This window comes from Xyrauchen texanus, chromosome 25 (assembly GCF_025860055.1).
Source record: "Xyrauchen texanus isolate HMW12.3.18 chromosome 25, RBS_HiC_50CHRs, whole genome shotgun sequence".
Classification (NCBI taxonomy): domain Eukaryota; kingdom Metazoa; phylum Chordata; class Actinopteri; order Cypriniformes; family Catostomidae; genus Xyrauchen; species Xyrauchen texanus.
In genome coordinates this window covers 6,433,788-6,505,876 of record NC_068300.1, presented here as the reverse complement: position 1 = coordinate 6,505,876, position 72,089 = coordinate 6,433,788, and the positions used below count along the sequence as shown (strand labels likewise).

The window sequence follows — 72,089 nt, the reverse complement described above, 5'->3', positions numbered from 1 at the left end:
TGAACTTCCGAGGTCAAAGTACCCAGTTCTCATCATCAGACTGATGCTCCCCAAAAACACAATAAAAATAAACAGACATTGTATGATTTGTTTTCCCTTACACACACGTTATTAAAAAAACCTTTTTATAAACATGTCTCATATATGAACATGAAAAAAAACCAAAGTCCATCAACACTTTGATTTTGTATGTGTCTGTCTTTTCAGACACAAATACAAATAATAAAATCCTCTTCTCATAAAAAAAAAATGACAGTTATACACTTAGAAACCCAAACATTTATCCAGGTGTCTACATACAGAAATATACAGAAATATACAGAAATATATATATTATTGACTAATAATGATCCAAAGTTCACAAAGGGAGGATCTCAGCTGTCTAATGACACCAAGATTGAGCTTCTAGTCCACTCAGAGGCCGAGATATTCAATGACAACATGGGGGTGAACTGAACATTACACTGAATGTCTATGGACGAGCACATCTGTGAGGAAGAAAATAGTATTCGTGCCATCTAGTGGAATAAAAGAAAACTTTTTGGAGGGAAATGGGATGATCGGAACCGAAATTACATGCTTACAAATTTACTACAACAGAAAAACAAAATAGATTCTTTTCATCATAAGATTGTAAAAATATACAAAATGATTTATGAATAATTGGAGTCTTTTTTATTTGGGGTGTTCTGAAACAAATTAGACTGTTTTTTGGCTTCAGTCCAAATTATGTGTGAATGATGATCTTTTAAATTTGAGTGTGAAACATTGATGAGTTAAAGGGGCTAATGCAAACATCATTTATTGCTAATACTATTGTGTGAGTGATTTCAATTATATATATTAACACCAAGGGGGGTAACAGCCGCAGGGGACATGAGGGACACGTCCCCCACTCTTTAAAAAATGGGGATTTGGTCCCCCACACTTTTTATGGTACTTTGCCCTGATTTCAGTTTATACAGATTTAAAAAAATCCCCCCAAATTCTGAAACACGCTGAACACAACTCCAGCTTTAGGAATCGGTATAAACTGAAATCAGGGCAAAGTACCATAAAAAGTGTGAGGGACCAAATCCCCATTTTTTAAAGAGTGGGGGACGTGTGTATTTGATGTCTTATAAACACCATATTTCACTTTGTGATTCTTTTGATAATCTTTTAAACTGGTATTAGTGCAACAAATAAACTATAAAGTCACATTCCTGAGAATAAGAGCTTTCATTTGATATATGATTTGTCTATTTAAGTGCTGTTTTACATTTTTCTAAATAGTTCTACCACATAAACACTAGGTGGCGCTTATTTGTGACGCGACTGTTTTAAGTCATATTAATGCAGAAGTGATGGTAATGAATGATACCCGTATGCCTGATTTATGTATACATGAGCATTTTAAGCTTAAACGATGTTGCGCCTCTTTGAGTTTAAGAGGTTAGCAAACACCACTAATAATAGAAACTTTTTTAGAGATAAGAATCTGAATATATTAAAAGCTTTTAAAACAATATGATTACATTCATTTAAAATCTGATGTAATTACAGATTGCAACTTTCTTCATAATACAGTGAAAATGTACAATTTCAGAAATTTCCAGTTTTCTCATAAATTATTTTCTGCATGTTAATAAAAATGTGTTCAGACCATTTTGTCTCCCGTCTGTAAGCTGTGAACAATGTAAAATACTGTAGCTAATGTTGACAGCATCTGAATAAAGACATGAACTGTATTACTGATATTGCCAATAATCTGCACCGCTCAACAATTACAATGAAAATAAACACGAGAGATTCACAACAGACAGGATATGAAGTAAACATGCCTTTATTGCTGAAAACTGTTTATCTGTACATTAAAATCTACATAAAGTTCTTCAAAATGTTTAACAAGGTCTTGAAACTAGTCGTTTTTATTTACTTTGGTTTGATCACAATATCTGTGACTCCGTGCACTTGAGTGAGTTGACGACAGTCCATCGATGCGAGGAGTTTCTGAGCGCCAGGTAACGTGGGAACAAACTTCTCCATCAATGTAACTGTTTCAAGCTTTTTCACATCACTGAGAGAGAGAGAGAGAGAGAGAGAGTAAGAAAGAGAGAGAGAGTGTGAGAGAGTAAGAAAGAGAGAGAGAGAGAGAGTGTGCGAGAGAGAGAGAGACAGAGAGAGAGAGAGAAAGAGAGAGAGAGAGTAAGAAAGAGAGAGAGAGAGAGAGTGCGAGAGAGAGAGAGAAAGAGAGAGTGAGAGAGAGAGAGTAAGAATCGGGAGTACATAGACCAGCTGGTGGACCAGGGCGCTCTGATGCTCACAGTCACTGGACGGGTCACTGAGACCAGACAGATTCTGGCCACCCAGTTCAACTTCAGATTGCGCACACCAGATCTTACTCTAACTGTAAGCGAACTTTACTTTCTTTATCTGGAACTGTTGGGGAATGATTTAAAGATGTTTTACCCTCATTCTCATGTCAGTCTAGTGTAAGATGAAGATTAAAAGGTTTTACACATTTAATGAGATTGTATTTCCATTGCAGTTCAGAACAATCCTGAAATTGCAACGTGTAATTTACACATTTATAATATCAACCAATAAAATCATACAGTCACTATTAGATGTTCAGATTTGGTATAACAGTGATGAACAGGAAGTAAAAGGCGATTCTGAATTCAAGCCGAATTGACCTTTAACTCAAATGCTGGATATGAATTGTAAATATCTACTAGAGATGTGCACAGATAGTCATTATTTGGTTAACTGTTGAACGCCCTTGTTCAGTGTAATAGAGGTCTTCAAACTGACCCGTGCCTGACGAAAGCAGCGTTTTGGGTCAGTTTCTGGATTATAAGACGGGTTTGTTCAATTGAGACTCGTGTTTCTCTGTGCGCTATAATTCCTGTTATTCTGAGTGTTTGATGCAGATCCATTAAAATAATAGTTTCTTTATTCCCGAATCCCGTCTCCCAACGAATTACCAAATAACCATTCGTGAACCCGAATATTGCAAACGGTTCCCGTCACATCCCGAATATCTAGTGGTGAGGATTTTGATTAAAGTGTCTTTTGAATTCATTCACCAAAAAGTTTATTGACAATTTTTGCAGATTAAATCTTTGCACGAGTTTTGAACGGGTAATTTGCATTGAACAAAAATCCAGAAGAAGTTTTAATAATCTAATAATTATCTGCTGAGCTTAACTTTTATCAAACTATAAAAGGACAACAATACTAGCCCAAACACAATCCTGCATTTCAATAACTTCCGTTTGTCATTGTAATTTGGGGTCATCACTCACATTCATCATTTTTCCGCTCCTTTACGTGTTGAACGAGATTCAGCCAGTCAACAATTCCCAATTCATATTAACAAACGCTGAAGAGAGAAACATACTGGGGAACAAGCAGAGCTTAAAACTGTCATCAATACCCGGACAAATATGAGTTTAAGAAGCATGTCACCATCACCAACAGATGAAATAAAGCAGCGTGCACACGTGTCATGAAAGACAGTCAATGAATATTGTGTAATCTTGAGATGTATTAATAAACATCTGCTGATGGTGCTGGAGTAACGTGACCTTCCTGAACTGATGCTACGCTTGATTTATGGCAGGATATGAATTATACAAATCAACAATTCAGTTTTCACTAGATCAAATATTCATTCTTGAGATCAGTAATTAAGTGTTCAATCAAAACTGATAAAACCCATAAAAAACATTAAAAAACATAATTATTGATCCGTAACTGTCACAATTATCGGTCTTTCACTCTTGTTGAAAATACTGATTGTGTAATTGTGTTTTCACTCTTTCAGGCTCTCGGGACGCTGTGGTGGGGAAAGAGTTGACAGTCAAGATCACTTTCCAGAATCCACTGCCACAAGTGCTGAAGAACGTCTTGTTTCGGATAGAGGGATTGGGAATGCAGAGCGTCAGAAAGATCACATATGGGTTCGACACTTTATATAATTCAACGCTTTGAGGAGTGATATTGTCCTGCACTTTACACTTCATGAGAACTTGTCTGCTAAAAAATATGATTTGATAGAAATTAAAGTTCTTAAAAGAGTGAAAAACTTTCAGTTTTAAAAATTAAAGTTTATTTTCTCTCGCTCTCTCTCTCTCTCTGTCTCTCTCTTTCTTACTCTCTCTCTCTCTCTCTCTTTCTTTCTCTCTCTCTTTCTCTCTCTCACACTCTCTCTCTCTCTCTCTCTCTCTCTACACATTCTCTCTCTCTCTCTTTCTTACTCTCTCTCTCTCTCTCTCTCTCTCTCTCTCTCTCTCTGTCTCTCTCTCTCTCTCTCTCTCTCTCTCTCTCACACTCTCTCTCTTTCTTACTCTCTCTCTCTCTCTCTCTCTCAGTGATGTGAAAAAGCTTGAAACAGTTACATTGATGGAGAAGTTTGTTCCCACGCTACCTGGCGCTCAGAAACTCCTCGCGATCGATGGACTGTCGTCAACTCACTCAAGTGCACGGAGTCACAGATATTGTGGTCAAACCAAAGTAAATAAAAACGACTAGTTTCAAGACCTTGTTAAACATTTTGAAGAACTTTATGTAGATTTTAATGTACAGATAAACAGTTTTCAGCAATAAAGGCATGTTTACTTCATATCCTGTCTGTTGTGAATCTCTCGTGTTTATTTTCATTGTAATTGTTGAGCGGTGCAGATTATTGGCAATATCAGTAATACAGTTCATGTCTTTATTCAGATGCTGTCAACATTAGCTACAGTATTTTACATTGTTCACAGCTTACAGACGGGAGACAAAATGGTCTGAACACATTTTTATTAACATGCAGAAAATAATTTATGAGAAAACAGGAAATTTCTGAAATTGTACATTTTCACTGTATTATGAAGAAAGTTGCAATCTGTAATTACATCAGATTTTAAATGAATGTAATCATATTGTTTTAAAAGCTTTTAATATATTCAGATTCTTATCTCTAAAAAAGTTTCTATTATTAGTGGTGTTTGCTAACCTCTTAAACTCAAAGAGGCTAACATCGCTTAAGCTTAAAATGCTCATGTATACATAAATCAGGCATACGGGTATCATTCATAACCATCACTTCTGCATTAATATGACTTAAAACAGTCGCGTCACAAATAAGCGCCACCTAGTGTTTATGTGGTAGAACTATTTAGAAAAATGTAAAACAGCACTTAAATAGACAAATCATATATCAAATGAAAGCTCTTATTCTCAGGAATGTGACTTTATAGTTTATTTGTTGCACTAATACCAGTTTAAAAGATTATCAAAAGAATCACAAAGTGAAATATGGTGTTTATAAGACATCAAATACAAACGCCTCTTTTATGCACCGATAACTGCTGCGGTAAATCCCAAATAGATAAAAACTTTATATCTTCTCTAAACAATGAGCTATTGTTGACTTGTCTGTGAGCTTGCTTGCGTGAATAATCCAATGTTACGTTTTAGATGTCCAGAACTAAATATGCAGTGCCGCAGGAAAAGCATGCAAAACAAATCATCAGAAATATACAGAAATATACATGCAGCCCTCCCGCCGGGTAGTGTTGTGGCGAGTCTGTCTAGGGGATCTTAAATTGACCCACTACCCCAGTAAAGGCACATTTCTCTTCAGTTACAGTATCAACACTAGGGTGACCACCTGCTAATAAGCCCAAGGGGGGACAAGGGGTATGTTTCTGAGGGACAATGTGGGACACTGCCTGGCGCGGCGGTGCCCCCACCCCACGGGCAGACTCACTGATAGTGGTTTACCCATTTCTAGCACATACCACACATGGTATATTAATAATGCCCTATTCCCCTAAACATGTGTAATTGCTGATGTATCCTCATGAATAGGCCAACCAATGTGTATTTTTTTTCTAAATAAAGATTAATAATATTTTGAACATTGAATGAATTGAACAGATGCACTTCCACTTACGATTTACTTTAGCTATTTAATTTTATTTATTTTTCATTACAATTTATTTACTTTAAATAAATTATAATATAAAATTATAGGATTAACAGGAATTGTAGTTGCTCAACACCACAGGAACAGTAAAAAAAAAGTCGCCTGACACATTAAAAAAATGGCAGAAAATTATATATTTTTGGAAATTAGATGTTTATTAAGCCTTGGATCAAAACCAAAAAAATTATTTTTTTTGTTTATGATATATTTTTTGTATCACATTTGATACATCAGGCTTTTTGGGAACGTTTTGCTTACAACAGTGTAGATTTTAGATACAAAATATCTATTATGCCTTTAACAGTTTGAAAACATAGAACATTTTAGGCAGTTTTTCTCTCTTTTTTTTTTTTACATAGATCTTTTTCCAGTCCTTTTATTTTACTTTGTGGTAGTCATAAAGTAGATAACATTACTACAATTTGACATTACTGTTTAGACATAAAGCACCATTAATACCTGCAGTATCAAATTTGATACACAATTTCCAACACGATTTACTTGTAATTTAACGATTAAATTATTAAGTAATTATGCATTATTTCAATTCAGAAAGTGTTAAATTAATTATATCAGGCCCAATCAATATTATTTTTTACCTTAACAACTTGAAATTAGCCTTTATTTTCCTGCCGAAAGCGTCTGGCTTGATCCAATCGCAGCCGCCATTTGAAAAGCTAAAAAAATCACCCCTCTACTGCCTGCCGTACAGTGAAATTCCACAAGATGGCGTATCGAATACACATATCAAAATAGATACAACAGGTTTTCAAAGAAAGTATTGCTCTCACCGATTCAATATATGTCTTAGAAACTCGTTTATCAAATATGATACGTGCGGTTCTCACAACTCCAGAGGTTCGCGGAACGAGAAGGGGGAAGAAGGATGGTAAACTTGCATTTTAGTAAAGGCAGGCGAGGAAAAAAACTGTTCAGTGTTCTGGGGACACCTTTAGGACTTTGGGGACATCTTTAGGATTCAAACCTTTTCACCAGCATCTGAATCAAATAAAGAAGAAAGATAAGAGACAGAATTAAAGCAACGATCATTTTTAGTCACAAATAGCTAACACACAACAATTGTACATCCATGAACATAACTCTAACATTACCTTTGTTTGTTGCCTCTCGTTGCTCATTCAGTGGTCTTCTGAGGACTTTCAAGCAATCTTCGACGGAGGCAGGGGCAAGCACATCCGTGACAATGGCTTCTGCAATGTCCGAGTCCGGATAAACCGTTTGGGCTAGCTTTGTGCCACAATCTCCTGCCCGATATGATGTAGCGTGTTGGACAGTGTGATACACACTCGTCACCTCTGCAGCAGTCACTTTGTCAGCTAGAAAGTCGTTTTTAGGTCGGAGGAAAGCATCCATAGATTTGGATGTCTCTTTCTGTTGGACACGTTTCTTGTGAGTCTCCGTGAGTCTGTGTCGTTTGGCATCGTATTCCCCTCCATGTCCGATTGAGAAGGACGTTTTGCAAAGGACAGCACCTATTTCCTTCCTAAAGGCAAGGAAATACAGAAGAGCTGGTTAGTTAATATAAGACGAGACCATTTTACAGTTACATACCAGTCAAGAGTGTGTAGCCGACATTTCCAAAGTACAGACCTGATCGAGCCGCAAACGCCAACCGGATGCAGACGTCTGAAAAATGGAGCTAGAATTTGCAATAACGCAGCGCTATTCATCTGTCGTTGATAGAACTGCATTACATTTTTTATTATTATTCATTTTGTACAATAAACATCCATACTAGCTAAGATAACATCTGTGGTTATCCAAAATGAACAGTGGTAACGTTAGAAAAGTAAAAACTTAGAACATGTTCAAAAGAACTTTGAACGTCACTTTCAATATACCAGTCCTACTCTTAGTTGGTGTGGAGTCTCTGCTTTCCTCATAGAGCGGTAACACTGAGCTTTCACTGAGATCTCATTTGTGGCCCTGATTTTACCTGACACTTTTACAAACAAAATTACAAACACATTACATGCTAAACATTTATATTAGCGTGATTAGTCTGCTGCTGGCCGGAATGTAAAAATAATAGCACAATGTTAGCCATAACGTACTAGTTCAGGCTATCTGAACTTACCTTCATAATTGCAGAGATAAGACGAAACATAAAACTTGAAACCTTTCTCAAGCTTGCTCTGTGGCGTTGTACTGCACATTCGTACAATTCTTCGCACATCATGAATACTAAATTTTGGCAACTCCAGCAAACAACGAGAAAATTTAGAAGACTGCCATAATCCCATTTACCTCTGCTTTAAATCTCCCCAACCGGAAACGCAAGAGCATCCTTGCGTCAAACGCGGAAGTTATGCGTGCATATAGCCCATTGTACCCATCTGGGATTTTCAGTACACAGATGGCGCGCTAGATGGAGCTCTTGAGGCAAAACCAGTGAACTCACGAGTCAGGACAAACACGAATTAAAATTGCAGAAGAAGATGATAAACAGCATCCGTGACGCAACCCACAACGACATTGAGTAGATCTGGATGAACTCCTCCCTCCTCGAACTGCTAGATGCATCCATGAAAATCCACCCAGATCTCCTGATCTCGATGATCTCTCAGTGTTAAAGATAGTAAACACGCACTTGACACGACCTCCCAACTACACACACCACTGCCATACTTTTACCCAAAATTAATAACCAAAAACAAAACACTGGAATATTCTTCCGGATGAATTCACAATCTAAAACTAATAAAACAAATCAAAGTGAGGGAAAAAACACACAGATTCTCTCACATGAAATCTCCGAGCTAGATCTCCTCATCTATCTGACTCACGCGAAACGGAAGTGTATGGAGCCCCAAACGTGCATAAATAATAAATAAATAAATGTAATAATAAAAAATAAATAAAGGAATAAATGTCTTGATAAAACAAATATAGTTAGTTTTTAATTAAATGTATTCCTGAATTGATTATTGTATGACTTTATTCCTTTATTATTTTCTATATTTATTTTTAACTTTATTTTTATTCTTTTTAACTTTTAATTATTTATTCATTTATTTTGCATATTTTTTTATTTATGTGTTAATTTATTTTTTATATTTATTTATTCCCACATATATTTATTTCCATATTTATAATATTCCCATATTTATTTATTTATTTATACATGTATTTATTTTTACTTTTCTGTGTGCAACATGTAAATGAGGGAGGCGGTCCTTGCGGAGCTCCAGTGCATCATTGGTCGAGAGCTCAATAGTACTTATCGGAAGCAGATGGACGTCCCACCTTAGCACCCTCTGACTCACACAGATTTAGAATATGCAGGAAACGTTTTGCAGAGAGTTTAACAATCCAGGATGTGCTTCAACATTCATACCAGCATACAGCTCTCCTAAACCATCAATAAGCACCTCTACTCTAAATGAAACAGTCATATGATGCGTGTTATCGACTTCATTCGCATGTCGCGCAACTCTCTAGATATATGTGAAGAGTCAGCTGTAGTTTTTTTATTTTATTTTTTTAATTGCAGAACTTCTATATACATACATACATAAACGATCAGGGAAATGAAGCATGGTTGTATCTTTTACAATGAACAATCATAACAACAGTAAACAATATTATGGATTTGCGGACATCAAAATATGAATTTATATACACAGAAAAAAAAGAAAAGCATAAGGTTAAATCATATAATTTATGAAACTTGCTCATTTTGTGGATTTGTTGAAGAAACAGGTCCCCATTTATTTTGTGATTGTAGTATAACCAATAAATCTTGGATTGACTGAAGCTCTTGTGTTTTTAGCCCCACAAATAGCTTTAGTTTACACGATATATATGACCTAATGTCACATCAAAACAAGTCCAGAGTAATCGAGCACACGCTTCAGTCTACAATAAGCCAATGGTAAGCAGGCCCCGCCCACATCATTATCATACAAGAGACAGAAATGTAAGAATAAATACAAACATAAATAAATGTGGGAATATTTAAATATAGAAATAAATACATGTGGGAATAAATAAATATAAAAATAAATGAATGCATAAAAAAATTAAAAAACAAAAACAAATGAAAGAATAAAAAAGTTTTAAAGAATAAAAATAAAAAGAGAAAATAATAAATAAAGGAAAAAAGTCATACAAAAATAAATTCAGGAATAACTTTCATTAAAAACTAATTATATTTGTTTTATCAATACATTTATTCCTTTATTTATTTTCTTATTATTACATTTATTTATTTATGTATTTATTATTTTTGCATGTTTTGTCCTCCATGGAAGTGCCACTGAACTCTCTCGCAATTATCTTATGCGTGAACTTTTCCAGTTCACACCATAGGCTACTTTTGCGCAAAGTTTCGTCACAGAGCTGCAGCTAAAAATAAATAAATCCGTGAACGATGACTGCTGTCACTTCTCAGCGCCGCACTTCACTCATTCATCACGTCGCCTTTTTTCCTTTCTCTCTTTTCTTGCACCTTGAACTTCCGAGGTCAAAGTACCCAGTTCTCATCATCAGACTGATGCTCCCCAAAAACACAATAAAAATAAACAGACATTGTATGATTTGTTTTCCCTTACACACACGTTATTAAAAAAACCTTTTTATAAACATGTCTCATATATGAACATGAAAAAAAACCAAAGTCCATCAACACTTTGATTTTGTATGTGTCTGTCTTTTCAGACACAAATACAAATAATAAAATCCTCTTCTCATAAAAAAAAAAATGACAGTTATACACTTAGAAACCCAAACATTTATCCAGGTGTCTACATACAGAAATATACAGAAATATACAGAAATATATATATTATTGACTAATAATGATCCAAAGTTCACAAAGGGGAGGATCTCAGCTGTCTAATGACACCAAGATTGAGCTTCTAGTCCACTCAGAGGCCGAGATATTCAATGACAACATGGGGGTGAACTGAACATTACACTGAATGTCTATGGACGAGCACATCTGTGAGGGCGAAAATAGTATTCGTGCCATCTAGTGGAATAAAAGAAAACTTTTTGGAGGGAAATGGGATGATCGGAACCGAAATTACATGCTTACAAATTTACTACAACAGAAAAACAAAATAGATTCTTTTCATCATAAGATTGTAAAAATATACAAAATGATTTATGAATAATTGGAGTCTTTTTTATTTGGGGGTGTTCTGAAACAAATTAGACTGTTTTTTGGCTTCAGTCCAAATTATGTGTGAATGATGATCTTTTAAATTTGAGTGTGAAACATTGATGAGTTAAAGGGGCTAATGCAAACATCATTTATTGCTAATACTATTGTGTGAGTGATTTCAATTATATATATTAACACCAAGGGGGTAACAGCCGCAGGGGACATGAGGACACGTCCCCACTCTTTAAAAATGGGATTTGGTCCCCACACTTTTTATGGTACTTTGCCCTGATTTCAGTTTATACAGATTTAAAAAATCCCCCAAATTCTGAAACACGCTGAACACAACTCCAGCTTTAGGAATCGGTATAAACTGAAATCAGGGCAAAGTACCATAAAAAGTGTGAGGGACCAAATCCCCATTTTTAAAGAGTGGGGGACGGTGTATTTGATGTCTTATAAACACCATATTTCACTTTGTGATTCTTTTGATAATCTTTTAAACTGGTATTAGTGCAACAAATAAACTATAAAGTCACATTCCTGAGAATAAGAGCTTTCATTTGATATATGATTTGTCTATTTAAGTGCTGTTTTACATTTTTCTAAATAGTTCTACCACATAAACACTAGGTGGCGCTTATTTGTGACGCGACTGTTTTAAGTCATATTAATGCAGAAGTGATGGTAATGAATGATACCCGTGATGCCTGATTTATGTATACATGAGCATTTTAAGCTTAAACGATGTTAGCTCTCTTTGAGTTTAAGAGGTTAGCAAACACCACTAATAATAGAAACTTTTTTAGAGATAAGAATCTGAATATATTAAAAGCTTTTAAAACAATATGATTACATTCATTTAAAATCTGATGTAATTACAGATTGCAACTTTCTTCATAATACAGTGAAAATGTACAATTTCAGAAATTTCCTGTTTTCTCATAAATTATTTTCTGCATGTTAATAAAAATGTGTTCAGACCATTTTGTCTCCCGTCTGTAAGCTGTGAACAATGTAAAATACTGTAGCTAATGTTGACAGCATCTGAATAAAGACATGAACTGTATTACTGATATTGCCAATAATCTGCACCGCTCAACAATTACAATGAAAATAAACACGAGAGATTCACAACAGACAGGATATGAAGTAAACATGCCTTTATTGCTGAAAACTGTTTATCTGTACATTAAAATCTACATAAAGTTCTTCAAAATGTTTAACAAGGTCTTGAAACTATAGTCGTTTTTATTTACTTTGGTTTGACCACAATATCTGTGACTCCGTGCACTTGAGTGAGTTGACGACAGTCCATCGATCGCGAGGAGTTTCTGAGCCAGGTAACGTGGGAACAAACTTCTCCATCAATGTAACTGTTTCAAGCTTTTTCACATCACTGAGAGAGAGAGAGAGAGAGAGAGAGTAAGAAAGAGAGAGAGAGTGTGAGAGAGTAAGAAAGAGAGAGAGAGAGAGAGTGTGCGAGAGAGAGAGAGACAGAGAGAGAGAGAGAGAGAGAGAGAGTAAGAGAGAGAGAGAGAGAGTGTGCGAGAGAGAGAGAGAAAGAGAGAGAGTGAGAGAGAGAGAGTAAGAGAGAGAAAGAGAGTAAGAAAGAGAGAGAGTGAGAGAGAGAAAGAAAGAGAGAGAGAGAGTAAGAAAGAGAGAGAGAGTGTGCGAGAGAGAGAGAGACAGAGAGAGAGAGAGAGAGAGAGAGAGAGAGAGAGAGAGAGAGAGAGAGTAAGAAAGAGAGAGAGAGAGAGTGTGCGAGAGAGAGAGAGACAGACAGAGAGAAAGAGAGAGAGAGAGCGAGAGAAAATAAACTTTAATTTTTAAAACTGAAAGTTTTTCACTCTTTTAAGAACTTTAAGTTCTATCAAATCGTTTATATGTTTTAGCAGACAAGTTCTCATGAAGTGTAAAGTGCAGGACAATATCACTCCTCAAAACGTTGAATTATATAAAGTGTCGAACCCATATGTGATCTTTCTGACGCTCTGCATTCCCAATCCCTCTATCCGAAACAAGACGTTCTTCAGCACTTGTGGCAGTGGATTCTGGAAAGTGATCTTGACTGTCAACTCTTTCCCCACCACAGCGTCCCCGAGAGCCTGAAAGAGTGAAAACACAATTACACAATCAGTATTTTCAACAAGAGTGAAAGACCGATAATTGTGACAGTTACGGATCAATAATTATGTTTTTTAATGTTTTTTATGGGTTTTATCAGTTTTGATTGAACACTTAATTACTGATCTCAAGAATGAATATTTGATCTAGTGAAAACTGAATTGTTGATTTGTATAATTCATATCCTGCCATAAATCAAGCGTAGCATCAGTTCAGGAAGGTCACGTTACTCCAGCACCATCAGCAGATGTTTATTAATACATCTCAAGATTACACAATATTCATTGACTGTCTTTCATGACACGTGTGCACGCTGCTTTATTTCATCTGTTGGTGATGGTGACATGCTTCTTAAACTCATATTTGTCCGGGTATTGATGACAGTTTTAAGCTCTGCTTGTTCCCCAGTATGTTTCTCTCTTCAGCGTTTGTTAATATGAATTGGGAATTGTTGACTGGCTGAATCTCGTTCAACACGTAAAGGAGCGGAAAAATGATGAATGTGAGTGATGACCCCAAATTACAATGACAAACGGAAGTTATTGAAATGCAGGATTGTGTTTGGGCTAGTATTGTTGTCCTTTTATAGTTTGATAAAAGTTAAGCTCAGCAGATAATTATTAGATTATTAAAACTTCTTCTGGATTTTTGTTCAATGCAAATTACCCCTTCAAAACTCGTGCAAAGATTTCATTTGCAAAAATTGTCAATAAACTTTTTGGTGAATGAATTCAAAAAACACTTTAATCAAAATCCTCACCACTAGATATTCGGGATGTGACGGGAACCGTTTGCAATATTCGGGTTCACGAATGGTTATTTGGTAATTCGTTGGGAGACGGGATTCGGGAATAAAGAAACTATTATTTTAATGGATCTGCATCAAACACTCAGAATAACAGGAATTATAGCGCACAGAGAAACACGAGTCTCAATTGAACAAACCCGTCTTATAATCCAGAAACTGACCCAAAACACTGCTTTCGCCAGGCACGGGTCAGTTTGAAGACCTCTATTACACTGAACAAGGGGCGCTCAACAGTTAACCAAATAATGACTATCTGTGCACATCTCTAGTAGATATTTACAATTCATATCCAGCATTTGAGTTAAAGGTCAATTCGGCTTGAATTCAGAATCGCCTTTTACTTCCTGTTCATCACTGTTATACCAAATCTGAACATCTAATAGTGACTGTATGATTTTATTGGTTGATATTATAAATGTGTAAATTACACGTTGCAATTTCAGGATTGTTCTGAACTGCAATGGAAATACAATCTCATTAAATGTGTAAAACCTTTTAATCTTCATCTTACACTAGACTGACATGAGAATGAGGGTAAAACATCTTTAAATCATTCCCCAACAGATCCAGATAAAGAAAGTAAAGTTCGCTTACAGTTAGAGTAAGATCTGGTGTGCGCAATCTGAAGTTGAACTGGGTGGCCAGAATCTGTCTGGTCTCAGTGACCCGTCCAGTGACTGTGAGCATCAGAGCGCCCTGGTCCACCAGCTGGTCTATGTACTCCCGATACGGCAGTGTCCAAGGAATGGTCTTGACTGAAGGAGGCAAGCAGCAGAAATCTATATTTAACATTTCCTTTTGTAGTCTTGGTTTTATATATTTTATATCAATTTTTGAAAAGCTTTTGTTTTAATAGATCGAACTGTTCTGCTCCTCACCTTCTCAGCGGTTTGAGGATCGACAGGAATTTGCTCCTTCTTTACGGTAGCTTTCAGAACTCCAGTGTAGTACATGACCGCCACCTCACAGAAGAGAGTTGTAGCGCGCTGCACTGAACTTTGGTTCTTCAGAACGATGGACAGTTTGGCATCACCACCGATACGAGGTCCCGCCCCCTCCATTAATATTTCAATGGTCACATCGTTGGCGGTGGGAGAGGGATACACCGTCGGCTTGGAGCCGTATTGACTGGCGGTTTCCACAGCCATGCGCTCCTCCTCTGAACCTGAAGGACGTGAAAGCAAGATGAAGGGAAGTGTGAAATATTGCTGTCATTCAAGAGTTGAAGTATTAGCTCCGTTCTGAACCCTAGGAAGAAGCTTGCTGGCAACTGTCTACTGCCTTCTAAGGCACTATTTAGACTAAACGTGTTTATATGCATAAAATGCTCAAAGAATAGAACAGATAGCTGGAGTTTCTTAAGATGCGTTTTTAAAGTATAAATGTGACATTCCTGCGGCAGACAATGAAGAAACTGTGAGATGACGCAACGGTCAAAGATGTCCATTTAGCAAGTTTACAGAGAAAAACAATTGAAAACATGTTCGGTCTGAAGGAACCCAAACGCATCATCCAAACTAAAATGGAAGTGACTGATTTGACACACTCCACAAAAGCAACAAGTATGTCCACACAAATAGTATTGCAGTTGATTCTTATAGTGTTTGACGTTAGCTAACGACATTATTATAATATAATATATCATTTTTATGTTGCTGTACTTGTCGGCCATCTTGGATGATTGTTTTTCTCACTAGCCGTCACAATGTCTTCTCACATAAAGGATCCATGTGATGCTGCTTTAGACTTTGGGTAAAATGGAGTGTCTTAAACAAGGTGTTTTCAAGCTTGGTCCGGGAAAAGCCCCTCTCAGAGAACAGCTGCACTGCTAACTTTTAAGAACAGCTTTTGTGTTGAGAGCGCTTTAAATGATGCTTTAAAATGCCGCTTAGGTTTTCATCTCACTCAGTTTCAGAGCAGAGCAACTGTGTTGAGACAGAGTTAATGCATATAGACATTTCGCTACCCTCGGGTATTTGTAGAGGTTCGTGATCTCGATACGTTGGTCCGATCCCACCGCTTTAGTGCTGATGCACCGCCGATGGAATTCTTCTCTATTTTGGCTTGAGTGAAACTTCCATCTGCTTTCCGCTGCCAGAAGATTTTATCACTGTTCACCTGAAACAAACAAAACTCAACATTTACAGTAGCTGCCAATTTACTGTTGCACCACTTTATAACACGGTATTACCAAGAAAACCCGCATCATATTCATGAACTATCCACAAACCGAATTCGATTAGACGCAATATATAAAATACAATATGGCCACATTACAACATTTTTGGAACTTTTGATTATTTTTTAACTATTGTAATAAGTGTTTGGTTTAAATATGGCTTTTATGGCAAACTTTGTCTTAAAGGTGCACTCAGTCATTTTAACTCGTAAAGACGTGAATGCAATATATGAAGGACATCATGACCATTCACATTCATATGAAGACTCCAGTCATTTCAGTAATCTTATAAAAGCTGTTTAATTCTACATGGAGAGGGTCCGCACATGAGGGCCGCCATTTTAGACAAATAAACCTCATTGGGCACAATTCATTCTTTGTTAGTAAAAGAGACAAATGAGGGTACAAGATTGAATGTAAATATGAAAGCTCTCACTTCAGCTAAGACCTAATGGAGTGTCAGTACTTCAGGTTGACTTGTCCTTTTCGGACAGCGGTGACCGAGGTCGGGCCACAGCGGTAGAATCCCTTGCTTTGCTCCTGTGGGGTTGCGTCCACAACCTGCCAACCCCCATTACCTTCTGGGAGATCCGGACGGGACATCCAGGACTCGTTCCACACATGGAAGTTCCTACAGAGAGAGAAAGTTCCAAAACAAAGCTGGTATTAACATCATTTAGCACAAAGAAAAAGAAAGGTATGGTCGTTGAGGCGATTGGGTTGGTCGAGTCATTTGGATCTTACCAGACAGAATCACTGTTCAGTTTTTCAATGGGTTTCAGATTCTCATCAATATAAACGTCTGTGGTCAAGGAAAGATCGGTGTCGTGAGCTGAGCTGAAGTTGGTCACACAACGAGTAGGAATTCCAAGACATCTTAAGACTGAGAGAAAGAAATATACATCGCCATGAACAATTCTGGCCACAGAAATAGAATAAAGGGCTTGTAAATGGGGCAAAGTATTGCCTCTGATCTTACATTCCCAAAACACACAAGTATTCAAGTGCTATTGATTCCCGTAGCTAGTGACCAAAATAACAAATCAGTTTAAAAGCGCAGACATTGGAAGGTAACTCTATCGCCCCCTTGAGTACTGAGGTCTGTTACTGCCACAGTAATGCAACAGCATACGTTAGCAACACGTGCTCGCGGTGAAACGTTTGTTTCTGGAAACGTCTGTATTTTTAGTCACTAACTTACCCGAGTTAGTGACTCCAGCATAGACCCAGCACTGGGCGAATTTGACAGGTGTTCCTGAACTTTTGTAGTACTGTCTCAGGATGTCACCACTCCCACTCCAGGCTGTGGGGGAAGTCCCGCCCTCATAGCTGTCTGACCAATTGCCTTGCAGCACACCACGGTCATCGTTGGAGTTCACCTGTCACAGAAAAAAGGGTGAAAACATGGGCGTCACTCTGCTTTAAAAAGGGGTGGTGGCAGTTTGAGAGGTTTGGTGATGTCACAAAGTGGTGTAACTCATAAATATGAATTAGGGTGTGTGCAGATAATGTCAAATCATCTTTATTGTTTTGATAAATAGTCGTTCTTGATGACCAATTCAAGCTCTCCAATAAAATTCATTTGATAACTTGACCATATATTTAACACGTCCGTACTGGGATTTTGTTAGTCAATGGATAAAACACGGATCTAAAATAATTTAGTCGGAAATGGCTGATTGGTCTCACAGATTATTTTCGTCTCTAGTACAAGGAGTTTCGGGTTCTAATCCGCCCTAATATAAAAGAAGTTTGCATCTGTTCGTCATTGGATGTTCGTCATATGTCTCACACGTTCTACCCGTAAATGACGTCTTTGTGTGACAATATTACCCAGCAAGCACAAAACATGATTACAACATTGCTTTATGGTTTCAATTAGGTCGTCACAGCACAACATTTTAATAACCTAAAGAGATAATGAAACTAAAACACAACATGCAGTTCGTGTTTATTAGTACCGCACTGCAGCTTTAAGAGCAGTTGTTTGTGAAACAGTGTGAAACACCTGCATTTAGTACCTCAAAACGTCATGGTTAGTGTTGTAACCTCCGTTCCCCGATGGAAGGAACGAGACGTTGTGTCTTCTGAGAGCCTCGCGTACCTCTGAACTTTAGAAAAGGACAATGTCATGTTGGCAGACAGAATATGCATGTCCCGCCCCCGGACATACGGGTATAAAGGGGAGCGGACGAGCATCTGTCAGAGAGGTTTTTGCACTGAATAAGGTTACGGCGCATTACAGTGTTAGGGGTCGTGACGTGGCAAGGGGAACACAACATCTCCCTCCATCCATCGGGGAACAGAGGTTACAACAGTAACCATGACGTTCCCCTTCTGTTGTGTCCATTGTAGTGACACAAGGGGTCCCACTTCAAAACGGCATGCACTAACCCGTGTTACGTGACTGCTGAGTCAGGTGCTAGCGATCTGTTGAGTGGACTGCACGTAACCCTCCCCAAAACCCCCTAATTAAAACAGCGCGGCATGATGTGAGAGATGTCCTCCGTCTGTTTCTTAACCGCCGAAAACTGCTGGGCGAAGTCGTCAACGGTGTCGCCGAAGAGACCGAACTGGGAGACGGGGGCGTTGAGAAAGTGGGTTTTAGTAGCGACTAACAGAACTGCAGTTTGTGTGCTTGCATGTTTTATTGAAGGTTTATAAAAATGTCATCTAAAATAGTGATAATTTATTATTATTTCTAAATGTTTTGCAAAAGAAAAGAAATGGTTCTTAAACATGTTCATGAGTTCAATCTCAGATTTGTGTTTCAATCGTTCAAATCATAAAATCAGATCAGATTAAAAATCATTGTCAAATCCAGGATTTCTTCATTTATGACTTTCCACACGACTCACCAGCGCAGATATCACTCTGGTCACGTTCACAGGGTCTTTCCACGCCGTTACAGCAATCTGACCCTTTTCCAACAACAACAGACAGGCTTCCAGAACGTTCTCCTCAAACTGAAACAAATAACACAAATGATACAATATAACTAAAGCAATAAAGATCAAGAACACTTTCTTTATTTCTGTTCCTGTGAGCTGCTTTTTATTTCCAAATACTTCAAATGAAAGTTTGTAATATTGTGATTTGGAGCGCGTGTGTTTGATCATGTGCGCTGCCGTTATTAAACACCGATGACACGAGAAACTGAAAATGTTTCCTCGGATTCTTCTGTTTTATCCTCCAGTTGAATTTTCAGTATTTTGCAGTTCTTGATGTTCATTTTCTTGACATTATTATACATTTAATGCATTAAAAAAATGATAATTTTATGTTTGAAATAAATGATTGGTAGAAAATGTTTATTCTGTGTCTTTGTAACACCATGGTCAGGTTTGATTGCAAACATAATGACATTAACTGCAAAAACTTTGACAAATAATAGTTTTATAATGTCTAAATATATATTCAAATGCATATTAGTTTACAACAAGTCATCAGACTACATTTAGTGTCCGTCGACTGGCTGTTACTGGCGTGACATGATTTACAAGTCATGTTATTTAAACGTTGTTCACTAGATCTGCCGCCAATTTATGTCATAATCTTATATTTTCTTCATGTTTCAAAAGTGCAGGTTTTGACTTTTTACTTTTTTTAAAAAACATTATGTAATTATTTGGATGAGCAAATGAATGGTCGAATTTAGAAATGCATAAAATCCCAAAAGAAATTCATAATTCTATTGTTCTTACTTCAGGGAAGAAGCAATGTTATCATCATCATCATCATCATCATCATCATCATCATCATCATCATTATCATCATCATCATCATCATCATCATCATCATCATCATCATCATCATCATCATCATCATCATCATCATCATCATCATCATCATCATCATCATCATCATCATCATCATCATCATCATCATCATCATCATCATCATCATCATCATCATCATCATCATTATCATCATCATCATCATTATCATCATCATCATCATCATCATCATCATCATTATCATCATCATCATCATCATCATTATCATCATCATCATCATCATCATCATCATCATCATTATCATCATCATCATCATCATCATCATCATTATCATCATCATCATCATTATCATCATCATCATCATCATCATCATCATCATTATCACATCTGATACTTCCGCGAATACAAATTTTTCAATACCATTGGAGGGTTCATTAAATTTAATCCCTCACTTTATGTCATAAATTTAAGTCAGTTTTACTTTTAAACCAGTAAGATTTATTTAGAAAAACTCCCAATAACCCCCCCCCCCCAATAATTTCAGTGTGCAGAAATATTTCTGAAGCTGCTGAACGAGTTTCTGCTCATTGTCGGCAAATTTCTCACCTGCGCAAAATTCCAAGTTCTGGTTCCAATTTGTTGCTCGGTTCCGTAGTAAATTCTGCCCATATTATTCAGAACATACTCTTTCCTCTCGGCCTCGTTATCCAAATACACAAAGTCATCTGAGAGAGAGACATTTAAAGAGACAGTGTCACTTCAGTGCACTTATTACAGGGACAATCCCCCCGGAGCAACCTGGAGTTAAGTGCCTTGCTCAAGGACACAATGGTGGCAGCTGTGGGGATTGAACCAGCGACCTTCTGATTAACAGTTATGTGCTTTAGCCACTACACCACCACCACTCCATGTTACTCCAAGTATTTCAGTCCTTACCTTCACACCAGGGGTTGAACAGCATGTAGAAGTCATTGTTTGCGCTGTACAGGAAAGACGAACCACCCTTGGATGAGTATGTCGTCACGGAGACCTTATATAGGCCAATAGGAGCGGTCGGTAAGGAGTTGACTGACAGTTTGATCTTGGTGTCTTTCTGCTCGATGATTTTCATCTCCCAGCGGCCGTCTTCCAGAACATCTACTAATGGAACAGTGACGTGAATCCCCCGAGCGCTCGTGAAGATGTAATCTGCATCAAACACAAAACAAAGAAACGGAAATATTACAAATAATTGTGATCGTTCATGTGATACGTGTTCGGGAAAGATTATTAGCGGTTTAACCGTTTCAATTTCACACAACGCTTGAAATACAGCACACGAGTCGTTTGATCACTTTTATGGATCAATCCGGGTGATGGAGGACGAATCTCAGTTGCCACCACGTCTGAGACCGTCAACCAGCGCTTCTTATCACGTGACTTGTTGAGCGCATCCACACGCCCCACCGCGAGCGAGAACCACATTATAGCAACCACGAGGAGGTTACCCCACGTGACACTACCCACCCTAGCAACCGGGCCAATTTGGTTGCTTAGGAGACCTGACAGATGTGATAGTCAGCGGCAGTACTCGCTGAGATACACAAGCCGCTGTACTTGCTTGTTTTGATTATTTCAGGTCAAATCACAGTTTCAATTTTATTTCAATTAAACGTACAAACCTGCAAATATAACGGTGCATGAAATTATAATGAATTATTGATCACAGAGAGATTCGACTATGAGTGGACGCAGTACTGATGCATGTTGTCAGTCCGTGTTGGGCGATACCAACTTGTCAAAAGGAGGGGAACTTCGGTTTTGTGGGATTATGACAGACGTCATTGCAAGTCTTGCCGGTTTCTCTTCCTCGTTCATTTATTTTCCACGTTGATTAAAAATCTATAAACAGGGACAGACACATGACTGTGGGGGGCAATTCACCCCTACTAAGCATTGGGAGGGACCTGTACCCCCGTCTCTACTAATTCTTCGCCAGTGGCTGAGCAACATTATGCCACAAATGCCGCGGTTGAGCTGATCTTGAACTCTGAAAATACTTTTAATGGAGATTCTGATTTTAGTGGCACCATATGAAGGTAAATCAGGATTTCGCTGATTTCCGTGTTTGAGTGAATCCCGACGGCAGTCAAACACTCACCCAAGTTCAGGTCCAGCTGAAGTTTGTCAGATTTGGGGTTAAAAGGTCGCGAGAGCTCGATCCACATCTGGAATGTTTGTCCTCTGCGGACGATCAGTTTTGGGCTGAAGTAACTCTCTGTGTGATGCTCTCGCCGGTTCTGTCCATCCTTGGATTTCAGGAGGTCGATGGATCGAACCGTCAAAAGAGAGTCTGAGAAAGAGGAGAAATAGTGAGAGATCATGAAGAGATGCGTGACACGTTCACACAGCTGGTTTAATTCTGTTATTTTCGGGGGTTTCTTGAGAGGAACATGAAAGATGATGTTAGGGCGAATGTTCGTCATCATTCATTTTCTCAGAATGCAAAAAAGATGCAATAAAAGTAAACATGAATGCAAAGGGCTCCTTTAATGCTACATTTAATGCCCTGTCAATCCTTATTTAACAACTTTGAAAGTGGCAGCACTATTTGGAACATCATGAACATGAGCGAACAATGACAAGATTTTCATTTTTGGGTGAACTCTCGCTTTAAATGCAGTCGTCACTTCCAAAACTTTGCAAAATTGAAATGAAAGTTTCTCAAATGTTTAATAAATATTAACATTACATTTTTAATTACATTTCTGCTTTTATTCGGAGTGAGTTACGGGGAATTCAAGATAGATTTGATCTGTATGTGGATTCCTTGAGAATCAAACCCATGAACTTGCTGTTGCTAGCACCTTCTTTTGAGTCACTACAAGAACTTTAATATTTTCTCCTCACCTGAAGCCATCGCTGCCCCAGACGCAGATGCAGACGCAGGAGCTGACGCAGGTGTGCTGACACTTGGACCAGCAGTAGGATTTGGGTTAGGAGAAGACATTTCTAGAAGCGGACTGAAATATATATGAGATGTAAACAGAGAGAAAGACTTTAACCCCATAAAACAAAATAAGTGGTTTCAATGTTTATATCAATCTATTTAAAATGGCGGCTGATTTCTGTGAAATGTGACTCTTATGTTAACATAAATAACAGCTTAATTTAATAAAGTAAAAGTGACTGTAATGATTATATAAAAACTGATATTTTAAAATGAGTATTTGCTGAATATAATCAACTTGTGCTTGATTCAAATTTTGTTCATTATTTTATTGAAAAAAAACTTTAAAATCACGAATCAAATATGACACAAGATAACTTTCATTACATTCACACAAAAAAAGAGATTTGAAAAGTCTGACATAAACATTTAATAAGATATAATTAAAGTATGAACTAATATTTCTGTGTATTTTCATATTTGCAGCCTGTCATTATAAAGATCTCATAATTTTACATGAATATATCTGTGATGATGTCATCTTTCCATCATTTCCTGAGATCCAATGAAAAAAAGTTTTACAGTTTCCCTTTTTTAACTGTCAAAATATCGTTTGGTGCATAAAATACATATGATAAAAAATAAATATTTTATTCATATTATATTTGATGTGCTGAATTGAACTGTGATGGAGAGGAAGTTGTCATGGTCAAACTCTCAAACATTCAGTATCTCTGAAAATACTCTGATAATACCCCAAACTTCACCCCTGTAGCATGAACGGGCTAAAAATAACTTAATAACACAAAAATGATTTGCTGTTCAGGAGGATAACGACCTTTAAACATGAATCAACTTTGATACATAAAATAAAACACGTTAATTTCTTTTTATAGTTTGTCTAAAGGTACTAAAAACAGTTTCATGTGTCCCGCTGTACAGGGTTAAACATAATCACAACTTACAAACTCATAAAGCTGATATAAATATATAAATATATAAATATGGGTCACATTGCTTTCCTACTACACATAAAGGTCAAAGGTTATCCTAGTTCAGTGATTCTGGCACTGATATAAAGTGCTGTGATGTAATCGTCTCAGAAGACAATTATCAAATCATAATGAACATCTTGAATGTTCAGAAATTATCATCTGAACTGTAAGAAACTTATAACGGCATTAAATCATTCAGAGAAACAATAAACCAACAAATCTGTGCTTTTATTTTGTCTTTCTGGAGAATTCTTCGAGCGTGCTGCTTTAAACCGTGAATAACTTTCAAGATTATAAAGTTCTTACACAAACCAGAGGATTAATAAATCATTAGTCTCACATACATGCCAATTTAATATTAAATACATATCAAATATATGAAAGTATTCAATTAAAAAGTTCAGGTTTAGATGATATAATGATATTAACACTTTATTAATAACATAATAATGACATTATTTAATAGATCACTATTAAGTGTTTATTCTTCATTTACATATTTAATAAAGTTACCAAAGTAATCAAATGAATGATTTAAGCTCATTTAAAAGATCATTTGTTGATATTAAAGTCGTTTCTAAGAATTGAAGAAGTCCTGATGAAGTTTTTGGAAAGTGTTACCTGTGTGTGAATCTCTGAAGCACCTGCTGTCACCGCTCCACTGATTGCTGCAATTCAACACGTCTGTGACCGCCGTCTTTATTGAACTTCCAGTCGCCCTCCTTCATAAGAATGAACCAGAAGAAAGGCGGAGACACACGGTGTGTCAGAGAAATGATTATTTCAGTCATTTCACAGTTTCTTTGTTTTTTTGTCTGAGAAACAAGATGCACCTGTTCGTGTTCAGATATTAAATTGCAAATATTCCAGGAAATATCTGATGACTAAATGCAAGTAAAAGTCTGATGAGAGAGAAATCTGTTTAAAAATATTCACAAAGAATATAAAAATATAATCTATATAATGAGCAATTTTGAGAAGTAGTTAATAACAACAATAACAACAATAATAATAATAATAATACAATTAAATATTACAATTCTACAGTGTTTTGGGAGTAACAGGATTACATATTTAAAATACTAAATATAAGTAACTGTATTCCACTACAGTTACAATTCAAATCATTTACATTCCAAAAGTATTTTGATTACTGAAGAGATTACATTTTCTTCTGATGTGTTACATTCATACGAGCAGACAGAGAAATGTAGCGCAGCGCAGTTCTAGCGGGAAGACTAGCAGCTGTACATCATCGCACCATTAGCGGGGTAATTCCCAGCCAATCACACGTAAGCCGCTGCTTTATAAGTCACATTGCTGTTTCAGTGTGCTAACACACAACCTCCTCCACCCCACCACCACCTGTTGAGTCCCTGAGGGTGCTCCTCGCCCCTGCCTCCTATCTCCAGCAGGATGTGACGGTTCCGATTACACCTTCTTCTGACCGCCAGACGGGGATTACGCCAAAGAGAGACATTACTTTTCTGTTTTATATTCATCAAATAAATGAAACTTTAATTTCACTCCAGTCTGCGAGTCTTCCTGATAGAAGTAAGTTTGAAGTAAGTTTGGAGCAGAAGAAATAGAAATAAACTTTGTGTAAATTGTCGTTTTACGCTAAGCTAACATGCTGTTTCTATCCATTTTACATGCATATGTTACCAAACACGATCATATTTATTATCAAGAATTAATTATGGATCATAATTTCTTGTTTTCTAGTAAGATCTTTAATATTAGGGCAAAAATCTTATTCTTGATAATAATATTTGTGTTGGTTTCCTGTAAAAATATCTAAAAATCCTTAAAACAAGATCAGTTTGATTTATTTTGATTTAGAAACACTACATAAGATATTTGGGTTTTTCAGAGAATGTATTTTTAACGTGTATTTTGTGAGTTTAGTTCAACCAACGGAAACGGGAGAAACTTCAGGAGATCTTTTGAAAACAGTCATTTTTGTAATTATGTTCAGTGCTGCCTTTTATTATTCTTTGGTTTTTAATAATTCGTTTTGAATTGATATATTTATTTATTTGTGCAAAATATCAGCAATAAAATCAGGCAAATAATAAATGAATGTTCATAAACACTGTGACGAGGAGTAATCAGCGGGAGAGAGATAAAGGGGAGCCGGAGACACCAGATCGATAGAGAGACACACGCTGTGTTTCATTTAAAGTTTTGTTGAAGGTTCTGCCCGTCTTGCCCATCTTTACCCGTTACAAACCCGTTTCCTGAAACCCACAATGTCTGTTACATGAAGTCACACAAAAGAAATAGATGGGAAAAGCAGAAGGAGGAAGAGACAGAAAAAAGGTGTGTATGGTTTAATTTTCTCTTTCATTGCTGTCGTCACACTGTGGATCCGTTTGAGGTCTGGAGCTGCTGAGAAATTCATTACAGTTACAGTTATTTGGCAAACGCTTTTATGCTAAATGACTTATTAGTTACTAACAAGAAAATCCCAAATCTTTCAAAAGTGTCAAACATTTCATTTACTATCCTTCAACATCCAGATAATCAAAAACACACATTTAATTTCAGTTTCTAAAGTAAGAGATGAAATCATGAATTATACTTGATCAAATATCAGTTCAAACTATAAAATAACATTAAAATTACAGTGTATCAATAATGTTTGTTAGAAATGTGTCGTTGGATGTTTTTTGCACATTTGTCCAAAGATAAAACTGATTTTATAAGTAATGAGGTCACAGAATGGGTTTAATGTAATTAAATGTTCAGTCATTAATGATTATTTGCAGATTTAAGATCATTTGAAAGAACAGACCAGACTCAACATTCATCACGGTGAACTCATGCAAAGCAATTAAGAGCTTAAAAACTGAACCGGTGACGTGTCCAGTTATTATTTTAATATTAAACTGTGGTGATAAATGCGGTCTTCATTGTTATTCTTTTATAAAATGATTTTCTAATGACAGAATGAAACATTTCTAACTTTAATTACAGTTTGAGGCACAAAACATAAAAAGTAACACCAAGATTTGATATTTCACATTTGCAGCTGGAGCTCGTTGTTCCACAAGATCTGATTTAACAGTAGAAAAGAGACATCCACGATGAACTGTTTATTGTCAGAAGGAAAGCAAATGTAGTCGTAAATCATCTGCATAATAATGAACATTTATAAATCGTGTCTCCAGTTGGCATCATACTGTACAGCGGGTACAACATTTATTATTTTTGTCTTGATTACATTTAAAAAACGATTTCTTGACTCCTAGAACTACACATTTAACCTCTAACAGCTGCATAAATGTTCACATCCCATTTAAAACATGAGGTCTTTTCCCGCCATATTGATCATTACTAAAGGGAAACGAGCAGGCATATAGATATGTGTGATTCTCCATCAGCAGTTTAACTTGAGAGGGGCACGACCCCCCAATGCCCACCCTTGACAACGCCACTGCTTTAAATCAATTCATTGCATTACAATTATATATTATAAAAGTGTTTCTCAAGCAGTTAGAATTCAATTTCTGTCACTACGACCTTCATGTTGTCACAAAAGTGGATGAAACACAAAAGCAGATGTTCGGCAGAATGTGACTGACAGCCTCATTGTAAGGAAAATAATGCAATGAAAGTTAATGGTAACTGAGGTTCTCATGTCTCTTTCAGGTGAACTATTTCTGTATTGAAGGCTGCACTGATCGAGCTGCATTACGCTTTGTAACAAGTGCAGGATCACACACTCACCGTTGTATTTTATATGAAACTGTAGGAGGTTCATCCTAATACCACCGGAGAAAAATACACATGTTGCTCTTTATTGCTAAAGCATCGTGAGGTCAATTACTCATTTATATCTCCAGACTTTTATCTTATTATACCAGCAACTACAGCTCAAGACCAACTACCAGAATTCATTTCATTATTCCCGAGCTAAAATAAGACCTTGTTAGAACTGCTTTCTCATTTAATGCACCCGAGTACAGAATGAGCTGCAAATGACTATTACCTTAAAAACACTCGATACTGAAACTGTCCTGAAGAAAAGATGCTGCAGTTTTATATAATCATTGATCTGAGGTGTATTGCGGTTATCGCTGGTATGGCCTGTATGTCTTCTTTACCTCTTTTATCATGTCTCTCATGTTGCTTTTATGTTTTGTATATGTGTGTTACCGTGTGAAACTGCTTGTGCTGCCCTCTTGACCAGGACATGAATGAAGAGATCTTGAATCTAAATGAGACTTTACTGGATAAATACAATTAAATGATGCAAGACCAAAACAAAGTGTCTTGTTTGTTTCAACTAATCTACAACACTTTTGTGTTCTATGGTTAGAAAGGAAACCTGATTTTTAGTTTCTAAAGAACTTTATTAGCAATTAGGCTTTCATTTAAGTGAATATGGACAATTAAAGTCAATTGGTTTGTTAGTCACGTCAAGTACACACCCATGTAACTTCTGACTCATGGCCTCACTTATTAAAGCCCTTTTGAAATGTAAAATTATTAAATGAATGAATTTCCTTGTATCTTCAATTATAGTTACTAAAGATTTTACAAACCTGCTAAAATAATATAATTACCGGCGTCATTCTGAATCCTTCTGTCAGCGGACCCACAGGATGATTCAGTGCTTTATTACAATGATCCTAGACAAACGTCTGGAAACATCTCTTTGTTGTCTTGCCAAGTTAAGCACAATATCTGATTTGCCTCATTCAAAACATTATTAAAAGACAATTCCCCAAAACCCACGTGTGATTTTAACTTGTTGTTTTTGCTTATTATCACAAAACTAACTAACGTACATTGGCTTGTGCAGAGGATCAATTATTGTGTTATTATTTGTTTATGGATTATTACAGTATACATTTATTTGGATGACTATTGATTAGTATAATTCTTATAGCTTGATAAAAGTTGACAAAATGAAAGACAAAATAAAAGATCTGCATTGTTGTCATTTGTGTAATCGACTCTACATTGTGCTTTAACACTTGTTGAATCATTTTAAAGATCTGTAGAGAGGCAAATTTCAATAAAGGATTGCTGCGAATTGCAAAATGCTTGTGAATAACTGTGTTTTAACAAATCCACTGAGTGAATTCAATGACATAAAATACACATAATGACACTCACTGGAGTAATGATGACAGATATTGAAGGAAAACTGTACAAATCCATGAAAACATCAGAATTTGGTCGACTGATTCAAAAGATTCAGGTCACTGGGATGAATCAAAAAATCCTCCACTATAAGGGTTCACCAGATTTTTGAACAGAGATAGAGAGATGAAGAAAGACAAAAAGAAAGAAACAAAGAAAGACAAAGAAAGAAAAAGAGAAAGACAGAGAAAGAAAGAATAACAAAAGAAAACAGACAGACAGAAAAAGAGAAAAAGAATAATATAAATAAGAAACAGAAAGACAAAAAAGGAAGAAAAGAAAGAAAGAAAAACTCAAAAATAAAATAGCAAGAAAGAAAAGAAAGAATGATAGAAAGAGAAAAGAAACACAAAAAGAAAAATAAAGCATAAAAAATAGAAGTAAAAAAGAGTGAAATAAAGAATAAAAGAAAGAAGGAAAAAGAAAGAAAGGCAAAGAAAGACAGACTTATGATCTTAAAATCTTATGATCAGTTCCTAAAAGAGAGACAGGACGCCAGTTCTTAAATAAACCAATATCTCCTCGGGAAGAAGGTAAACACATTGATTCCAAACATTCAAGAAAAACAGCACAGAGATCTGGCTAAATAAGAGGCCAAGAAACTAACCCTGGTTATTTCTTTGAAGGAAGGAAGGAAGGAAAAAAGAGAGAAAGAAAGGCAGACAAAATGAAAAAAGATACAGAGAATCAAATAAAAAATAAACAGAAACATCTCTTTGTTGTCTTGCCAAGTTAAGCACAATATCTGATTTGCCTCATTCAAAACATTATTAAAAGACAATTCCACAAAACCCACGTATGATTTTAACTTGTTGTTTTTGCTTATTATCACAAAACTAACTAACGTACATTGGCCTGTGCAGAGGATCAATTATTGTGTTATTATTTGTTTATGGATTATTACAGTATACATTTATTTGGATGACTATTGATGTCTAATTCTTATAGCTTGATAAAAGTTGACAAAATGAAAGACAAAATAAAAGATCTGCATTGTTGTCATTTGTGTAATCGACTCTACATTGTGCTTTAACACTTGTTGAATCATTTTAAAGATCAGACAAAAAGAAAGCAAGAAAGAAAGAAAGAAAGAAAGAAAGAAAAAGAAAGGGTTTCTAGGGAGAATCTGTGACCTTAGCACTCAAGAACACACATCGATTGCATCTGAGGAACCATTTCAGGCCCCGTCTGACACTGTATGAATGCATCATGATTCAACCAGTGCATGTGTGTTTTCTGCCCACTAGAGGGCAGTCTTTACAAGAAATTCACAGAAACAAAACGTTTCATTTTTGGGTGAACTATTCCTTTGTATTACATTAAATTAGGGTAATCTGAGACATTTGGTAGTATGGAAGGTCTATACTCTGTTTCCAGTAAATTGCATATGCTGAAAGAGCAAAAACGTTCCAGATCACCCCGTATAATGAGAAAGGCTTTGTTTGGAATGGAATACTATGTAATATTTGTGACATTTTCCCTAGTGACCACTAGAGGTCGCTTGGAGGTTTAAGACTTTTAGTTTGAAGTTTGGTATTTGATGGGTCTCTGTTCTCCATGTTCTCTTAGATTTGTTCCAGCTGAGACTTTTTAAACTTTGTTAGTTCTTATGTATATAAAGCCCTTATGTTTTCACTGTTGTTTGTCTTGCATTATTTGTTGTTCTATAAGAAACATCTCAGATGTTTTTTTTGGGGGTCTTGCTTGTTTTGCTTAGTTTTTGTTTGCTTAGCTCAGCTCTCATTTCGTTTTGACCTTTATGGCTTTCATTTACTTACTAAACGCTCGCCAGACCCTCATCATTAAAGTTTGCAAGACCCATAGTGAACCCAGCAGTAGGGCTTATTTACATTTATGCATTTGGCAGACGCTTTTATCCAAAGCGACTTACAGTGCACTTATTACAGGGACAATCCCCCTGAAGCAACCTGGAGTCAAGTGCCTGGCTGTGGAGATCGAACCAGCGACCTTCTGATTAACAATTATGTGCTTTAGCCCACTACACCACCACCACTCCTGCTTATACATCTTCACCAAGGGAAGTGTCCACTTGAGAATTTTGTGGATGGCTTCAGCACCTGGTCTTGCAAAGTAGATTTGAGTGATGTGGCACATAAGGACTTTTAATGTGGTAGTAAATGAGCCTCTGTTCTCCATGCTGCCCTGTGGTGGAGTTCCTCTAATACTGGCACAATACATCGACTACGCCCTGTTGCTCAGTGGATTGCTATTAACTGTAAGAGTGGAGGATAAGGATATCATCTCTCCCTTGGTGGCCACCATGTCTGTGTTCCCAGTCATAGTCATGATCAACCCTCTCGAGGGCTAATTATTCTGATTAGGTGCCGGGTGTGTAGAATCACGATCCGACCCCACCCTCAACCTTTTAAGAATGTGAAATTTCAGAATAATAGTAGAATTATTTATTTCAGATTTTATTTATTTCATCACATTCCCAGTGGGTTAGAAGTTTACATACATTTTGTTAGTATTTGGTAGCATTGCCTATTTAAATTGGGTCAAATGTTTTTTCAGATTGAGGTCAGGGCTTTATGATGGCCACTCCAATACCTTGACTTTGTTGTCCTTAAGCCATTTTGCCACAACTTTGGAGGAATGCTTGGGGTCAATGTCCATTTGGAAGACCCATTTGCGACTGAGCTTCATGGCTGATGTCTTGAAATGTTGCTTCAATATAGTCACATAATTTCCTTCCTCATGATGCCATCTATTTTGTGAAGTGCACCAGTCCCTCCTGCAGCAAAGCACCCCCACAACATGATGCTGCCACCCCCATGCTTCATGGTTGGGATGGTGTTCTTCGGCTTGCAAGCCTCACCCTTTTTCCTCCAAACATAATTTTGGTCATTATAGGCAAAAGGTTTGAATTTTGTTTCATTAGACCAGAGGAAATGTCTCCAAAAAGTATGATCTTTGTCCCCATGTGCACTTGCAAACTGTAGTCTGGCTTTTTTATGGCGGTTTTGGAGCATTAGTTCTTCCTTGCTGAGAAGCCTTTCAGGTTATGCCGATATAGGACTCATTGTACTGTGGATATAGATACTTGTCTACCTGTTTCCTCCAGCATCTTCACAAGGTCCATTGCTGTTGTTCTGGGATTGATTTGCACTTTTTACACCAAACTACATTCATCTCTAGGAGACAGATTGAGTCTCTTTCCTGAGCAGTATGATGGCTGTGTTGTCCCATGGTGTTTATACTTGTATATGACTCTTTCCATCCATGAGAGGGATGTCAACAAACTCTTCAGGAGACAGAACCCCCGGAAAGCTGCTGGACCGGATGCAACTTCAGACCCATTGCCCTGACCCCCTTCTGGACCCCCTGCAGTTTGCATACAGAGCCAACCGGTCTGTAGGCGATGCAGTCAACTTGGCCCTCCACTACATCCTCCAGCACCTGGACTCCGCAGGAACCTACGCCAGGATCCTATTTGTGGATTTAGCTCAGCCTTCAACACCATCATTCCAGCTCTGCTCCAGGAGAAGCTCTCCCAGCTAAGTGTGCCTGACTCTACCTGCAGGTGGATCACTGACTTGCTGTCTGACATGAAGCAGCATGTGAAGCTGGGGAAACATGTCTCCGACTCACATACCATTAGCACTGGATCCCCCCAGGGCTGCATTCTTTCTCCTCTGCTCTTCTCCCTGTACACTAACAGCTGCACCTCCAGTCACCAGTCCGTCAAGCTTCTGAAGTTGGCGGACGACACCTCCCTCATCTGACTCATCTCTGATGGTGATGAGTCCGCCTACAGGTGGGAGGTTGACCACCTGGTGACCTGGTGCAATCAAAACAACCTTGAGCTCAATGCTCTAAAGACATTGGAGATGGTTGTGGACTTCAGGAAGAACTCAGCCTCACCTGCACCTGCCCCCATCACCCTCTGTGACTCCACAATCGACACTGTGGAGTCTTTCCGCTTCCTGGGAACTATCATCTCCCAGGACCTCAAGTGGGAGCTGAACATCAGCTCCCTCATCAAGAAAGCACAACAGAGAATGTACTTCCTGCGGCAGCTGTAGAAATTCAACCTGCCAAAGACAATGATGGTGCACTTCTACACAGTCATCATCGAGTCCATCCGCACATCCTCCATCACTATCTTGTATGCTGCTACTGCTGCCAAGGACAAGGGCAGACTGCAGCGTGTCATCCGGTCTGCAGAGAAGGTGATTGGCTGAAATCTGCTGCCGCTCCAGGACCTGTACGCCTCCAGGACACTGAAGCGTGCTGGAAAGATTGTGGCGGATCTCTCCCACCCCGGCTACAATCTCTTTGAGACACTCCCCTCTGGCAGAAGGCTGAGGTCCATCAGGATAAAAACCTCATGCCACAAGAACAGTTTCTTCCTATCCGCCACTTGCCTTATCAACAAGGCCAGTTACCCACCCTGACACTCTCCACACTCCACCTCTGGCTCTACATTGTACTTACTCTGCTGTAATGCTCTTTTATTTTTATTCTTACTTTTAATATATACTGTGTGGACACATTTATATTTATATTGCTTATATTTTAATACTTGTTTTTTATATTTAGAGAATGTGTGACACGCGCCTACAACACCAAAACAAATTCCTTGTATGCGTAAAAAACATACTTGGCAATAAAGCTTTTTCTGATTCTGATTGTTTGTACAGACGAACGTGGTACCTTCAGGCATTTGGAAATTACTCCCAAGGATGAACCAGACTTGTGGAGGTCCACAATTCTTTTGAAGTCTTGACTGATTTCTTTTGATTTTCCCATGATGTCAAGCAAAGAGGCACTGAGTTTGAAGGTAGACCTTAAATACATCCACATGTACACCTCCAACTCAGTATACCTCCTGTCAGAAGCTAATTGGCTAAATGCCTAAAGGCACAGTTAACTTGTATACAAACTTCTGACCCACTGGATTTGTGATATAGTCAATCAGACGTAAAACAATCGGTCTGTAAACAATTACTGGAAAAATTACTTGTGTCATGCGCAAAGTAGATGTCCTAACTGACTTGCCAAAACTATAGTTTGCTAATATTAAATCAGTGGAGTAGTAAAAAAAAAACATTTTTTATTGACTTCTGTAATGTAAACTTCTGACTTAACTGCAAATGTTACAGTAAGTGGGAAAAATATATTTATAATGTTAATATGTAAATGTTACATGTACATGCTAATGTTAGTCAGTGCAAATCAAACACAAGACTCAGATTATGAAGGATGGGCTTTAATAGTGACATTAGACAAAAACATTTTCACAGTATCACAAGTAATTTTAAATAAGATGAACAGAGAAATTAATTTTGAACTTAAAGGTGCACTCAGTAATTTCGGTTACACCGACACTAAGTGGCCTGGGTGCAGCATCGTGGAAAAATTAGTGAGTGCACTTTTGGCAAACTCCAGGCGGGCTGCCATGTGCCTTTTACTGAGGAGTGGCTTCCATTTGGCCACTCTACCATATAGGCCTGATTGGTGGAGTGCTGCAGAGATGGTTGTTCTTCTGGAAGGTTCTCCTCTCTCATGTCAACAGAGGAAATGCCCTGTGCAGCCTATCAGAGAGCTGGATGGCCACTAAACCTTTTAATGGTTTCATTCAAGGCTGTTTTTAGTTACAGACGAACTAGGTGGTCGCCTGGGGCAGATCCATCAGTGATGGGCGAAAACGATTATTGTGGACAACCATGTTAACAGCATTTTTCAGAAGCGTCTAAAACTTTTGCACAGTACTGTTAATACACACACACAAACATGTTTTCTAATTTAATACTGAGACCTTCCTTAAATGTCCTTTGCTACTTTCTGAAATGATGCCGCACTATTGGGATAAATTCTATCCCCAGATAGCACACGTACATCTCTGAGATGTCCGTTTTAGATCTTTTTATCTGGAAAGCATTGTGATCTTATAATCATCTGCTAAACATCTTAAAAATATCAATTTACAAACATTCTAAATCATAAACATCATAAAGTCATCTGCTGAATGTCTTATTAACATCCAAGAAGAAACGTCTTATCGAAATATTGCAGATGAACAAACAACCTAAAAAATACATTGCTCATTGTGAATACTAGAACAATTCTTTTCCTCATGTTTCCATAGAGTACTTGGTGCTCTGAAACTTTTCCCACATGAAGAGCATTGGTATGGTTTCTCTCCAGTATGAATTCTCTTGTGATTTTTCAGGTTTTCTGTGCGAGTGAATGTCTTTCCACAGGTTGAGCACTTGTATGGTTTTTCTCCAGTATGAATTCTCTCATGTCTTTTCAGGTTTTCTAACTTATTGAAACTCTTTCCACAGTGTGAGCACTTGTAAGGTTTCTCTCCAGTATGAATTCTCTCATGCGTTCTCAGGTTTTCTGACTGACTGAAACTCTTTCCACAATGTGAGCACTTGAACGGTTTTTCTCCAGTGTGAATTCTCTCATGTGTTTTCAAGCTTTGTGACTGAGTGAAACTCTTTTCACAGTGTGAACACTTGTAAGGTTTTTCTCCAGTGTGAATTCTCTCATGTGTTTTCAGGTTTTCTGACTGAGTGAAACTCTTTTCACAGTGTGAGCACTTGAATGGTTTTTCTCCAGTATGACTTCTCTCGTGTATTTTCAGGTCTTGTGACTGAATGAAACCCTTTCCACAGTGCGAGCACTTGTAAGGTTTTTCTCCAGTATGAATTCTGTGGTGAAGTTTCAAGTGGCTGGCTGTCAAAAAGGTCTTCCCACATTCAAAACACACATGAGCCCTCACACCGGTATGAATTGTCTGATGTTCTTTAAAATAGGACAGGTCTGCAAAACTCTTTCCACAAAAAGAACACCTGTATGGCTTCACATTTGTGTGAGATTTCATATGTAGTTTTAGGCCTGAATTCAAAACAAATGTTTTACCACACTCATCACATTCAAATGGTCTTTCTCCAGAGTGACAGCAGAGATGATCCTTAAAATTGTTTGGATATGCAAAGCTTTTCCCACACTCATGACAAGTGTAAGGTCTTTCTCCTGTGTGAATTCTCATGTGTGTATTAAACTGACTTTTAATTGCGAATCTCTTTCCACACTGAGAGCAAGTGAAATTATTTGTTGCTGCTCTTTGAGGCTTTTTTGATGAGAAATTATTTTTAGTCTTTAAGCCACTCAGCTCTTGACTTTCCTCTTTCACTTCCATCAGATCTGCAATAAACACAGTAAATTGACAACAAACTATTCAAGAGGGTCAAATTTAAATCTTCACATTGAACCATAATTTAATGTCAGAACACAACAAACGTCCAGTATTTATTTGTGATTTTTTTTTGTGCACAAAAGGATATTTTTATACCATCAATTCTGGATAATAACTGCATATCATGATTATGCATTTCATTTAGAATGAATGTGAACTACAGTCACAGAAAGAAGGTCATACATGACTGGACCAACATAAAGGTTGAGTACATCAGTGTTTCCTGAGTGATTCTAACAGTATGTGTTAGCAGCTGGGGGATTCATCTTTCTTTTACTTTCTTTTTTTTTTAAAGGGAGAGGGATTTGTAAATGAACTTTTAGTGGCCAAACATGTCTGGAATTCCTCAAAAGTGAAACTAAAATGAATCTGGTGTGCTGTAGCTAAATATAATGCACCTAGCACACTTGCTTAATTAGGCTCTTAATTATTTAAGTCGTCTCTATATACAGTGCATCCGGACAGTATTCACATCGCTTCACATTTCCACATTTTGTTATGTTACAGCCTTACTACAAAATGGATTACATTAATTATTTTCCTCAAAATACTACAAACAATACCCCATAATGACAATGTGAAAGAAGTTTGTTTGAAACCTTTGCAAATTTATAAAAAATGTAAAAAAAAAAATCACATGTACATACAGTGGATATAAAAAGTCTACACACCCCTGTTAAAATGCCAGGTTCTTGTGATGTAAAAGAATGAGACAAAGAATAGACAACAGAACTTTTTCCACTTTTAATGTGACCTATAACGTGAACAATTCAATTGAAAAACAAACTGAAATCTTCGTGGGGGGAAAAATTTAAATTAAAAATCTTACAATAACCTGGTCGCATAAGTGTGCACACCCTCTTATAACTGGGGATGTGGCTGTGTTCAGAATTAACCAATCACATTCAAACTCATGTTAAATAGAAGTCATTACACACCTGCCATCATTTAACGTGACTGACTGATCACAAATAAAGATCAGCTGTTCTAGTAGGCCTTTCCGGACATTTTCTTAGTTGAATCTCAGAGCAAAAGCCATTGTCTGCAGAGAGCTTCCAAAGCATCAGCTTTCATCTCATTGTTGAAAGAGAAGGGTACAAAAGAATTTCCAAAGCATAAGATATACCATGGAACACAGTGAAGACAGTCAACATCATCAAGTGGAGAAAATATGGCACAACAGAGACATTAACCAAGAACTGGACGTCCCTCCAAAATGTATGAAAAGACGAGAAGAAAACAGGTCAAGGAGGCTTCCAAGAGGCCTAAAGCAACATTAAAGGAACTGCAGGAATATCTGGCAAGTACTGGCTGTGTGCTACAAGTGACAACTATCTCCCATATTCTTCATATGAATGGACTATGGGGTAAGGGTGGCAAGACGGAACACTTTTCTTACAACGAAAAACATCCAAGCCCGGCTGAAGTTTGCAAAAACAAACATCAAGTTTCCCAAAAGCACGTGGGAAAATGTGTTATGGTCTGATGAAACCAAGGTTAAACTTTTTGGCCATAATTCCAAAAGGTATGTTTGGTGCAAAAACAACACTGCACATCACCCAAAGAACACCATACCCACAGTGAAGCAAGTTGGTGGCAGCATCATGCTTTGGGGCTGTTTTTCTTCAGCTGGAACCAGGGCCAATGGTTATGAACAGTTCAAAATACCAGGCAATTTTGGCACAAAACCTTCAGGCGTACGTTAGAACACTGAAGATGAAGAGGAAGTTCACCTTTCAGCACGGCAAGGACCCAAAGCACACATCCAAATCCACAAAAGCATGGCTTCACCAGAAGAAGATTAACGTTTTGGAATGGCCCAGCCAGAGCCCAGACCTGAATCCAATTGAACATCTGTGGGGTGATCTGAAGAGGGCTGTGCACAGGAGATGTCCTCGCAATCTGACGAGGTTGCTGTCTGATTTGGAGCACTTTTATCGCTGGCTCTGGCCTCAGCAAAATGGGTCGGTGACCTGTCTGCACTATCAATCGGCATGGCCTCCTCATGGGCATGGACGAATGGTGTATCCTTACAAGACATATGTTTTACAGTAGGATCATCTCAAAACATATTCGCAAGGTTTTACAACCTAGATGTAACGTCTCTCACTTCACAAGTCCTCCCTTTTTAAAGCGTATGCTATTTCATTGGCCAAATATACATACTTATGTTCCTCCCTTTAATGATGAGCTCCCCATCTTTATACACAACTGCCTGCATTCAGGCCATTCAATCAGTTTCCATACTTAAGTATAATTTCTGAGTACTTTTTACACCCCAGAATATATATACATCACGGCATCTTTGCCTTTGTGTGTACATATTATTTAAAAAAAATAAAAATAAAAATATTCTTAAGTGTTTTTCTTTGCCAAATATGACTAATATTAACACTACTTGGTGTGACTTGAAATGCACTCTGTATGTATAACTTTATATAAAAATGCTTTTGTGTACCTAAAACTCCCCACAAAATTATGTAATCATTATTACTGTGCAATCATTTACAATTACTGACAATATTTAAGTTTTAAAGTATCTAATAATGGGTCAGACGGAAGATTGGTTTTGTTGGATCTGTGTTTTATTGCTTGCATTATACACTCACCTAAAGGATTATTAGGAACACCTGTTCAATTTCTCATTAATGCAATTATCTAATCAACCAATCACATGGTAGTTGCTTCAATGCATTTAGGGGTGTGGTCCTGGTCAATACAATCTCCTGAACTCCAAACTGAATGTCAGAATGGGAAAGAAAGGTGATTTAAGCAATTTTGAGCGTGGCATGGTTGTTGGTGCCAGACAGGCCGGTATTTCAGAGTATTTCACAGTATTTCACAATCTGCTCAGTTACTGGGATTTTCACGCACAACCATTTCTAGGGTTTACAAAGAATGGTGTGAAAAGGGAAAAACATCCAGTATGCGGCAGTCCTGTGGGTGAAAATGCCTTGTTGATGCTAGAGGTCAGAGGAGAATGGGCCGACTGATTCAAGCTGATAGAAGAGCAACTTTGCCTGAAATAACCACTCGCTACAACCGAGGTATGCAGCAAAGCATTTGTGAAGCCACAACACGCACAACCTTGAGGCGGATGGGCTACAACAGCAGAAGACCCCACCGGTACCACTCATCTCCACTACAAATAGGAAAAAGAGGCTACAATTTGCAAGAGCTCACCAAAATTGGACAGTTGAAGACTGGAAAAATGTTGCCTGGTCTGTTGAGTCTCGATTTCTGTTGAGACATTCAGATTTTAGAGTCAGAATTTGGCGTAAACAGAATGAGAACATGGATCCATCATGCCTTGTTACCACTGTGCAGGCTGGTGGTGGTGGTGTAATGGTGTGGGGGATGTTTTCTTGGCACACTTTAGGCCCCTTAGTGCCAATTGGGCATCGTTTAAATGCCACGGCCTACCTGAGCATTGTTTCTGACCATGTCCATCCCTTTATGGCCACCATGTACCATCCTCTGATGGCTACTTCCAGCAGGATAATGCACCATGTCACAAAGCTCAAATCATTTCAAATTGGTTTCTTGAACATGACAATGAGTTCACTGTACTAAAATGGCCCCCACAGTTACCAGATCTCAACCCAATAGAGCATTTTTGGGATGTGGTGGAACGGGAGCTTCGTGCCCTGGATGTGCATCCCACAAATCTCCATCAACTGCAAGATGCTATCCTATCAATATCGGCCAACATTTCTAAAGAATGCTTTCAGCACCTTGTTGACTCAATGCCACGTAGAATTAAGGCAGTTCTGAAGGCGAAAGGGGGTCAAACACAGTATTAGTATGGTGTTCCTAATAATCCTTTAGGTGAGTGTATATAGCTGTGGCCAAAAGTATTGGCGGTGACATAAATTTTGTGTTTTGCAAAGTTTGCAGCTTCAGTATTTGAAGATAATTTTTTCACATGTTTCTATGGTATACTGGAAAACAATGATAAGCATTTCATAAGTTTTAAAGAATTTATTGGCAAAAACACTCAATATATTCAGAGTGTCAATATCTACAGTGTTGGCCCTTGTTCTTCATAACCTCTGCAATTCACTCAGCTTCTGGGCCAAATCCTGACTGATACTGATCCATTCTTGCCTTATTAGTGCTCGGAGTTGATCACAATTATTGGGCTTCTGTTTGTCCACTCGCCTTTTGAGGATTGACCACAGGTTCTCTATGGAATTAAGATCCGGGGAGTTGCCTGGCCACGGATCCAAAATTTCAAATGTAAGGATCTCCGAGCCACTTCATTATCACTCTTGCCTTGTGACATGGTGCTCCATCATGCTGGAAAATGCACGGATCATCACCAAATTGCTCCTGGATTGTTGGGAGAAGTTGCTCTTGCAGGACGTTTTGCAGGTGCACTCACACCAACCCGCTGCCAATATTGAGCTCTGCACTGGTGGCGACACGATTCCGTAGCCAACTCCTCAGGAGGAGACAGTCCTGGCGCTGGCTGGACACTCTGGGACATCCTAAAGCTTTCTTCACTGCAGTTGAACCTCTCTCCTTGAAGTTCTTTATGATCCGGTAAATGGTTCTTTAAGGTGCAATATTCTATGCAGTAATTTCCTTGCATGTGAGGCCATTTTGATGTAAATCGATGAGGCTGCACGTCTCTCTTTAGAGGTAACCATTGCTAACAAGAACACAATGATTGTAAGCACTTCTTCCCTCCTTTTATAGCAATCAGTCTGCTCTTATTATCCAATCAGAATGATGTGATTTCACCTGACTAGTACTCAATTCACACTTTCCCAAGTGCAGCTGATATGATTAATGAAATGATGTTGGCTGGTCATTTTGTGCCAGGACCAAAAAACAGTGACATTTGGGTTTTTGTGATAATGTTGGCCAATGGCCAATGAAGCTTTTTGCAATTATTTAAAATACATCTGATCACACTGCACAATAATCTAGAAACAATGTGAATCAACACCACAACAACTGAAGCAGAAAAATTTGCAAAACAAAATTTATGTCACTGCCAATACTTTTGGCCATGGCTGTAGAAATTGTTTCACATTTAATTTGTAACATGCAAGGTTTCAAGCAAATCTATAACACGTAGATGTACATGACAATAAGATATAATCAAATATTTGTTTTAATAATGTGTTTTAACACTCATTGAGTGTGTATTACGTAGCAATTTCAAACAAATGTACAAAACACAAGTATATAAACTAGCAGCCAAACGTTTGGAGTAATGTACAGATGTTGCTGTTTCGGAAGGAAATTGGTACTTTAATTCACCAAAGTGGCATTCAGCTGATCACAAACTATAGTCAGGACATTACCGATGTAAAAAACTGCCCCATCACTATTTGAAAAAAGTCATTTTGATCAAATGTAGACAGCAGCATCACTCAAACACCTTATCCTTGAGTAATCGTGCTAAATTGCTAATTTGGTAGTAGACAATCACTTACCATTATATCAAACACAGTTGAAAGATATTTGGTTCAAAAAAATGAAGCTTAACATTGTATTTGTTTTTGAGATCCACAGTATGCAATAAACTGGCATGTCTTAAGATCAATATTAGGTAAAAAATGGCAAAAAAGACACTGCTTTCTCAAGAAACTCACAAGTAAATCATTGTTTTGAGGAATGAAGGCTACACAATGCTTGAAATTGACAAAAAACTGAAGATTTTATACAAAGCTGTACACTACAGTCTTCAAAGACAAAGGACAACTGGCTCTATCAAGGACAGAAAGAGATGTGGAAGACCAGATGTACAACTAAACAAGAGGATAAGTACATCAGAGTCTCTAGTTTGAGAAATAGATGCCTCACATGTCCTCCGCTGACAGCTTCATTGAATTCTACCCGCTCAACACCAGTTTCATGTACAACAGTAAAGTGAAGACTCAGGAGGCCTTATGGGAAGAATTGCAAAGAAAAAGCCACTTTCACAACAGAAAAACAAAAAGAAAAGTGGGCAAAGAATCACAGATATTGGACAACAGATTATTGGAAAAGAGTGATAAGGATCTGAACCCCATTGAGCTTTTGTGGGATCAGCTAGACTGTAAGGTGCGTGAGAAGTGCCCGACAAGACAGCCAAATCTATGGCAAGTGCTACAGGAAGCGTGGGGTGAAATGTCACCAGAGCATCTGGATGTAACTCGATTAATATTTTAATACGAACTTAAACAAAAAGACACAAAAACTTAAACACACACATGGCAGCTGCATGTGTCTCTCTCTCTCTCCTGAACTGCACTTATCCCTCTCCTTGGCTGATTAGCCCAATCGGGGGCCGAGTGTGTGTAGTCACGGCCTGGCCACGCCCTCCTCCTTGTCACACTTGACAAACTGACCGCTAGAATGCCAAAGATCTGCAAAGCTGTCATTGCTGCACAGGGAGGATTTTTTGATGAGAACTCGTTGAAGTAGTATTAGTAGTTCTGAAAAAAAATGTCAAACTGTAATAGTAATTTTTCACATTATTAATGTCCTGACTATACTTTGTGATCAGTTGAATGCCACTTTGAATAAAAGTATCAATTTCATTCTATAAGAGCAAAATCTGTAAATATTCAAAATTCTTGGTCGCAAGTGCACATAACAGTGTCATATAATCAGTATTGTTCCTAATAATAACAAGTTTTAACTGTTAAAATTATTATAATTTTTTCAAATAATTTTTTAGATTGTTTTTAAATGCCCATCAGACTACGGCTGTGTCGATACTATCAATTATCGATATATTGCGATACTATTTCTCACGATATTGTATTGCTACGCAGATCCATGTATTGTGATTTTTTCAGTGCAGTCAGAGACATTTCTATGAGGCACAAATTAGACAAACTGATCCTGCAGGATTCACAGTTTCTCTCACGGACATGCTGGACTTCTCTCACATGTTTGCAATCCCCAACATTCAGATGTGTGTAAATACTTCCCAATTGCTACAAAAAATGTCTGTGATAAGCCACTGGCTGGTGATTCTTTAGATTTCACTCACCAGTGTTTGAGTGGTGTAGTGGCAAAGAAGTTCAGCACCGAGAACTTCCTCTTTTCATTGCATGCTGAGAGTAAAAGTTTTTATTAATTTGTCTGTAATTTAACAAATTAGAAGGTCCTCTGTATAATGAATAACAGCATTAGCTGAAAGAGAATTTATTTCATACTGAATGCAAGCAAATTGAACATTATAATTGAACTATACCCAAATTAATTTAAATTAAAAGCGGAATCAAACCATGATATTGCAATGTATCGCAATACATATTGTATCGTGAGGTGCCTGTCGATACCCAGCTCTACCTCAGACTGTGTAGACTTACATGATAATACTGTCAGTCAACTTGTCCATCAAGTGAACTGAAATAGTTTGTGAAAGTGTCCCAAACGTTTTCTTTCGCGAAGAGCAAATCAAAAACAAACTCGTAACGGCGAACATTTACGTCGCTTTTTATGTGAAAAGGCCATTCGTCGTTGAATCTACTCTCATAATCTCGTCACCTTTGGAGTACAAAGGCCATTACACTTTGTAAAACAGTTAAAGGATGGGAAAGGAGGAGGCGAGAACCGGCTTGACGATATAAATCATAGTTTAATGGAAAACTTAAAAGACAACACAAACACACATGACGGACATGTCCGCTAACGATCTGCACAGCCCTCTGCAGTCGACCTTTAAACCTCACGGAGGCATAATTAGCCTAATACGGGACCGGGTGTGTAGGATCACGACCCGGCCCCGCCCTCCGCCCTGCCACACACTTATGTGCACTATGTCATAGATTCAGGTCACGAGACGATGCCAATGTCCCCGGATGAAGTATGTGTGAATTCTATTCATACGCTTGCATACCTAAAAATAATGTACTATTTTGCTGGCAGATAAGTGCCTTCATCACATACAGTACATGTGGTTTCGGACGCAGCAATATTAAACCACTGGAGTTGTATGGATTTCTTTTATGCAGACATTATGTGCTTTAGCTCTGATGATGAAGTGTTCCAGTTAAAAGCTGGATGTTTGTCCCCTGTCTTTTTAAAGATGTTTTTACAACAATTGGTTCCAGAGTGACAGCAATTATAAACAGTTCATTAGCAAGTGGTGTTGTTCCAAACTGTCTTAAACATGCTATTGTACATCCTCTGTTGAAAAAACCCTCTTTAGATCCAGCTGTTCACAATAATTATAGACCAATCTCAAAATTGCCTTTCATTTCTATGATGTTACAGAGAGTTGTCTACACACAGGTCTACTCTCACCTAAATAAGTTCAACATCTTAGAGATACATTTCAATCAGGCTTCAGATCTCTACACAGTACTGAATCTGCACTGTTGAAGGTAACTAATGATATTTGGTGGTTTTAGTATTGTTGGATGTCAGTGCCGCATTTGACACTATTGATCATGATATTCTTTTATATCGTCTGCAGTGTATGGTATGGTTTGCCTCTTATTTGAAAGGGGTCCCACAAGGATCAATTTGAGGACCCTTACTATTTTCCGTGTACATGTGCCCACTGTCCTCAATTTTTCAGAGATATGGCATGTCTCATCATTGCTATGCTGACGACACAAAACATTTTCCAGCATGCTTGGATAAAAAAATTATCAATACAGAATGCCCTAAATTGCTTCGCTGATATTGATTGCTGGCTGACAATTCCTTACAATTAAATTAGAGTAAAACTGAAGTCCTCATTCTCAGCCCCTCTAAGTCCTCTTTACCTGGACTGGTCGAACAACTAGGTCCGCTATCGTTAAATGTGCAAGATCGTGCAAGGAGCCTTGGAGTGATCTTGGACTCATCACTACTTTTAAACAGACAGATCGGTGCTGTTGTTAAGAGCAGCTTTTTCCATCTGAGATCAATTAAAAAAGTAAAACACTTTCTCTCTAAATCAGACTTAGAAATTGTGATTCATTCTCTAATATCAAGGTTAGATTGTATACCGGACTGTCGCAAACTGCTTTGTTCCGTTTACAGTTGTCCAGATTGCAGCTGCTAGGCTCCTTACAGGGTCTAGAATGTTTGTACACATTACACCAGTATTAGCATCCCTACACTGGCTCCCCATAAAATGGAGGACAGAATTCAAAATTCTGCTCTATGTATATAAAGCTCTATCTGGTCTCGCACCTCAATATCTCTGTGACCTTCTTGTACCTTACTCTCCTACTAGAGCAATTGGGTCAGCTGACTAATGTCTGCTGAAAGTTCCTCGTTGTCGCTACAAAATGCAGGGCAATCGGGCATTTGCTATTGTAAGCCCCAAACTCTGGAACAAGCTTCCACTTCATATCAGGACAGCTCAGACACTCTGATATTATAAATCTGATTTAAAAAATGGTTTTATTAATTTGCTTTTGAATAACTTTTAATTAGGGATATAGATTTTAGACTCTTAGACTAATATATATATATATATATATATATATATATATATATATATATATATATATATATAGGTATTTATAAGTATTTATATAAGGGTATATTATGCATATTATGTTGTGACTGAATTATGTATTGTAAAGCACTTTGGGTAAACTCCTGTTGTTATAAATGTGCTCTATAAATAAAGGTTGAGTTGAGTTTAAAGTTTTGGTGGCCATTCACTTTTGGTGCACTAGAGTTGCCAGCAATGTGATTGTTCTAGAAATCCAACCAATACAGTACAACTACATAGAATTGAAGTCTGCTTTATTGTCCAGACTTATTCTTATGTCCGAAGGCAAGCGTACATCAGCACTATTTTTCGCTTTATTTTTTGCAGTAGATCCAGAAGCGGTGCAGGAAACACTGGAGTACATGCACGTTTTTAAAAGACAATGGAGCACTAAAACAAAGATAATCAGTGGGGAACATTTTAGTGTGACTTTAGAGTGATAAAACAATCTTTCTTGTAACAGATTTTGAAACGATGGATGATTGTCATGAAAAAACATACCTGAAGGAATAAAATCATCTTCATCACTGTGTTCCTCTTCTTCTAGCTCCTCCAGCGTCACTTCAATCTCTGCTGGTGTCTGCAGCTCTCCAGTGTTACAGACAGAAGTCAGAGACTCTGTGGAGGTTTGATCATCATCATCTTCATCATAATCATCATCATCACCACCATCTTCATCACTGTGTTCCTCGTCTTTTATCTCCTGCAGCTTCACTGAACACATCTCCGCCGGTGTCTGCAGCATCTGCTGGTCTCCAGCGTTACAGACAGAAGTCAGAGACTCTGTGGAGGTTCGATCATCATCATCTTCATCATAATCATCACCACCACCATCTTCATCACTGTGTTCCTCTTCTTTTATCTCCTCCTGCAGCATCACTGAACACATCTCCGCCGGTATCTGCAGCATCTGCTGTTCTCCAGCGTTACAGACAGAAGTCAGAGACTCTGTGGAGGTTTGATCACCCTGATTATCGTCAGTAGAACAGAGTAAAGTGAGCTGTGAGTCCTGTGTGTCTCTGGATCTCTGTTCAGAGAGTTTGTCCAGCAGTCGCTGTGGTGTGGACTGATCTCTGCCGCTCCACACTGAATCCTGACATTCTGTGGAGGTCCCATCAGTCACACACACTGAAGATTGACAGGAAACCTTTTCCAGCTCCTGACAAACACAACACAATCACATCTGTACCGTCCATCATATCACATCATTTGAAAGCTTACAATCTCAACTTTAAGGATGAAATGAATGTTTAACCTGTAACCTGTCGTCTCTCTCCATCAGTTTTGTCTTCAGTGACGTCACCTCTTTCTTCAGCTGAGATATTACTGAGATGGTAAATATATAAACATGTGCCTTGAGTTTGGGTTAATTTATCTGACAGTAGGAATATTATCAGATGTTAGCCCACAGCAACCTTTATTCAACAAAAATCGCCTTCATTGAACTCATTTCCAATCAGCCGCTGGATACAAGCTCATAAATCAGTAATAAAAGGTGATATTCAGATGTTTCTGCTCGTTTCTCCAGTAGAATAAATGGTTAAATGTCTGGATCTCCTACAATGATGGACATATTATGAATTAAGTTGTCCTCCGGTGTAATATGTTTTAATGATAATGATATTAGCAAACAAACTGGCCATGTTTGCCTTCAGATATTCATAGATATTAATTATTAATAGCCTAGTGAAAATAATCACTAATCTACTAATCTTATAATTACTAATAAGTAGAAACAAACAATTTCACTAAAATCCCAATCTCAACTCAGTAATGTGTGAATTCATGTATAGTCAGAATATTTTAACACAATATAAATAAGATAGGCTAATTACATTTTAGGTTGATTTCTTACAACACCATAGTGTAAAAACCATCAAATTCACAATGTTCCAGGTGCTTGATATATAACCTCCTTCACTGAACACATTTACAAACAGCAGCTTAAATTAAAGAGTTCATATATAAGAAATTAAACATGATATTCTCAGATTTCTGCTCGTTTCTCCTGAAACTGAATATTTTAAAGAGTCCGTCACAAAACCGCCACATACGGCGATAAGCGTCGTTTACGATCATTAAAACACAAAAGAGAGAAAACATGCATAAAAATACACACAGAAATAACAATAAATCTCACAAATTACCGAAAATATGTACCGAACTGAGGGCTCAAACTGCGAGTTCTTCTTTTGTTTAATGAAGGTTAGCGAAACAACTTCTGGTGATTTCCCGCCAACTACTGGACTGGAGTGTGTATGAAGGTCGCATAGTCACACTTAATTTAGGACATAAAGTTCACACTAAGGGCTTAGAAACTACTAGACAGTTTGTAACCAAGTCAGTGCTTAATTTGGTTACACCACATGTTCTTAAGCAAGACTTAACTATGACGTTTAATTTTATCCGATTAACAGCCTTCAAATTTGTACACAGATGTGTTAAAGCTGCAAACGTCAATTTGCTCTTGTCACAGTTGATGTTTAAACCTTGTTTGCTCATGTAACTGTCAGCTGTCATAGATTATATCCCATTCAAATACAATAATAAAAGTAGATTTGATAAATAGTATATTTGCCCTGTGTAAATAACAATACATAGGAACTGTATCTAAAATAAATAAGGGGTGATAAATCAATGCTGATACAACAGGCTGTAAACATTTATTTTAATATCATATATATATATTGAATGTGTTGACACCCGGCGACGCACCCTGAAAACTGCACCGATAGATCGGTTTCATGCTGAAGAGCCGCATAAAAGTTTTGTTTTATTTTTCTCTCTCGTAATTGTAAATTAGTGTAAATGTCAACATCATACTCTATGTCGAAAGGATTGATGCCTGTCATGCAAAACATGAGCTCATTGATGTAAAAAAAATATCAGTTTGCTTTTTTATTCCATTCATTACCCTTGGTTGGAGGCTTCCATAAATATTGTTTATACGTAGGGTTACGTCCTACCCAATTTTAATGGTGCAATGCTCAAATATTTAGTAGTGCGTAAAATGTGACTTGGGGCCTTTTACGCCACAACTAGGCTAAGGTGTAACTTACGTATAGCTGGTGCAACCGGCCCCTTAAATGTAATTTTCCCTTAAGGTCACCCCAATGCTTCTCTTAAACTTAAGGGTGTTGCAGAAAATAACTCTTTAAGTGTTACTTAAGGATTTTTATGGGTAAAACGTCACAATCCCTTACGATTTCCCTTATAAGTATTTATTTGTACTTAAGTGTGCCCTTAAAAGCGTTAAGCATTGCATAAAGCCTTAATTATAGGTTAAGAGTCTCATGGTTTATAAAAATGAATAAATGGCTACGTTTATACAGCCAATTGAAGAGTATAGTATGCCAAGGTACATATTTCACAATAGGGAGAAAACAGTTTAGGCAATGAAAAACTGTTGCAGTTGTTGCAGGAGTACAGATTTGACGGTCACGCATATGAGAAATCGTTAACAAGCCAATGATCTAATAGGAATAATAGGAGCCTGTTCAGCTCAAGGTTATCGTGACCGCACCAGATAGCCAGCCGATCAACCTCCAGTCTGTATGCAGACTCATCACCGTCATACATGAGGCCAATGACTGTGGTGTCATCTGCAAGGTTCAGGAGCTTGACGGTGGGGTCCTTTGCAGTGCAGACATTCATGTACAGGGAGAAGAGTAGTGCAGAGAGAATGCATCCCTGAGGAGCACCGGTGCTAATAGTGAGGGTCCCAGATGCGAGTTTCCCCAGTCTCACTAGCTGCTGCTTATCTGTCAGACAGCTGGTGATCCATTGACAGACTGGGGTGGGCATGGAGAGCTGGGTCAGTTTGGTTGAAAGAAGATCAGCCATGATGGTATTGAAGGCTGAACTGAAGTCCACAATTAGAATCCTTGAATAAGTCCCAGGTTTATTGACAGTATCATCCACAGACCTGTTTGATCGGTAAGCAAACCAAAAGGGGTCCAGCATGGGTCCAGCGATGTCTTCAGGTAGTCCAAAACCAGTTTCTCAAACGACTTCATGACCACAGACATGAGAGCGACAGATCTGTAGTCATTAATTCATGTGATCTGGGATTTATTTGGGGACCGGAATGATGGTGGAGCATTTGAAGCAGCAGGGAACTTCATAATGCTCCATTGATCTATTTAAGGTCTGTGTGAAATTGGGGGCCAGCTGGTCAGCGCAGACTTTCAGACAAGCAGGTGAAGTACCGTCTTGGCCTGAAGCTTTCCTATTCTATTGTTTCTGAAATACCCGGCACACATCCTCCTCACAGATCATAAGTGCAGATTGAGTAGCAGGAGGGGAGACGAGGGGTGTTCCAGGTGTTGGTGTGAATTGAAGATCAGAGCGGGGAGGGGTGTGAGACAAGGCTTTTCAAACCTGTAGTAAAACACATTCAGTTCATCAGCCATTAGTTGATGCTCTCCAGAGCGAGGGATAGGTGCATGTGGCTTTCTCTCTCCCGAACTACCGGATCCGGCTACATTTCTCTCTCTCCTTGGCTGATTAGCCTGATTGGGGGCCGGGTGTGCGTAGTCACAATCCCACCCTCCTCCTCGTCACACTCCTCCCTCCTTTGCCTCAGGCTAGGGAACCCTCGGCATGACGTATTATGATGCTTTTCAGTCACTTGTTTCCTAGCAAGGCACAATGCAATCCATGCTGTAATGTGATGACTTACATTTATTGTTGTTCTTTGTGGATACTTTATTATACATTTCATTTATTTTTCCAGGTTGTTGTTAATTCTTTATAACAGAACTAATATGTGCCTCACTTCAAAGCTGTTAACAATGATGATGCACTTGCACACTGGTCCAGTTCCTAATGGCAAAACTGGAATGAACAAGTAATCAATAAAGGAAAATGAATTACTTAAAGCTGCTATAGCAAGGAGCCCCCTCTGTTGGTCAAAATAAATAGCACACGATTAACCTTATTTCTGGTAGGCTTCAATAGGTGCTTTCTTGCCATGTATTTTAGCTTAGCGGACTGTTTTTAACACACAGTAAAAACAGGGACATTTCAAGGGATAGCTCCAGTCGGGGACAGACAGTCAAAAAACGGGACTGTACCCGGAAAACAGGTACATCTGGTCAGCCTAGCCAATCCAGTTCCAGATAAATGACCAAAAGGGGTGACCATTTTATCCAAAAGTTGAGAAATACAAATGTGACACAGGTGTGAAAAAGTCTCCTGACAGACAACATAAGAGGATTACTTATCATGGTAACCAATGGCCATAGCACGGAAGGAATCGTCAATCACTATACATGTACACCCAAAATGGTATATAATCAGTTGTAAATGGGCCTGTGGAATTTGAGACTCCGGGCCAGTAGATTATTTCTTTATACATCCAAAATGTATCAGTTTATACAGGAGCCTACTGGTCCGGAGACAGTTCTTTTCATGCAGTGATTTTTTTCCTCAAAAGACAACAAAGCTTAGGCCTGTTTTTTTGTAACTGAGCATGATTTTATATTAAATCAAATATAATAGACTAAAAATAGTGGATGGGACTTGAACACAAAGAACTGATGTGAAAAGCTTACAAGAGTCATAATACCTACCTTCTATCCTCAAATCTTACTGCATCTGATATATGCATGCGCATTAGATCTGCACATGCTTTATTTCTTCACAGTATGTCAGATTTCAGTGTGGAGCAGCAGAAATCAGTCCAAACCACCTCGACAAACTCTCTGCAAAACAACTGCAAATGTAATTACATATATAGTCGGCATTTGATGCACGATTCAAAGTGAATGTATGAAGCCAGAAAACTAACACCAGTGTTGTGTTTTGGATTACGCTGTGAGGATCTCGATAGAAGCAATTCATTTGATAAAAAAATAATACAATGTAATGTTGTTTAAAGAAAATAATTGTGTGCATTATATCAATGTTAGCATGTCACATTTAATTAGTAACATGCAGGGTTTTGAGCAAATGTATAACAAGTAGATGTACAAGGCAATAAGATTGCCACAACATTAAAACCAATTGCCTAATTTCATGTAGGTCCCCCTCATGCCGCCCAAACTAGCGCCAACCCGCATCTCAGAATAGCATTCTATAGAAATTCGTCTCACCACAATTATACAGAGCATTTATCGGAGATACTGTTGAATTTGCCAGTTTGAACCAGTCTGGCCATTATCTGTTGATCTCTCTCATCAACAAGGCATTGCGTCCACAGAACTGCCGCTCACTGGATGTTTTTTGTTTTTGGCACCATTCTGAATAAATTCTAGAGACTGTTTTGTGTGAAAATCCCAGAAGATCAGCAGTTACAGAAATACTCAAACCAGCCCGTCTGGCACAAACAATCATTCATGCGATTATCTAATCAGCCAATCATGTGGCAGCTCTGCAGTGCATAAAATCATGCAGATATGGGCCAGGAGCTTCAGTTAATGAAGTTAGGGAAAAAATGTGATCTCATTGATTTGGACCGTGGCATGATTGTCTCACGAATTTACTCTGAATGGTACCAAAAACACCAGGTTAGGGGCAGTTCTGTGGACAGAAATGCCTTGTTGATGAAAAAGGTCAACAAAGAATGGCAAGACTGGTACGAACCTACAAAGTCTACGGTAACTCAGATAATCACTCGGTACAATTGTGGTGAGAAGAATAGGGCTGGTTCTGTTTTGTCAGCTCGAGGGGACCTACACAATATTAGGCAGGTGGTTTTAACAAGGTTTTGACTGATCGGTGTACAATAAAAAATTGGTTTTAAACATTTGTTTTAACAGTCCTTATGAGAGTGCATTACACAGTGACTTTCAACAAATGTACAAAACAAAAAGTATTTACAGTATGAGTGACAGAGGCATATAATCACTCTAACATGTTTTAACCAAAAACATTATAATTTTTTTACACTTGATTCTTTCTAATCACCCCTCAGACTGTGTCTACGTGATAATACTGCCAGTCAACAGTTTGTGAAATGTCTCATTGAGCAAATCAACGACAAAGTCATCATCGCTGCTGCATCTCGTAGAGAAATCAGTTTTATTTTTTGATCTGCTTGCTAGAAAACCGATTAATTCCACTGTTGTCCAGGGAAGCCCTACTTGCGGTGCAGCAGTTGTTACCATTGCTCGACTTCTGAGAGGGATGGCGGAGTGGGTCCAGCGCCACCATCCGGCGTTTCTCCGAACAACCATCCAGCTGACAGATGACCAAATATACAGGAGCCGGCGAGCCCCGAGATCCTTCTGTCTCTCTCTCTCTTTCTCTCATTCCCTTGTCTCTCCTCCTTCCCCTACTTTCTGTCTTGTTCCTCCTCCCCGGAAATGGGGAGGAGCTCCTCCTATACCGGCTCCTTGACTCTGGGGATTGTACTACCCACTGGTTTCCCCTGCTCCACTCTGCTCTCACTTCCAGGGTGGTGAACCTGCCGTCACAGGTGCAGACCTGGATCCTGGGCCGGTCTGTTGGGGCTGCAGGGAGCCCGTGCATTTCCGGGACCTGTGGCCACTGATGGAGGTGGACACATTTGTTTGGTTCCCCGACGTGCCGCAGGCTGCCCCTGATTGAACTGGGACGTAACGCGTACATGTGAGTATTAAGGGGGGGTACATACCAGGCCTTGGTGGATTTGGGTTGCAGCCAAATCTCCATCCATCAATGCCTGGTTCAAGACGTGGCTTTGGGTACTAGTCACAAGGTGAAGGTAAGATGTGTGAATGGGGATATCCACGATTATCCTGCAGTGACCGTGATGATTCAATTTCGGGGACAAAAGCATAGTGTCAACAACAAAGTCATCATTGCTGCTGCATCTTGTAAAGAAATCAGTTTTATTTTTTGATATGCTTGCTAGAAAACCCATTATGCTTGTCTATGGTTGATTTGTAAACTTGTTAAGTAGTTCTTCTTCTCATCTGTCATAGGCAGAGGGCAGACCAGCTCACAGGTGCTTTGCGCCACCCACCGTACCGGATCAAAATAAAAATTATTGGAAAATGTAGACAACGTTGTTTACGGCATTTTTCAGAAGTGTCCAAAACGTTTGCATCGTACTGTAAATACACACGCACAAATATGTTTTTTCAATTAATACCAAGACCTTCCTTAAATGTCCTTTGATATTCTCTGAAATGATGCTGCACTATTGGAAGAAATTCCATCCCCAGATAGCACAAGTACATCTCTGAGATGTCCATTTTAGATCTGTTTTATCAGGAAAGCATTTCAATCTAATAAACATCTGCATAATAAACCTTAAACATCTCAAAGACTTCTGCTGAATGTTTTATTGACATCCAAGACTAAACATCTTATAGAAATATTACAGATGAAAAATCAACCTAAAAAATACTTTAAAATCTTCATGGCGTAAACAGACGTCTGGGTGAAGTACGTGTGGTATCAGGGTCTAAGAGTTTATCTGAATTTCTAACTATTTACTTGATATTTTTGGACCTGATTTTCTATTACTGTTAGTACTTGGGCAATACTTTTTTACATGTCTATGCAAATTACTTTCAGCTCTGAAACTTTTCCCACATCAAGAGCAGTGGCATGGTTTCTCTCCAGTGTGAATTCTCTCGTGATTTTTCAGATTTTGTGACAGAGTGAAACTCTTTCCACAGGTTGAGCACTTGTAAGGTTTCTCTCCAGAATGAATTCGCTCATGATTTTTCAGGTTTTGTGACTGAGTGAAACTCTTTTCACAGGTTGAGCACTTGTAAGGTTTCTCTCCAGAATGAATTCTCTCGTGTTTTTTCAGGTGTTCTGACCCATTGAAACTCTTTTCACAGGTTGAGCACTTGTAAGGTTTTTCTCCAGTGTGAATTCTCTCATGTTTTTTCAGGTGTTCTGACTGAGTGAAACTCTTTTCACAGTGTGAGCACTTGAACGGTTTTTCTCCAGTATGAATTCTTTGGTGCTGTTTCAAGTTGTAGGCTGTAATAAAGGTCTTTCCACAATCAAAGCACATATGAGCACCCACAGCAGTATGTATTTTCTGATGTTCTTTAAAATAGGACAGGCGTGCAAAACTCTTTCCACAAAAAGTACACTTGTAAGGCTTCTCGTCTGTGTGTGTTTTCAGATGTCGCTTTAGGCCTGAACTTAAAACAAATGTTTTACCACACTCATCACATTCAAATGTCCTTTCTCCAGAATGACAGCGGAGATGATTCTTAAAATCGACTGGATATGCAAAACTTTTTCCACACTGATGACACGTGTAAGGTCTTTCTCCTGTGTGAACTCTCATGTGTGTATTAAGCTGACTTTTACATGTGGAACTCTTTCCACATAGAAAGCAGGTTAAAGTATTTTTGGTTGTAATTCTTTGAAGCTTTTTTGGTGAGAAATTATTTTGAGTCTTGAAGCCACTCAAAGAATTTCCTCCAGTTATTAAATCATGATGATTCTGATACTGAAGTTTCTCCTCCACTTCATTCAGCTCTTGACTTTCCTCTTTCACTTCCATCAGATCTGCAATGAACACAGTAAATTGACAACAAACAGTTCAAGAGGGTCAAATATAAATCATCAAATTGAATCCTAATTTAATGTCAGAACACAACAAATGTCCAGTATTTATTTGTGATTTTTTTTTCGGTGCAAAAAGTATATTTTTATACCATCAATTCTGGATAATAACTGCATATCATGATTATGCATTTCATTTACAATGAATGTGAACTACAGTCACAGAAAGAAAGTCATACATGATTGGACCAACATAAAGGTTGAGTACATCAGTGTTTCCTGAGTGAATCCTACAGGATGTGTTAGCAGTGGGGGAATTCATCTTTCTTTTTTTATAAAGGGAGAGGGATTTGTAAATTACGTGTAGTGGACAAAAATGTCTGGAAGTCCTCAAAAGTGAAATTAAAATTAATCTGGAGTGCTGTAGCTAAATATAATGCACCTAGCACATATTTGCAAATGGAAAGAACTCAGAACCTCATGACATCACAGATGTGTATGACTTTATTTTGTATGCAAAACAAACAATAATTTATTATTCACATTTTTTTGCCTTTGCATTTAATCTTACGTGAGTTATCTAAACCTCTTATATAATATACATCACAGCATCTTTGCATTGTGTCACGTTTTTTTTAGTAAAAAAATATCTTGTGTTTTTCTTCGCCATATATGAATAATATTATGTGGTAGTGGGGGTGTGGTTGAGCGATGGTTTGTGAATGGAGAGCAATATCAGGAGATGAGAATGGTAAGGACAATCACCTGGCAATGACTGTCACTAACAGCTGTTTGTTTTTGCAGTGAGAGTAGAGACAGGTTTAAGAGCCTCCTCCTTTCCACGAAAATGAATACGTTTTTCAAACAGGCGCCAAAAACAGGGATTAAGGGACGAAGAACGTTGCCATTGATCCCTCACCTCTGGAGTATCAGTGGTCAAGACCCTTGCCAGCAACCACCAGACACAACATCAAACTCTCCTCGAGCTGCGCACGGAGCAGGAACAGAAACTCATTGCGCACCTCTAAGCCCAAGCAGAGGACCAGCAGTTGTTCTGGAGCTTGCTGCCGCCGCGACCCCGGACCGCCCTACCCCAGGTTCCGCTAGTCAAGATGGGCCCCCTCGACGATCCGAAGGCATTCATAGAGCTCTGCGGATGGCAGGGGCATGCGGCTGGCAAAGCACCTATTGGGCAGTCCGATTAATTCCACTATTGTCCGGGGAAGCCCAACTTGCGGTGCAGCGGTTACCATTTCTCGACTTCTGTGAGGGATGGCGGAGTGGGTCCTTTGCCACCATCCTGCGTTGCTCCAAACAGCCAACCATCTGACAGAGGATCACATGGCAGGTTATTTGGGAGCCAGCGAGCCCTGCGATCCTTCTGTCTCTCTCTCGCTTCTCTCAATCCCTTGTCTCTCCTCCTACCCCTGCTTTTCGTCCTGTTCTTCCTCCCCAGAAATGGGGAGGAGCTCACTCAATCCCTTGTCTCTCCTCCTCCCCCTGCTTTCCGTCCTGTTCCTCCTCTCCGGAAATGGGGAGAAGCTCCACTTATACCGGCTCCTTGACGCTCTGTTTGTATATCTTTGTATAAAAATGCCTTTGTTTACCAAAAACATGGTGGCGTCCCCACAAAATGATGTCATCCTTATTGCTGTGCTATCATTTACAATAATTTGCAATTAAGTTTTAAACTATCTAGTAATGGGTCAGACCGAAGAATGGTTTTGTTGGGTGAGATCTGTGTTTTATTGCTTGCATTATAGACTATTGGAGCATTTATATTTGTCAGGTTTACTTCGTAACATGCAGGGTTTTGAGCACATCTACAAGTATATCAGTATACGTAGCAGTGGCATATAATCAGTATTGTTCCTAATGATAACATGTTTTACTGTTAATATAATTTACATTTTCTAATCACTCATCAGACTGAGTATTCATGATAATACTGTCAGTTAACTTGTCCAGCAGGTGAAATGAAATGGTTTGTGAAATGTCTCGTAGAGCAAATAAACAACAAACTTGTAACTGCAAACATTTACGAGTGATAAAACAATCTTTCTTGTAACAGATTTTGACATGACAGATGATTGTCTTGAAAAAACATTAAAGAAACATACCTGAAGGAATAAAATCATCGTCATCACTGTGTTCCTCTCCTTCCATCTCCTGCTTCACTTCCATCTTCACTGGTGTCTGCAGCATCTGCTGTTCTCCAGTGTTACAGACAGAAGTCAGAGACTCTGTGGAGGTTTGTTCACCCTGATTACCGTCAGTAGAACAGAGTAAAGGTGAGCTGTGAGTCCTGTGTGTCTCTGGATCTCTGTTCAGAGAGTTTGTCCAGCAGTCGCTGTGGTGTGGACTGATCTCTGCCGCTCCACACTGAATCCTGACATTCTGTGGAGGTCCCATCAGTCACACACACTGAAGATTGACAGGAAACCTTTTCCAGCTCCTGACAAACACAACACAATCACATCAGTACCGTTCATCATATCACATCATTTAAAAAATTACAATCTCAACTTTAAGGATGAAATGAATGTTTAACCTGTAACCTGTCGTCTCTCTCCATCAGTTTTGTCTTCAGTGACGTCACCTCTTTCTTCAGCTCTCTCATGAGGAAAATATAAACACAAACACCAACAGCTCTGTAAAACAAAATAAATGTTTCTGAGATTATATAAATGTGTGCTTTGTGTTTGGTTTAGTTTTCCTGAAAGCAGTATCGGATATTAGCTTTTAAAAATCTTTATTCAACATATAAACGCCTTCATTGAAATAATTTCCAATCAGTTGATGGATTTAAAGAATTCACATTTCAGAAATTAAACATGAAATTCTCAGACTTTTGCTTGTTTCTCTTGAAACTGAATATTTTAAAGCGTCCGTCACAAAGTGAGGAAAAACAACACACACAGACAAATACACATGAAAACAAATGTAAAATTCACAACTTAAATAAAACACAATGAATATGTACCGAACTGAGCGCTCAAACTGTGAGTTCTTCTTGTGTTTAATGAAGGTTAGCAAAACAACTTCTGGCGATTTCCCGCCAACTACTGGACTGGAGTGTGTATGAGTTTAGGAAACCTTCCGGGTTTTATATCATAGCATCGCTTTTTACGATAGATAAATAAATAAATAAAATATATTTGAAATACTTTACGTGAACATGTTACTATTAAAACACTAGAAAAATCATAATTTTATCTTAGATGGTCTAATAGTGATAGCAGACAAAATGTAATCACAGCAAGACGTTAATTTACATTTAATTATTTATCTAATTGTGATTCAAATTTGTAGATGTATTTGTGATAACAGATAGGTGCATTTATGGCAAGGGTTCTTGATCTTTATTGGCTTAGGACTAAAATAAGACATTTGTTGTGTTTACCTGGAAATCAGACTTACAAAACAATGCAATTTGCTGTTTTTGTTATATCTATTAATATATACACTTTTTAATGATTTGTGAATTAATTGTGATATAGACAGATTCGTCTAGAAATCATTTTCTTGAAAGACTTTTAAACTCAATTTAACATTTAACACCTCTTTAGTATTCCTCAGTCTATCTCTTATAAATAGACACACAAAACGTTAGAATGGTTCATTAGAGACCCTAGGTATATAATAGTGTCTTTTTTTCTCTCCATAAATTCAAGAAATACGGTGGAGATACATGCGAGGTTGTGAACGGAGAGCTCTGCACACTTTGCTAGTTTTAACACTATTGATGTCATAAACCGGTGAGCTTCGATACACCCTGTTCCATAACTGTTCTAGGAAGATAATATGTAAAAGAATTCCAAATCCTCTGGCTCTGGAGACATTAAAAGACACTTACCCTGGAGTTGTGAATTTGAATCCTGAGTGACTCTAGCCAGATCTCCTAGGCAACCAAATTGGCCCGGTTGCTAGGGAGGGTTGAGTCACATGGGGCAACCTCCTCGTGCCGCTATAATGTGGTTAGCTTTCGGTGGGACGCATGGTAAATTGTGTGTGGATGCCACGGATAATAGCATGAAGCCTCCACACCACGCCTCATGATACTCAACAAGCCATGTGATAAGCTGCACGGGTTGACGATCTCAGATGCGGAGGCAACTCGGATTGAGGCGAGTCACTATGCCACCACGAGGACTTAGTGTGCATTGGGAATTCCAAATTGGGGAGAAAATCCCCAATCCCCAAAATTTCTGGAAGAATTGTTGAACATGTCAGCAAGGTTGTTGCTGACTTGGAAGATCTTGCTGTAATATGTTGATCGCTCACAGCCATGGAGACGAAATTCAATGAGGTGGTTGCAAGAGTGGGGATATCGAGAAACGGATAGATTATCTATCGATTATGACCGAGATTCATCGGAGGGGGAATTATGTGTTAAATCCGCTAGCGACCAACATGAATTTGGAGTGCGTCTGGAAGAAGTTGAAGGATATGGAGAATCGTAGTTGGCGGAATAACGTCCGTATTGTTGGAATTCCTGAGGCAGAAGAAGGTGAGGATATGGTGAAATTCCTGGACATGCTCTATCCAAGTCTGCTCGACATAACAGGCATAAGCTGGAAATCAAGAATAACACACCTTCGGGACAGTTTGTGGATTAATATGCACATTCTTTGTGCTTATGCCACCTATTGGCTGGAGTTTGTTTTATAGATTATTTTCTGTTGTGTGCTTCAGTCTCACAAAATGTGTATAGAAACACAGGACTTGAGCAATCCGAAGGCAGAGTTGTCAAGGGGACACTCATAGGCGTACATGGACTGTTTGAGTTTAGCGGGATGGATGCCGGTTGACACTGTTGTGCGCGGGGTTAATGTGCACGCTTTGCTTTTTCTGTATTTTTTTTATTTGGTTCTGGGGGTTCGGGATTTCATTGTTGCACTAATGTTGGAATGTGGTTGTTATAATTTTCTTTTTGAGAGACAATCAATTTTTTCGAATATGTCAAATGTTAATATGAGTGGATTGTCTCTCCACGTGGAATGTGAATGTGTTGGGGCACCACATATAAAGGAAGGAAAGTTATTTTCTTAAACATAAGAAATATGATATAGTGTTTCTTCAAGTAACATATCTTTTCCCGCAGGAAGCTGACAAATCTGGGAAGATATGGGGTGGACATGTTTTCTTTAGTGCTGTCTTAAGAGCATGGCAGTCATTACACTGATAAGTAAGCATCTACAATTCAAATGTCTCAAACAGATTAAAGATAAATTAGGAAGTGTCATTATTGTTTTAGCAGAAATTCAGGGGCTAAGTTTGATTTTGGATTTTTTATAGATCTTGAAGGGATGTTGCAAGCCGCTGGCACCCCTCATGACATAATATTGAGAGGAGACTTTAATCTTTTGATGGACTCATCATCAGTCCTTCATCATAGTGAAGCAAAAGTGTGTAAGCCCCCTAGAGCAACATTGACGCTTCACAGGATGTGTAAAAATCTTGGTCTTACAGATATTTGGAGACTTTAAACCCATCTGGCAGGGACTATACATTTTTTCATCAGTCCATAAGATTTATTCCAGAATAGATTTTTTATATATATAAGTCCCTCATTTCATCTGATGTTGATTGTTCAATTGGAAACATTTTAGTCTCGGATCACGCCCTAGTGAATTTAGAGGTGTTGCCACATACAGAGAAAAAGTCATGATTTTATTGGCGCTTTAATGTATCTGTGACAGGGTGGAGGGCGGGTCATGATTATACACACCCGCTCCCATATCAGTCAAGCCTCCGAGAGAGATAAAGGCCGACTGCGGAGGGTGGTGCGACGAGACGTTTTTCATTAAACTATTATTTATATTGTCAAGCCGGTTCTCACCTCCTCCTTGCCCATCTAAATCCCTTTACACTGGTGCCAAAGACCCGGGAAGGAGGAGGGATACAAGTCCAAGCACGAGAACTCATGGAGTTGGAACCATATTAAAAGTGCCGAGGTAGAGCTGAAGCGCCGAATGTCGTCTTATGGCCTCAGAGAATTTACCCGATTGAGATACAGGTATAACACTATTTTGTCATGGAAGGTGAAGTTTTGGCTATTCAGGGCAAGATGGGAGATTTTGGCTAGATATACAAAGCAGAGAGAGTCTTTTTCTACCATTCCCTCATTGAAATCTGCTGGTGGTGAAATATTTACCTCAGACATTGATATTAATAATGTGTTTAAAGAATTCCATCTTGATCTCTATAGTTCCACATCTTCGTCTACTGATGAAGACATTAAAAAATTAAGTAAGTTATGGCATCTCTTATACATATAGATCAGGTGGGGTTTATTTGGGGGCGCAGCTGTTCAGGTAATGGGATCATCTTTTTAAGATTTTGGAAATGTATGGGTTTGGGAACACTTTTATTGGTTGGATTAAGTTACTTTATAGACACCAGGTAGCAGCGGTACAAACAAATGGATTAATTTCAGATTATTTTACTCTGGATAGGGGCACTCGGCAGGGTTGCCCTCTTTCCAAATTATTGCTGTCTTGCCCTGGAACCATTAACTGCCGGGATAAGAAGGGAAGATGATTTTCCAGGGATGGTGTGGTGCATAAAGCTTTTACTTTACACAGATACTATTTTATTATTAGTCTCTGACCTTATTAGATCTATGCCTTTCCTACGTAGAATTGTTCATTCATTTTCTGAGATCTCAGGATACAGATTCAATTGGTCTAAATCAGTGTACTGCCCAGTAACAGCTTTCCAGTCGGGCACCTTACAGTGCCCCAAACAGGCCATTAAGTATTTGGGCATTTTATTCCCAGCAAATTTGTTAATTTTGATCCCTTAATAAAATGTTTTCAAGCGATGTGGGCAGGTGAGCTTCATTACGTTTATCTTTGATTGGGAAGGTTAATGTTATTAAAATGAATTGTATTCCAAAATTCCACTACCTGTTACAATCTCTCCCTGTAGATGTCCCCCTCTCTTATTTCAAGCAATTTGATAGCATAGCGAAGTGCTTCATTTGGAATGGTAAGCATCCTAGATTACATTTTAATAAGTTACATAGACCGATTGACAAAGGTGGGCTAGACCTACCCAAGAATTTGTTTTATTATTATGCATTTGGTCACAGACATTTTGCTCATTGGTCAATTCCACCTGAAAGAGCCCCTCCCTGGTTTTGTATTGAACAGGAAGTTCTTGCCCCTATTTTGCCATTGCAAAGCCTTTCTATCAAACTAACCGGAGAAGTTCACATTTACCCTCGATATGGACAAAAGAGTGTTTAATTCGGAAATGTATTTAAATGTTGCCTCAAGCATATGGCTGAACCCAACATTATGTATTAACAAGTCCCCTTCCTTCTGGTCTGAGTGGATTGTGAGGGAGGTTAATAAATAATATTTTACTTATATGAGTGTGTTGAGATCCTTTGAAAATTTGGTTCAACATATTGGGATTCCCAGGTCTCAGTTCTTTAAGTATTTACAGCTGTGTCACCTGCTGTGCATTGTTTTTGGGAGTACTATACACCCACCTAAAGCAGCAGATACTCTGGGAGTGATGAGTTATGCTTTTGGAAAAGGTCATGAGGCATCAGTGTATCACTCCCTGCTAATTCAGAGATTGGGGGACGGAGCTTTAACTTCTATCGAGAGATTATGGGGAAAAATTTTAACTTGGTATTTGAGGAGGAGTGTGGGCTAGGATTCTAAAAAATGTCAAGTCTGCATCTAGAGATGCAAGGGTTCCCCTTCTGCCATTCAAGATTTTACATAGATTCTAATGGACCCCTCTAGATTGTATAGGCTTGGTCTTAAAATACACCCACCTACTGGCAATGCCAATCAGAAGATGGAGACACAACCCATGTTTTTTGGTGGTGTGTTAAGATCTAAGAATTTTGGTTGAAGTTTCAGAGTTTTAAGAGTGAGGTATTTGGCACTCAAATTTCATTTAGCCTCAGACTCTGTATTTTAGGAGATGGGGTGGTCATCAATATAGGAGATAAATACATACAAAATGGGGTTCTAATCAGTGTCATGATCGGCAGACAAATTGTTTTAAGGGGATGGAAGTCTGTTGGAGTGTCCTCATTTCAAGAATGGTGCATGGAGATGGGGAGGGTGGCGGCTTTTGAGGAAGCGTCATGTAGAAGAATGGGGAGTTGGGATTCATTTGATGGGAAATGGGGCAGCTCTTGGGGCTGTGGAGAGAGAAGTTTAGATTTAAATCTGTGTGATATATATATATATATATATATACACATATCTATACTGTGATCACATGGATGTTGTTGAGGGTCCATATGTGTGTGTGTTTTGCTTTTCTTTGTTATCTATATGAATCAAAAAATGTCAGCTGCACCTGGAACAGACACACCAAGCTCAACACTAAATTTTTCTCTTATTTTTGATCTCCCCCTTTCATTTTCAATGGCTGGTCATTTTTGACCAGGAACACCACAAGTCTGACTTTGTGCCATTTTTCTTTTTTTACAAAATAAAAGCATTTAAAAACAAACTTCCTGGTTAAACATTAAAGCACACTAGTGTGATAAATAGTACAGAATGTTGCCAAAATTATGCACAAATAATGCTTTTTTCACTCAAAAATGGAGGTGCTTAAGCTCAGGTCAAAGAGGCCTACGATCAATAAGCTCCAAAAAAGAAATAAAAAACCTGTGGTGAAAGAATTGAAAGAAAACAAGTTGACAAAAAGTTATAATCCAATATTTTGTAATAATATAGGATAATGAGAGATTTATAAAAAAAAATTACAGGCTGGTCATTACTGACAAGGAACACCAAAGTTTAAAAATAAACCAAATTATACAAAAATGTTTGGGAAGTAGTGATACCCTGTGTGAGCAAAGTCAGTAAGTTTTAGTCCAATAGAATAACATTCACTATCATTTTCAGGAAAAAGAATTTCATCTTCAGGTCAAAATGACCAAAACACAACATGAGGGTAAAAAAATGCTTCATAAAATACTCTTAGAATAAATTTCTGCATTAGGAGCTACTTTTAGCCTTAAAATTGTTTGTGAATATGGCCCATGAAGATAATTTTTGTTCACTGTGTAGATTACTTGCTTGTCCTCATGAAGATCAGTTGTATGATTTCTCTCCAGTATGTATTCTCAAGTGTTTCTTCAAGGTTTCTGATTGAGTGAAACACTTTCCACAGTGTGCACACTTGTACGGTTTTTCACCAGTATGGATTCTCTTGTGTGTTTTCATGCAATGTAACCAAGTGAAACTCTTTCCACAGTGTGAGCACTTGTAAGGTTTTTCTCCAGTATGAATTCTCCCATGTTTTTTCAGGTCTTGTGACTGAATGAAACTCTTCCCACAGGTTGAGCACTTGAATGGTTTCTCTCCAGTGTGAATTCTCTCGTGTGTTTTCAGGTTTTGTGACAGAGTGAAACTCTTTCCACAGTATGAGCACTTGAATGGTTTCTCTCCAGTATGAATTATTTGGTGTTGTTTCAAGGTGCCGGCTGTCAAAAAGGTCTTTCCACATTCAAAGCACACATGAGCCCTCACACCGGAATGAATTTTCTGGTGCTTTTTAAAATAGGACTGGTGTAAATAACTCTTTCCACAAAAAGTACACTTGTAAAGCTTCTTATTTGTGTGTATTTTCAGATGATTTTTCAGATACTGTGCCACAACAAATGTTTTACCACACTTATCACATTTAAATGGTCTTTCTCCAGAGTGACCAAGTAGATGATTTTTCAGTTGCCAAGGAAATACGAAACTTTTCCCACACTGATGGCATGTGTAAGGTCTCTCTCCTGTGTGAATTTTCATGTGTACATAAAGCTGTTCTTTATAAAGAAAACTTTTCCCACACAGATGGCACGTGTAAGGTCTCTCTCCAGTATGAACTCTCATGTGCATGATCAGCTTGCTTTTATGTATGAAACTCTTTCCACACTGAGAGCAGGTGATAGGACTTTTGGCTGTTCTTCGTTGATGCTTTTTTGGTAAGAGATTCTTTTGAGTCTTCGAGCCACTCAAAGATTTTTCTCCAGTTCTGAAATCATGATGTTTCTCCTCTTTATTCAGCTTATTCAGCTCTCGACGTTCCTTTATCCCCTTCATCAGCTCTACAATGAACACAGTAAATTGACAAATAAATTCAAGAAGTAAAAATGTGCAAAGAAATAAAATTACAAGAATTACAAATGTTGCAATGAAATGTCATTCTGTTTGATATTTTATTTTAAAACACTGGAACTCAAAATCAATTATTGTTAGGTAACATTGGTTTTATGTTGGGAAATATTTATATATTATATATATATATAAAAGCTGAAATAACTTGCTTGGATAAGTATTCAACCCCTGTGCCGTGGAAGCTGCCAGGTTACTCCTATGAAAGAAATTGCCCTAATGAGGACACAATTACTTTACCATTGGCATTAACCTGTGAATCATTAAAGTTGCAATCACATTTTCTGGATTAAAAACCCCATTGTTGAAGGATCATTGGTCAGGCTGTGAATCTGAAGGAAAGTGCATACCAAAGGGCATTCCACAGAAGTTAGAGATAAAGTAATAAAAATTTATAGATTAGGGAAAGGGTACAAAATAATATCCAAATGTTTGGATATCCCAGTAAGCACAGGTGGATCAATAATCAGGAAATGGAAGCTGCACCGCTGCCAAGAAAAGGCCATCCCTCAAAACTTAGAGCTCTAAGAAAAAGGAGACTTGTGAGAGAAACCACAGAGAGGCCAACGATCACTTTGAAGGAGTTCAGTGGCTGGGAGTGGAGTAATGGTGCACCAATCAACCATATCAAAAGCACGGCATAATGCTGGCCTGTATGGGAAGGTGGCAAGAAAGAAGCCTTTATTCAAAACTTACCATCTGAAAGCATGCCTGGAGTTTGCCAGAAAGCATTGAGTGACCCAGCTGTGATGTGGGAGAAGGTTTTGTCGTCAGATGATACCAAGATTTGGCCAAAACTCAAAGTGCTATGTATGGCCCAAACCTAACACTTCCAATGCCTCAAGACACACCATCCCTACAGTGAAGTATGGTGGTGGTGGCATCATGCTGTGGGGATTCTTCTCATCTGCAGGGACTGGACATCTTGTTAGAATTGAAGGAAGAATGGATGGAGCAAAATATAGCGAAATACTGCAAGAGAACCTGCTTCAGTCCGCTAAAAAACTGAAGCTTGGGAGGAAATTCACCTTTCAGCAGGACAATGATCCCAAGCACCAGGCCAAAGCAACATTGGAGTGGCTCAAGAATGAAAAGATAAATGTCCTACAGTGGCCCAGTCAAAGTCCTGATCTCAATCCTATTGAGAATCAGGACTTTGACTGGGCCACTGTAGGACATTTATCTTTTCATGGTGGCTCGATCAAATATTAACATGTGGGGGATGAATACTTATGCATGCAAGATATTTCAGTTTTTTATTTTTCAAAAACCAATGTCACCTTACAATAACTGATTTTGATTTTCAGTGTTTTAAAATAAAATATCAATCAGAATGAAATTTCAGTGAACCATTTTTAATTCTGTAATATGAGAGAATTGGTCAGGGGTCTGAATACTTTTGCAAGGCACTGTAAATTAAGCAATATACTCCTCAAATGCTCTCCATTTTAACATTTCCACCACTGTACATAAATGCCATGGGGTGAATTATTTGTATTTGTATATTAACATGTGGTCAAATACTTGGAAGTATGCAAAAGTGAATTTAAAGTGAATCTGGAGCACTTTAAAAATGGCACGTTCAGCACACGGGACCTAATGGAGCACATCTGTTACTCATGGATGGATTTGTGGAGCACAGAAATGCTCTCAATATGCTGTAATAATGTTTATACACAATACAGACAGGACAGAGCAGCATTCATAGACTTTGAAGGGAACAGCTGGATTTATCTATTTATTTAATTAAATTGTCGTAGCCCTTTGCGGTTAAATAATCGCACAATGTCATACCGCAATTTCAAAGTAATTAATTGTGCAGCCCTAATATATAAATGTGTGTTATATGAATATACACTGTATTAATGACCGTTAAGTATGCTACAGTAATAAAACCACACATTAAAATGTGAATACGCATGTGCATTAAAACATCCCCGTATGATCCCCTTTGGTGTTCAGGAATAGTGATGCCACAGTATTTGTCCTTATCTCTCTGTTGACGAACCGAAGCACCAGTGGGCGGGGCCAGGGTGTGTTGAGGTAAAGTAGGCATGGATGTTTTTAAGCCGTAGAGGCGGTCATGAAGTAATTAGCCCTCAAATGTCACAGGGACATTGCGGAAATAGAGAAAAAGGCATTTTTGCAGCTTGGATTCAAAAAAAATTGTGAGCACTGAAATTTACAGTAGGTTTTTATAGCAAAAAGACCTCTTAGATGTCAAAATATCATATATAAGGAAAATATGATTCCTCATGACACGACCCCTTTAAATTAAAAAGAAGTACCTTCTTTAAAGACAACGGAGAACTTTTAAATGACAAAAACCATCATTCTTGTAACAGATTCTACAATGACAGTCGATTGACATGAAAATATAAAACATTAAAAGGAAGAAACGTACCTGAAGGAAAAAAATCATCATCATCATCATCTCTCTGTTGTTCCTCTGCTGTGTTTTCTTCTTTTATCTCCTCCAGCTTCACTTCAATCTCCGCTGGTGTCTGCAGCATCTGCTGTTCTTCAGTGTTACAGACAGAAGTCAGAGACTCTGTGGAGGTTTGATCACCCTGATTACCGTCAGTAGAACAGAGTAAAGTGAGCTGTGAGTCCTGTGTGTCTCTGGATCTCTGTTCAGAGAGTTTGTCCAGCAGTCGCTGTGGTGTGGACTGATCTCTGTCTGATCTTCAAAATATAAACCGCCACGTATAATAATCATCCGTCTTAAAGGGAATGGAAAAATGGCCAAAAGTTTGGAATAATGGACAGATTTTGCTGTTTCGGAAGGAAATTGGTGCTTTAATTCACTAAAGTGGCGTTCAACTGATCACAAACTATAGTCAGGACATTACTGATGTAAACAACAGCAGCATCACTATTTGAAAAAAGTCATTTTTGACCAAATCTAGACAGCAGCATCACTCCAACACCTTATCCTTGAGTAATCATGCTAAATTGATCATTTGGTAATTGAAAATCACTTGCCATTATATCAAACACAGTTGAAAGCTGTTTGGTTCATTAAATTAATCTTAACGGTGTCTTTGTGTTTGTATTTGACAACAGATAATTGGAAAAGAGTGTTACGGATCTTAAACCCATTGAGCTTTTGTGGGATCAGTTAGACTGTGAGGTGTGTGAGAAGTGCCCGACAGGACAGTCACATCTAGGGCAAGTGCTACAGGAAGTTTGGGGTCAAAGGTCACCTGAGTATCTGGACAAACTGACCGCTAGAATAACAAGAATCAGCAAAGCCGTCATTGCTGCACGTGGAGGATATTTTGATGAGAACTCTTTGAAGTAGTTCAAGTTAAAAAATGTTCACGTTATTAATGTCCTGACTATACAATGTGATCAGTTGAATGTCACTTTGGTGAATAAAAGTACCAATTTCCTTCCAAAACAGCAAAATCTGTACATTATTCCAAACTTTTGGCTGCCAGTGTATATGTTAGCATCTCAAAAAATGTGTTTATGGGTTTCATGACCTTTTAAAAAGAGACCAGATTTAGGTCACTAGGTGTAAGGATTCAAGAGCTAGAGCTATTTTTCTTTGGATAAGTAACTTTCTGCATTTTGCTCAAAAATGGGTCCGGATGCTAAAGGGTCAAATACTCTAATACAGTCACCTACAGAACTGTTTTAACTGGGGAAATATTAAAATAATTAGATGTACCTTCTTTAAAGACAACTGAGAAACATTTTTCAAGTGATCCTCACATGATAGTTGAATGACATGAAAATGTAAAACAACATTAAAGGAAAAAACATACCTGGAGGAATAAAATGACCATCTTCATCACTGTGTTCCTCTTGTTTTATCTCCTCCAGCTTCACTTCAGTCTTCACTGGTGTCTGCAGCATCTGCTGTTCTCCAGCATTACAGACAGAAGTCAGAGACTCTGTGGAGGTTTGATCACCCTGATTACCGTCAGTAGAACAGAGTAAAGTGAGCTGTGAGTCCTGTGTGTCTCTGGATCTCTGTTCAGAGAGTTTGTCCAGCAGTCGCTGTGGTGTGGACTGATCTCTGCCGCTCCACACTGAATCCTGACATTCTGTGGAGGTCCCATCAGTCACACACACTGAAGATTGACAGGAAACCTTTTCCAGCTCCTGACAAACACAACACAATCACATCTGTACCGTTCATCATATCACATAATTTGAAAGCTTACAATCTCAACTTTAAGGATGAAATGAATGTTTAACCTGTAACCTGTCGTCTCTCTCCATCAGTTTTGTCTTCAGTGACGTCACCTCTTTCTTCAGCTCTCTCATGAGGAAAATATAAATATAAACAAACACCAACAGCTCTGAAAAACAAAATAAATGTTTCTGAGACGGTATAAATATACATGAGTGCTTTGTGTTTGGTTTAGCTTTCATTAAAGCTGAAATATTATGGGATATTATGGGACATTAGCCAGTTAAATTGTTTAATTAACATACAATCCACTTCTTTAAAATAATTTACAATCATCCCAGCTCGTAAATCATAAATTAAACATGATATCCTGAAACTGAATATTTTAAAGCGTCCTTTATAAAACTAACACATACGGCGATAATAAGCTTCGCTTCTTAGGATCATTAAAACGCCAAAGAGAGAGAGAAAAAAACACGCATATCAAAATAGAGATTCAGATAATTATAATCCTCAAAAATGATGTAAAACACATTGAACACGTACCGAACTGAAAGCTCAAACGGCGAGTTCTTCCTGTTGTTTATTCGTCTTCTTCTTCTTCTTCTTCGGGTTTACTGACGGTTGGCAAACAAACTTTGGCGCATTTCCGCCACCTACTGGGAAGAAGTGTGGCGCATTGATGTTGAAAGAAAATAATGATAGAGATAGATAACAACAACAACAACAACAACAACAATTAAATTATATTAATCATATCTGTTGGTTTTAAATAGTCTAACAGAGCCTTAGATACTGTTATACCATGGGTCTGTTGAATGCTTGATTCTGATTGGTTGACGGACGTTCTAAAGTGTGCAGTTATTTTCCAGTAAACACACGGCTAAGAAGTAGTTCCAGGTTTCGACCACATAATGGCTCACATATCACTCCATATCGCCAAATTATTTCAGTCATTTCAAAAAGCCCTTCAGGCCAGCACAACAAAATAACCAATTAAAACAAAGGCATTGGTAAAAGTACATCGGATAAGAATGACAAACAATATCTATAATATCCTACATTTATTTCAGTTTCGATTGAAAAGCGACCTTGGGCTCCCCCTCTTTCTCTCTCTCTCTTGTCTCACCCACACACGCTGTGCATGCTACCACAGCAAAATAACCATATTCAGTATACAAAGACATTGGTTAAAGCAAATCGGTTGAGAACATCAAACAATGTCTATAATATCCTCCCTCGAAAAGCTCCCTCGTCTCCCCCGCACTTACACAAGCTCACACGCATACATACACACTTTCTTATGATGTGTTACGTTCATACGAGCAGACAGAGAAGTAAGTTTGAAGTAAGTTTGGAGCAGAAGAAATGGAAATAATCCTTGTGTAAATTGTCAGGTTTACGCTAAGCTAAAATGCTAATTCTAGCCATTTTACATGCACGTTACCAGACACGATCATGTTTTTTTTTATCAAGAAAATTCACATTGGATCATAATTTATTTTTTTCTAGTAAGACCTCTGATATTAGGGCAAAAAGCGTATTCTTCATAATAATTTTTGTATTGTTTTCCTGTAAAAATATCTAAAAGTACTTCAAACAAGATCAGTTTGATTGATCTTGTTTAGAAGCAACACTGCATAAGATATTTCGGTTTTTCAGAGAATGTATTTTTAACATGTGTATTTTGTCTCACTGAGTTTTTAGAGTCAAAACAAGTGAAAAAATCTACCGGTGCTGAAGAAGTAATCCAAAGTATTTAGATTACATTACTGACCTTGAGTAATCTAATGGAATACATTACAAATTACATTTTACAGCATGTAATCTGTAGAGCAATACATTTTAAAAGTAACCCTCACAAACCTGTGTATTACTAAGTAATTAATTAATGTAACTAATTTACTTTTATCATTGAGTATTCTCAAGTGACGTTTTCAAACTAGCAACGAAGGCTTGAGCTGTATTAGAGCAAGAGTCTGAATCCAAGTCCAATGCGCTCCAAGTCCTCGTGGTGGCATAGTGAATCAATCCGGGTGGCGGAGGATGAATCTCAGTTGCCTCCGCGTCTGAGACCGTCAATCCGTGCATCTTATCACGTGGCTTGTTGAGCGTTACCACGGCGACCTTGCGTGTGTGGAGGCTTCACGCTATCCTACGCACAATTCACCACGCACCCCACCGAGAGTGAGAACCACATTATAGCAACCATGAGGAGGTTAACCCAACGTGACTCTACCCTCTATAGCAACCAGGCCAATTGGTTGCTTAGGAAGCCTGACTGCAGTCACTCGGCACGCCCTGGATACAAACTCACGACTCCAGGTGTGATAGTCAGTGTCTTTACTTGCTGAGCTACCCAGGCCCCCCCGTCCTGTTGAATTATTGAAAAATAATGCACACCCGAGGTGCAACAGTCACTCTGCTGCATGTTGTGACCGCATTACTGCCTCGCGTGTGCAACTATTCCTTACTTAATGTATTCCTTTGCAAGTTCTGTACTGTCATACCACTTAAACCTAAAGACTTCTTATGCAAGCTGGGTTCTTTCATTACCATATCCAATGCACAGTAAAAGCACATGCTCTACTATGTCTGGTAGTTCACATGTGTTACACAAACCAGTATCATGTTTACCAATAATATTTA

The 72,089-nt window shown here is 38.2% G+C and overlaps 2 protein-coding genes, 1 long non-coding RNA gene and 1 pseudogene across 6 annotated transcripts; all 4 read right to left on the bottom strand.

Annotated features, from left to right (window-relative positions):
* Window positions 1-1,829: 1,829 nt before the first annotated feature.
* On the bottom strand, window positions 1,830-24,519 carry LOC127618347 (protein-glutamine gamma-glutamyltransferase K-like; annotated as a pseudogene).
* On the bottom strand, window positions 6,888-8,647 carry LOC127618348 (uncharacterized). The gene is made up of 3 exons (XR_007967424.1): window positions 8,228-8,647; window positions 7,072-7,463; window positions 6,888-6,958 (listed from the first exon to the last, which is right to left on the bottom strand). It is a non-coding gene; the product is annotated as an uncharacterized LOC127618348 (long non-coding RNA).
* Window positions 24,520-34,250: 9,731 nt separating the features above from the next.
* Window positions 34,251-70,050, bottom strand: LOC127618577 (zinc finger protein OZF-like). 4 transcript variants are annotated; one of them, XM_052091124.1, is made up of 5 exons: window positions 69,987-70,050; window positions 69,506-69,609; window positions 69,070-69,409; window positions 67,701-67,847; window positions 62,240-65,229 (listed from the first exon to the last, which is right to left on the bottom strand). In XM_052091124.1, exons 2-5 carry the CDS (start codon window positions 69,572-69,574, stop codon window positions 64,223-64,225), a joined length of 1,563 nt encoding a protein of 520 aa, XP_051947084.1. In that variant the 5' UTR covers window positions 69,575-69,609; window positions 69,987-70,050; the 3' UTR covers window positions 62,240-64,222. The 4 variants fall into 4 exon arrangements, with proteins under 4 accessions (XP_051947081.1, XP_051947082.1, XP_051947083.1 ...); XM_052091121.1 differs by lacking the exons at window positions 62,240-65,229; window positions 67,701-67,847; window positions 69,070-69,409 and adding exons at window positions 34,251-36,195; window positions 46,191-46,848; XM_052091122.1 differs by lacking the exons at window positions 62,240-65,229; window positions 67,701-67,847; window positions 69,070-69,409; window positions 69,506-69,609; window positions 69,987-70,050 and adding exons at window positions 34,251-36,195; window positions 46,191-46,848; window positions 57,700-57,799; window positions 58,132-58,153.
* Window positions 51,448-57,390, bottom strand: LOC127618606 (gastrula zinc finger protein XlCGF52.1-like). Its single transcript, XM_052091172.1, has 2 exons — window positions 57,269-57,390; window positions 51,448-55,151 (listed from the first exon to the last, which is right to left on the bottom strand). Exons 1-2 carry the CDS (start codon window positions 57,351-57,353, stop codon window positions 54,214-54,216), a joined length of 1,023 nt encoding a protein of 340 aa, XP_051947132.1. The 5' UTR covers window positions 57,354-57,390; the 3' UTR covers window positions 51,448-54,213.
* Window positions 70,051-72,089: the final 2,039 nt, after the last annotated feature.

Bases quoted from the DNA above. Each gene is read 5' to 3' on its own strand.
- LOC127618606 (XM_052091172.1), bottom strand. From the start codon at position 57,353: ATGCTGCAGACACCAGTGAAGATGGAAGTGAAGCAGGAGATGGAAGGA. The intron at 55,152-57,268 runs GTATGTTTCTTT...TGTTCATTGCAG, and splicing joins CGATGATTTTATTCCTTCAG to ATCTGATGGAAGTGAAAGAG.
- LOC127618577 (XM_052091121.1), bottom strand. From the start codon at position 69,574: ATGAGAGAGCTGAAGAAAGAGGTGACGTCACTGAAGACAAAACTGATG. The intron at 46,849-69,505 runs GTTAAACATTCA...TGTGTTTGTCAG, and splicing joins AGAGAGACGACAGGTTACAG to GAGCTGGAAAAGGTTTCCTG. The intron at 36,196-46,190 runs GTATGTTTTTTC...TGTTTATTGCAG, and splicing joins AGATGATTTTATTCCTTCAG to ATCTGATGGAAGTGAAAGAG.